Genomic DNA, 71,443 nt, shown 5'->3' with positions numbered 1-71,443 from the left:
ACGGCATTCCTATTTGTTTAATAACGTGATTATGGGTTAGCTTACGGTATGAGCTTTACCGCTTGGAAGTTGTGGGGAAACATCGCACGTGTGGTCCGTCCTCCTTTTCATGTTTACTAGCTGGTAGAATTTTGTTAGAAACATTTGCACAAGCATACACGTAGCTGAACACCCCTATTAGAGGTGAATTCCTCCTGATTTTGCCAAGGGTGGAGGTACGCCCTCGTTTATCCATTTTACACGTGAGAGTGGCCCTAGTTAGCCAGTTAGTTGTCGGTATGACCATGAGATTGATGGGGCATAGGATGCCAATTGTTAGATTTCAGATGCTGGGTCTTCGCGAGTTGTGGTTTGTCCGAGACTTGGTGAAATTGTGGAAAGGGTTGGATAAGACCTTTGTGAACACCATTGTAGGATATGAATTATTGACTTGTTTTCCCCATTGCTGGAACTAAATATTCTTCCAGATATATTTTGTGTATGAACATTCAGATGTGTGGCCGTGTTGCTTAAGCGCGTAAACCAATCGCCAATTCTCTGATGAATACAGAAACCTTAACCGCGGATTCTGCTAATAACCAAATTGATACCTCATAAATTCTTGTTAATATATTACAACAAAACAAATGTTTGATTCGTTAAAAGAATCTGTGTGCGCGCTACAATTATGGAAGTAAATATTCTTCCACCATTGACAGCTATTAAAAAGCTTGAAAGCTTTGAATTCAAATTTGAGTTTTCAAAAATCATTATTTGTTTAGATTGGGAAAATAATCGGGAATATGGTTTGGAGTTTATATCTCAATTTTGAGGTGTTTTGGTGAAGATTAGGCTTGGTTTTGACTGAATTTCAGATTGAAACTCGTCGAAGAAGAAGAAGAAGAAGAAGAAGAAGAAGAAGAAGAAGAAGAAGAAGAAGACATATTGCCAGAAATTTGTAGATAAATTGTAGATTATTTGTATTCTGATTGTAGATGATTTATTTCTGCTTTCACAATAAAAAACGGCTAAAACTTCTACAAATCTTCTGAAAAAGCGCAATTATGTCAAAATCACAATTATGATACAATTGAATGGGAATTAAAAATTCAATGTACCCAGTTTGTAGATAATTGTAGATTATTTGTATTTTAATTGGTAGATGCTTTGTTATCTGTTTTCACAAATCAAAAACGACTAAAACTTCTACAAATCTTCTGCAAAAAACGCAATTATGTCAAAAATCCCAATTAAACTTCAATCGAATGGGAATTGGGATATTAAAATTCAATATACCCAGTTTGTAGATATTTTGTAAATGAATTGTAGATTATTTTATTCTGATTGTAGATGCATGTTTTCTGTGTTTCATAAATCAAAACGGCTAAAACTTCTACAAAATCTTCTGCAAAAAACACATTTATGTCGAAATACAATTAAGCTAATCAAACTCCTTTACTTGTATCAATACACTCTCAGTTACTTTTGTTCTCCCATTGATTTCGTTTAATGTTTGTGACAAGCATTCTATTCATCAATACTACACACTAAACTACTCCTTTTAACCAATTCGTTCAACATTTCCTCTTTCAACTATCAATCTGACCAAATTTGTGAGTCAAACTTTCATAGATTACATTTGACTGTTAAAAGTTGAGATGGTTATTAAAGCTGCAAATTGTTCACATGCAGTATCGGAAATTTCAATACCGTAATATTAATTTCTAAATTCACTTTAATACTACAACACGAGCTGGTCCATAACCGTAGATCACATTCATTTGTAATTCAGGGACAGTAGCAAATTATGAAATTTACCTACTATATAATGGAATGTTTTGTTTACTCTCATACGTGGTGAAATGCAAATCATAGGTTTCTACATCAATATGCTTGCAAAATCTATGTTTCCATAATCATAGGTTTTTATGTTTTAATAACATACATAAACGTGGGTGAGGTGAGGGTTTGGGAGAGAGAACGTGGGAGGGGTTGGGAATATACGGTACCTTAATTAAGGAGGGATATACGCTCATTAATTGTAACCCTTAAAAATACACTATGGTATAGAATTGGTAATTTGGATACTAATGTAATTATATCAAACCTTAAACATTGAGGGTAATAAGGTTTCCTATATGGTATAGGATGTAAAAAATCCAGAGTTATCCAGTATGTTTGTAGCTTCTACCTGTGTTTCAGCTCAACCGAGCTTGTAAGTCCACAAGTGTTAGAAAAATAATAATCGAAAACGAAATTGGAAGAAAGGCTTGAGGCGTGAGAACACTTTCCTTAAAGAAGTATTGCCCGTATACAAATTGGGATATACAAACAATCTTCTTCAGCATACAACAAAGCCAAGAATATAACTTGCAGATTTTTTTTTTTTCTTTTTTTTCTTACGGTCCACTTTTGTTGGAAAACTTCTATTTATAGGCAACCATCGGACCTTTTCAAAAAGATGTGTTCTTTCATAAACAGATGCATCTGTTTATTCAAATAAATTTAAAATTTAAAATAAAACAGATTTAATTGTAGAAATAAATAAAAAATAAAATATTTATTTTAGGTCCGACCCGGCCCGTGCCCAAGCCCTTAGCCCAAGTCCAAGTCCAAGATATTAATATATATATATATATATATATATATATATATATATATATATATATTATAATATATATGTATTTGCACACATATAAGAGTATGTGTTCTAAATTAAACACATAAAAGGACAAGTACTTAAAAGGCACACAAAGTGGCCTTGCACCACCGATGTGGGACAAGCCCACTTTTCCAACATCAAGAACAAACTATCTTTCAATCCCTCACTAGTTTGTTATATTTCTCATAATATTACGCATATTGGAGAGTATCTTATTTTGATTTGAACTTTCCATTAGTGTAAATATCTTAAAGTCTTGACGAAGTTATCGCTACCTTAAAGGTTTGAACCACAACTCCTTGTGTCAAACTGAAAATATTACACGCACAATATTATACAGTGGCTAAGAAAATCCAGTATTTGCTTTAGCACGTTTATGGCCATGTGCTCATCCTGACTTCAATATTTACAAGATCAACCCCTTAAACCTTGCTTGAAGCGGCACCACTTCAATATTCATATAGGTGAAATTAGCTACGATGTTCCTGTTACTATAAACATTTACTAATTTCATTAAGATTTAATTCAACCTCTTCGTGTAACAGTTTGCACCATGAAGTTTGTTATTTTTCCCTAGTTATTTCAGATATTTAACAACTTCTTGACTCCTCCCATAACAATATGTAATACATTGGAATTAAGGCTCCGAAGGAGATCAGTGCTTAAGCAATACAAAACAACTTGTTATTACCTCATTGAACTTATTTTGTTAGAGAGTATACTAACTCAAAGTTGGGTTCCTGTCGCTTGTATTCAATTTAGAGGTTTTAGCCCCATTCCTTCACAAGTTTGTTGTACTACATTTCTCGTCAATGGTTTGGTAAGTTGATCTGCCAAATTCTTATTCGATCTCACATACACAATAGTTATAGTCCCATTTGTGACTAATTCTCTTATATGAGCGTGCCTCTGGCTTATATGTCTTGATTTCCTATTATATGTCTTATTGTGAGCCACACACATGGTAGTCTCACTATCACAAAATACAGAAATGGCTGGCATAGGTTGTGGCCACAACTTTATATCTAATAACATGTTCCTCAACCATTCTGCTTCTTTCCCAGCTGCTGCTAATGCTACGAATCCAGATTTCATAGTAGAATGAGAAATACAAGTTTGTTTCTTGGATGCCCAACTAATGGCACCACCTCCCAAAGTAAATATCCATCCTGAAGTGGATTTATTATCATTAACATTGGTAATCCAACTTGCATCAGAATATCCCTCTAAAATAGTGGAAAAACCATTATAGCAAATGCCCAAATATTTTGTATATTTTAAATATCCAAGCACTCTAGTTATTGCTTTCCAATGATCATTACTTGGATTACTAGTAAACCTTGAAAGTTTACAAACAACAAATGCTATATCTGGTCTTGTACAATGCATTGCATACATCATATTACCTATTGCACTTGCATACTCTAATTGGGTTATTGCTCTTCCAGTATTTTCAGTTAGCTTGATACTGGAGTCATAAGGAGTATTAAACTCCTTTATGCCTAAATGACTGAACTTAGCAAGGATCTTATCAATATAATGCGATTGTGATAAAGTCATTCTTTTGTTCTCTCTTTTCACCTTTATGCCTAGAATAGTATCTACGTCATTTAAGTTTTTCATCTTAAAAATTAAAGTTAGATACTTCTTGATTTCATTAATACCAAGCATATTTGTACCAAAAATTAGCATGTCATCAACATATAGACAAATGATAACTCCATATTCTTTTGTGAACTTGGAGTAGATACATTTATCAGCATGATTATTTATGAATTCATTTGAAAGTATAGCACTATCAAACCTTTTCATGCCATTTTTAGATGCTTGTTTCAAACCATAGAGAGACTTTATCAATTTACATACTTTCTTCTCATTTCCTGGAAGAACAAAACCTTCAGGTTGTTGCATATAAATCTCTTCACTAAGGTTTCCATTTAAAAAGGCTGTTTTAACATACATTAATGCACATACAAGTTATATGCAGAAGACAACGATAAAAGCACTCTAATGGACGTTATTCTTGCTACAGGAGCATAAGTATCAAAATAGTCTATGCCTTCTTTTTGAGTGAAACCTTTTGCTACTAATCTTGCTTTGAAGGTTTGGATAGAACCGTCTGTATTATACCTCCTTCGAAAGACCCATTTACAACCTATGGGTTTTGATCCATTTGGAAGATCAACTAAAACCCAAGTATTATAATTGAATCCATTTCATCATTAATAGCTTCTTTCCAGAAGGCAGCATCTCGAGAAGCCATAGCTTCTTGAAATGTCTTCGGGTCTTCTTCAACTTTTAATAAGATAGGAATTTGATTACAGACATTTTTTCTATCTCCTTCTACAAGAAAGACTAAGGACTGTGAAGAGATAAAATCAGAACCAAGACATTTTTCTTTCCTTATTCTTTGACTCTTTCTTAGTTCTATTTGTATATTGTCACTTTTCTTTTTTACTTGTAGTAATTTCGGAATGTGACAATCTATATGCATTATTATCACTTTCACTTGATTCAGTCATTTCCTCATCAACAGTGTTATCTAAAAATTTATTTTCAATAAATTCAACATGAATAGATTCTATTATAACATTAGATTCTAGATCCAACAATCTATATGCCTTAGAATTTTGAGCATATCCAACATAAACACTTTTAATTCCTCTAGGACCTAGTTTTCTTCTTTGGTGATCATGAACTCTATAGAATGATATACACCCCCACACTTTAAAATAATCTAAATTAAGTTTTCTATTATTCAAAGTTCATATGGTGAAACATGTAAGCTTTTTGAAGGCACCCTATTTAATATGTGACAAGCTGTTAAAAGTGATTCACCCCATAAATTATGTGGTAAATGTGCATTCATTAACATAGCATTAATCATATCAACTAAAGTTCTATTTTTCCTTTCAGCCAAACCATTTTGTTGTGGTGTATAAGGAGCACTTGTTTGATGTATCAAACCATTCTCTTCACAAAACTTATTAAATTCAGAGGAAAAATATTCTCCACCTCTATCACTACGAATAATCTTAATCTTAGTATTCTTTTGATTTTCCACAACAGATTTATATTCTTTAAACTTCTGAAATGTTTCATCTTTTGTTTTAAGCAAGTAAACATATGTGAATCTAGAATAATCACCTATAAAAGTAATAAAATATCTCTTGCCTCCTCTGGTTAACTTTCCATTTAGTTTACATATATATCAGAATGTACTAAGTGTAACAATTCGCTAAATCTTTCAGTTTTACGAAAAGGTTTCTTAGTCATTTTTGCTTGTATACATATTTCACATTTTTTCACATTATCATGCTTGCAAGAAATATATCCATTTTTGGACATATAATTTAACGAACCAAAATTTAAATGTCCTAATCTAGCATGCCATAAATAAGAATTGGACTCAACAATATAAGCAGAAACATAGTTTATTGCATTAATACTAAGTTTGAACATGCCATCACAAGTGTAGCCCTTTCCTACAAGTAAACCATTCTTAGATACTATTCATGATCAGATTCTATGACTATCTTGAAGCCTCTCTTAGACAACAAACTAGCAGACATCAAGTTCTTCTTCATGTCTGGAACATGGTACACATTTAGCAATGTTGGCTTCTACCCAGAAGTGAAATTGATCTCAACACTTCCTTTTCCTGCAACATCTGCAGTCATATGATTTCCCATGAGAACCTTCTCGGGTTCCTTCACTTCTGCATAAGTCTTGAACATATTCTTCTCATAACAGACATGAACGGTGGCACCCGAATCCAACCACCAGTCTTGACTCTTAACAGCAGCAACAGCCATGTTTATCTTTGTAACCATATTACATGGTGCTACAGAAACCATTGCAACCAAGCCTTGTGAAAAACTTTCAAATGTGTTTGCTTTTGCCTTTTCAGACCTTCCCGAGTTTCTAGAATTTCCATGGTTAAAGTTAATTCCTGCTTTCTTAAACCTGCAATCACGGATCTTGTGGCCTTTCTTTCCTCAATGATGACATTTTAAAGTATTCCTCTTTTTAAATTGAGGCTTATTTGAAACTTTCAGATTTTTGTTTCCATCTCCGTTATTATTCTGACTAACATTATTAACTGTGGAACTCGAAGGTTGCATAAAAGTATTACGAATTCGATTCTCACTTTCAATTTGAATGTGAGTTCGAAACTGTTCCACAGTCAATTTCTCAGAAGAATGCAGGATCTTCTTTCTATAGTCATTCCAGGAAGGAGGTAGTTTAGAAAGTATAGCACCGATTTGAAGTGCATCAGGAATTTTAACTTCAAGATCAGTTAGTTTTGAAACTAAGATTTGTAGTTCATAAATCTGATCCATGATGGGCTTTGTATCACCCATTTTAAATTTGAAGTACTTTAAATATAGAAATTTATCAATACCTCGTTTCTCGTTTTCATAAGCACTTTGCAACGCCGTCCAGATTTTCCTTGGAGACTTCAAATTTTGATACAGATCATAGAGACGATCTATTAATGTATTCAGAATATGTCCCCAACACAGCAGTTCATCATCTTCCCGTTTCTTCCTCGTTGCTTTCACTTCATCAGAATCTTCTGCAGTAGGTTCTGGCAAAGCAAGCAATTGCGGATCAAGAACATATAAAATCTTTAGAGCAGTCAGTAGGAAAATCATCTTGTCCTTCCAGCGATAAAGTTTGATCCATCAAAACGGTCGAGTTTGATGAACTCTTTTGGATTTTCAACAACGGACAGAATGTTCTCCATTACAGAATATCTTCTTTAAGATTGTTAGAAAAATAATAATCGAAAACGAAATTGAAGATGGCTTGAGGCGTGAGAACGACTTTCCCTAAAGAAGATATTGCCGTATACAAATTGGGGAAATACAAACAATCTTCTTCAGGATACAACAAGCCAAGAATATACTGCAGATTTTTCTATGTCCATTTTGTTGGAAGAACTTCTATTTATAGGCAACCATCGGACCTTTTCAAAAAGATGTGTTCTTTCATAAACAGACACATCTGTTTATCCAAATCAGATTTAAATGTAGAATTAAATAAAAAATAAAATATTTATTTTAGGTCCGACCCGGCCCAAGCCCAAGCCCAAGCCTTTAGCCCAAGTCCAAGTCCAAGATATTAATATATATAATATATAATATATAATATATAATATATAATATATAATATATAATATATAATATATATGTATTTGCACACATATAAGAGTATGTGTTCTAAATTAAACACATAAAAAGACAAGGACTTAAAAGGCACACAAAGTTGTAACGACCCAGTCGGTCGTTTTTTGAAATTTCACCGCGACCCCCCATTAACTGTTTCCCCTAAGTTCATTTCTGCTATTTTGGTTTGCCGGGACGTTCGGTGTTGAGTTTTGGAGAGTTTTGGGACACTTAGTCCCTAAATGAGAGCTTCAGAGTTGAAAAATAGTCTGTAATCAGAACAGTGTGAAGACGACCTCAGAATGGAAATCCGATGGTTCCGTTAGCTCCGTTAGGTGATTTCGGGGTTGGGAGCGTGTTCGGAATGTATTTTGGAGGCTCGTAGCTCATTTAGGCTTGAAATGCCGAAGTTTGAATTTTTGAAGTTTCCGGTCCGATAGTGAGTTTTTGATCCGAGGGTCGGATTGGAATTCCGGAAGTTGCAGTAGTTTCATCATGTCATTTGGGATGTGTGTGCAAAATTTCAGGTCATTCGGACGAGGTTCGGCTAGGTTTTTGATCGAAAACGTGTTTGGTTGGAATTTGAAGTTCTTAGGCTTGAATCTTTGATTAATTCGGGTTTCCGGCGTTGTTTAGGTGTTTCCAGGATTGGTACAAGTTTGAATAAGGTATTAGGTGGTATTGGTGCTTTTGGTTGAGGTCCCGGGGGCCTCGGGATGATTTCGGGTGGTTAACGGAAGAGTTTTGGAAGTGGAGAAAGAGCAGCACTGCTGCTTCTGGTATCTTTCCGCTTCTGCGGCTTGGGAACCGCAGAAGCGGCCTTGGTCGTCGCAGAAGCGAGATTTGCCCTCCCTCTCAGGAACCGCAGAAGCGGTCGCCTTTCCGCTGAAGCAGAACCGCAGGAGCGTTGTGTGTCCGCAGAAGCGGACTCTGGTCCATTAAGTGAAAACCGCAGAAGCGGTTGTTTTCTGCATATGCGGGACTGCAGAAGCGGTCCTGTCCGCAGAAGCGGAAATCCCTGGGCAGAATTAGAAATTTCAAGGGTTTGAGTTCATAAGTTACAAAAATCAATTGAGAGCTCGGTTTAAGGCGATTTTGAGTGGGATTTGAAGTGAAGATCACTGGGTAACGTTTCCTTGGTCCCTTCTTGTTATATTTCATCATTTTATAGTTAAATACACCATTGGAATTCGAATTTAGGATCAAAAATTGGAAGAAACTTCATAGACCTAATTATTGAGTTTTGAGTGGGCAATTGACCTCCAATTTGGGAGATTTTTATATGGTTAGACTCGTGAGAGTACGAGAGTTCTGAAAATGTGAAAATTATTCGATTCCGGGGCGTTGGCCTGGAGGGCATTTTGGTCATTTCACCTAATTTTACGTCGTAGCTTTGAATTTATTAGCAAAACCAGGTGTTTGCGATGTTATTTACAATGTGTAATTGAATTGAATAGATTTGAGCCATTTGGAGTCGAATACTCGTGGCAAGAGCGTGATTTCTAGTTGATATTGAGCCGGTTCGAGGTAAGTGGCTTGTCTAACTTTGTGTGGGGGACCTTTTTCCCTTAGGATATGATCTTGAATATTTGAATGCCCCGTAAGTGAGGTGACGAGAGCGTATTTGAGCTAATTGTTGTAAATCCATTTCTACTTGAAGTATTTAAATTGAGCTTTCTTGGTTACTTGTTCATTTTAACTGCAAGTTTGTACCTGTGCTAGCTTAGAGACTCATGTTTAGCTGGCTTACCTGCTTATTTGCTTTAACTGTGCTATTTGTACTCTGTGAAGCATGTTAGGCTATAATTTACTACTTCGTGTCCTGATTTTTAGCATTGTTCCGAGATTTAGGAATCGTTGTTGTTGTGTGTTTAATTTGGGACTACGGGACGGATTCCCGGGAGATCCCTCTGTACTTGAGATATTCTGGACTGAGGGTGCGGGATACCAAAAGATCCCTGGCACATGTGTTTCTATATATATATATTGAGGATACTAAGAGATCCTCGGGATACTAAGAGATCCCCGACTTACTTATTGAGGATACTAAGAGATCCTCGAGATACCGAGAGATCCCCAGTGTTGATGATGAGGATACCAAGAGATCTTCGGGATACCAAGAGATCCCCCGGCTACTATTCCTTGTGAGGTCAGTTCTCCGTGTATTGTTACCTTTGCTTTCTATTACTGTTCTTCCTTATTTACCTGGTTTAGATTCTCGCTGTAGACTTTATTTAAACTATTTCTGTTATCTCATTATTTATTACGTTATCTCAGTAGGGCGCTGACCTTCCTCGTCACTACCCAACCGAGGTTAGGCTTGGCACTTACTGAGTACCGCTGTGGTGTACTCATGCCCTTCTTGCGCATGTTTTTCATGTGCAGATCCAGGTACTTCCTCCCAGACGTATCATCCTCGTGGTGGAGAGTCCTAGCTGAGACTTGAGGTATATCTGCTACGTTCGCAGACCAGGAGTCTCTACTCTATTCCGGCTTTAGCAGATAGTTCCTTTTCTTTCCTTTCATGTTGTTCAGACATTCTGGTGTAGAGCAGTTTACTACATTCTATTAGCCTGTGTTTCCCGTGAGTTTCCGGGTTTTGGGATTTAGTTGCAGACTTCCGCATATTTCGAGTTGTATAGGCTGAGTGGCCTTGTATACAGTTGTTATTTCCGTATGTTCAGTTTTAATTTATTATTCCAGAAATGTTAATTTGTTATTCCGCACTGTTAGGCTTACCTAGTTGTAGGAACTAGGTGCCATCACGACATGTTTCATGGAGGGTGAACTGGGGTCGTGACAAAAGTGGCCTTGCACCACCGATGTGGGACAAGCCCACTTTTCCAACATCAATAACAATCTTTCAAGAGGGATCCAATACAAATTCGTAGGGATCGTCATGGACCAAAATCAATAAAGGATACATTGGGGTGACTATTTTAATATGGGAAAGAAGAGCCTTGAAATAAGAAACTATTGTTTGTAGTCCAGAGCGCACAGAAAAAAAATACCAAACTTATAAAATGCTGCCAATAATGGCCATTGTTTTATTTTTTTCTATTACGAAGTGGCTAAGCTTCCTTCTTTGCTTCTCTTCTCTGCTTCTCTGCTAATTATTTTGTAAACTATGACCAAATTGCTGTGGTTATGGTTCCTCTTCCAGCTCAAGGACACCTCAATCAATTCCTCTGCCTCTCATCTTGTTTTTTCATATAATATAACTAATTCATTATGTTGGTTTTAGTACAGAAACTAGCCACGTTAAGGATCGAATCCACTGTTGTAATTTAGCAGTTGCTACTAATTACGTCCATTTCTTATAATTCTCAACCTCACCTTCTTATATGGCCCCTCCTAACCGTTCTAATAATTGTTCTAAACCATATGAACACTTATAGGCTTACAGCATCAGTTCTGAATACATCTTTAATATTGTATGAGCACATTAGTATATTTGTAAGAAAGTTTTCTAACATAACAAAGAGTTTGTTAATAGAATAATGTCCATAAACAGAAAATCAGAAAATAGAAGGTTAAAACTGAAAATGCAAAAATATTCCAAGACCAAAATTTCAGTGTGTTTCCTTAAGGAATTTAATCCCCTTACTGTTGCCTAAGGTATTTAGATTAATTCTTAATGAAAAACTATTATGCAATAGCGGCAATGCAAATTATAAAACTTCGACGAACTCAGATGGCAGAGCAAATCACACAATGCATACTCCATTTCATTTTACAAATATGCAGAAACTTATTGGAAATTTGGTAGTCAAAAATAAAAAATAATGTCATTGTATTTATAAGCAATAAAAAGATAAGATGAAGAAGTGCAGTTTAAAAGGTGTCTATTCCATTTTTTATTCACGGCCTTTAAGAAATATTCAACAAAGGTGTGGTCATTTATGATTCCATGATGGCTTCCACTCTCGAAAATTGGTGGTGTCTACAAAAAATATCGAAACCTGTCGTTTTCATGCTATTTTTATTTTTATTATTGAATTTTTTTAACCTCGCTTAAGCTTGAGTTTGAAAATTCGAGCTTTCGATACTGGAATTTATTTCGAATGAGTACTGTTGAAATAGATTAGGTATATTTTAAGAAGTCTGAATCTTAATTTTGGAACGATTTGATAGAGATTTGTGGCAGTTTCAATTGAAGTTTAAGTCAAATTCAAAGTAAACGAGGACCATTGAAGAAGTTTGCATCCCCATGTGTATTCCTCGAGTATCCCTTGTGTATTTTTATATATCCCGTGTATATTTGTGTATATTCATATATACATATGTGTGAAATTGTCAACTATGAATTTTGACTCCAAATTTATCTAGATCACTTTCAATCTTTTTCAGACTATAGTGTCTAGGCCTATGTGTTTTCAACAATGTCAATCATACTTATTGAAAGAATATTTTTTCCCCTAAGTATTATATATTATTAGTAACTTTTTATTGGTAATTCTTTTATTAAATAGCACTAGTATTCGTATACACGTGTTGCGCGGGGTATAAAAAAATGAAAAAGGAAATTTTACTTGAATAATACGGTAGACACAAAGGAGCATAACAAAAATCTGATTTGGTTATTCATTGAGTCGTTATATATGTAGGGTCTTGTTGCTCTTCATATATTTACAGACATAATCGACACACATTGTGCGTTTCAAACAAAGAGAAAATCAAGACATATATCAAAGAGAAAATCAAGACATATCATACATAATTTACTTAAAGCTTCTAGCCAATACGCTAAAGCAAATTTTCGGACTTTACCATTCTTAGATAAACCTTTGTCTATATGCACGAAGGAACGAAAATATTAGTGAAATCAATTACTTATAGAATTTATTTGATCCAAATTTACTTTGACAACTCTAGTTCTTGCTCTTAACCATCTCGAAATTGATGTCTCCTGCTTCTCAAGATCAAGAAATGAAATAGAAGTGTGTTCGACTTATGCCAACTGTAATAACTTCCACCATAACAAATCGAAAAGGGTATCAGAAAAATCTGAAATCAATACAACTTTATTTTAATAGAAAGGAAATTAAAATACATACCAACTCTGCTGAATGAATATTGTACTATATGCCAATTTTTGTCCCGTCCTAAAGCTTTTGCATATTCTCTCCAAATTCATAGTTGTCTCATATTTTTTGCTACTATTATATGCCAAAAGCTATAAGATTAGTCATGTTTTTCCTTTAAGGATAAGGACTTGACAAACTTATCAATTTGGGAATGTTAAGCAAGTTCTAATGGACTGTATAAGCTTGCGAGAGAAAAGTAGATGCACGAAAACAAACCTGCATTTTCAATCAGCATTTTATGATCCTTAAAGCACATGTTTCACAAAGAGATATCAACGCCACATATATAAAGCACACGTTGAACCTCAAACAACTGATTTTCACCAAGAGTCTTTAAAGGACTAAGGAATATGTAAATAGTAACATGGTATAGAATTTCTTTAGATCCAATGCACCAATTGATGTTATTAAAGAGAAATATGTATTTGAATATGGTATTGAGAAAGATCACTTGTGTGTATATGAACCAAGTGTGATATATTGCAGATTTATATTCTTATTTTTTTGGGATAAGTTATTCTAATTTTTTTGGATCGGTCTTATTGCAAACTAACATATTTTTGAATTTGCGAATCAACAACATGAAAATATCAGCTCAAAATAGAATGTACACGTAGCAAATGGATTTGCAGAAATTGTTTGTCAAGTATCCGGTAAACCTATTCAAGGAACATACACAATGGATAAAAATATGTGATATTTCGATAGCAATCTTGTTCTATATGATAATCTGCAGTAGAATTCAGAATATGAACTTGGGAATTACCCATTTCATGCAAAAAATGTTCAAAAACATATGGTCTTGCAATACATAATTAAATAATCTACATCTTGTGTTTCTGTGTTGCAGGTGAAGCATCTGTTCCATATGCAAATTTTTTATTTTTTAAAAAAAAATATCATGAGCACTTTCCAAATTCTCTCCAAGGATGACCATAATTTTAATTTAAGCATGGAATTACACACCTTGATTAGACCTATAACCTCTTTCTATCATGAGATATCATGAGCAAATCAAGAATATGTCCCTAAGTCATCAACTGCGCAGAAGGCAAATACAGAAAATACCAAAAGTCCTTTGAAACACTTCAAACCATTCAACTTTTATTCTTTTATTTTGTTTAAACCTCCTATTGACCAAACCAATTTTCCCTTCACCGCCGAAAAAGGGAATCACTAATTTCAAGCAACATCATCAAGACAGATTGTTGAGGAAAACATGAAGCAATTACTTGTCATTTACCAAGAATAACAAAGGTTCGTGGCAACTTTCAAATATTCTCTCTCACATTAGCCATTTTGCTAATTTTTTTAGGATAAATCTATAGCAAGGAAAATAGATTTTGGGCAGCTCTTTCAGTTGCCATTAGCCTAACAGGATCAATAGAAGCAACTTTCAGAGTTGCAAATGTTACGGCACATGGGACAATATTGGGAACAATTAAAATATTTTATGATGTTTTGCCAAGATAGTATATTGAAAGCAGCCAGTATCAACAAAAAGAGCATTAGATATTACCTGAGAGGAAATTCAAATTAATTGAGCTTCTTGCTCATTAGTCGCGGATTCAACAATACATAACTTTATGAACTTATCATGTGTACCTTCACTTTGAGAATAAATACTGAAAAGTGTGAAAAGGCCTCTAACCAAAAAAAAAAAATAGAGAGACATAAGAATGATAACTACTGACCAAATGCGCACCAGATTTCTTAATTGATAAAATTGTGTCAATGTGTTTTAGAAGAATAGTTTTTATGATTAATAAAAGAGTAACAATTGCAATTTGTTGAAGAAGGATAAGACTGAGTCGGCACTCTGTTAGACATAAAAAAAACTTATCCTAAATCGTTCATTTCAAATCTCAAAGAACAGAATAGCAAGATAAGGGAACTACAGATGACCTAAGAATATACAGTTGAATATCTATGACTTTTTTGTGTCAATTTTATATTTTTCCTAAAGAAATGCTTTAAAAATTATCTCGTAGCAGTTCTTGCTGTGTAGTACAATAATTTTAACAATCAGAGATATTTTAGCAATCAAAGATATTAAATGATAAGATGAAAACCTTTTTTTCTAAAAATTGGTACTGTTGAGATGTGAAAATCTTTTTTCAGCCTAAAAAAAGTTGTTGGTTTATTTCAAATTTTGTGGTGACATAATCTAGTTAACGGAACTGAGCAAAATCCTAAGAATTTTGATAGATTTCTCTAAATAACAGGCCAATAGAACCTACTTGATCTTGGACTTTCAATATGAAGACCAAGAATTTGTTGATATTAAACTCAGTAGATCTCAAACTTAGTAAAAGTGAACGATTTGGGCCTCTCCGTCCATATGCTGAACCAAATTTCAGATCTGTTACCGCTTAAATAAAAAATTTACAATGCACATAGGATTTAATCTTGTATCTTTCTTTCTAATCCTTTATCTGACATCCAATATTGCTTCTCCACTGTTTGAATAATGTATAATTTCAGAAAAAAGCAATGCAAAAAAATAATTATAGAAAGGGGTCTAGTCAAAGTCGATTACCTCTAAACAATGTGTGGCATTGAAGCTAACTCACATCGAAGCTTGCTTCTCCACTATTTGAACAATGTATAATTTCAAAAAAAAATAATACAAAAAAATTATTACATAAAGTGATCTAGTCAAAGTCGTTACCTCTAAACAATGTGTGGCGTTAGATACTTAAAAAAAATGAAGCTCCTTCGCAAATATATCTTCAAACTTGTAGAATTATTGAATAAGGTTTCGTAAAGTAGCAAGTCAAGGAGCAATGAGTTGTGCAATATTTTTCTGACTTAAATTGTAAAGCTTTCTATTTGTGGCTGTTAGTGTAATTGCATTTTATTAGTAAAACAAATTCCCATAACTCCCACTACTCCATGATGTAGAAAATGACCATAACTCCTATAACTCTCACTACTCCATGAAGTAGAAAATGGTCATAACTCTTTTGTAACTCTTCTCCCATGTTCTACCACTAATTATCTCATGTTCTCCATGATATCATAACTTATTACCCCATTTTCTTCCAATTTAATAAAAGGAAGAATTCCTACACCCATAAATAGGAGTCTTTCTTCCATATTGTGGTATGAAAAAAATAATTATAGAGTGTTTCTATAAAGTGAGGTTAAAGTTGTGAAAAAAGAAGAAGAGAGTATTTTTACTTTTGTTGAAAGAAGGTGTTCATCTTGGTGGAGCTTTGGACTCAACAACTTGTCCAGAGTTTGTTCGAGTCATACGACGTAATCGGGCTGTTGTATCCTGGGGGAGACAGGTCAAGAGGATTACTGCTGGACCAGTAAAAACTTTGCTGCAGTTGGCTTGAATCTCCTTAAAGAGAGCGAGATATCCGCGCCTCAGCCTGAAGATATTTTATTTTATTCATTTTATTTTTCAACTGTAATTGTATTTTCACTAACAATTTCAAGGAGATTCAAACGGCTACAGTTGAAAAATCCGCGGATATCAAGGTGGGAGATCTCAATAAGCCATTCCTTTTCAACGGTACTCATTTCAAGAGATGGAAGGGTAAAGTACTTTTTTATTTGAGTCTTCTCAATGTTTCGTACGTTTTAACTGAGAAGAATCCTAGCAAAGTAGACAACTCATCCATGAATGATGATGAGCTAATTGCCCTTCAAGAAAAATTGAAAAATACAACGATGACTCATACAAGTGTCGGTATTATCTTCTTAATTGTCTATCTGATAATTTTTATGATTTTTATGATAAAACTTACTCTACTGCAAAGAAAATTTGGAAAGCATTGCAGAGTAAGTATGATACCGAGGAGGCAGGTGCGAAAAAATATGCTGCTAGGAGATTTTTTCGTTTTCAAATGGTGGACAACAAATCTATAGTAGACCAAGCTCAAGACTTCATAATGATCGTTGGAGAGCTCAGATGCGAGGATATTAAAATTGGAGACAACCTTATTGTTTGTGGCATAATAGATAAACTACCACCTTCATGGAGGAAATTTCAAAAAACTATGCGGCACAAACAAAAAGAAACTTCACTTGAGACGTTGATAATGCGGAGTCGCATGGAAGAAGAGGCAGGAGGCCAAGATGCACTTATGCAATCAGAAGAGAGCACTCTACAACCCGTCACTACAAAGGTAAATTTAATTACTTCAAATAATATTACTCCTGAAACTCACAAAAATACTTCTTTGAAGCCGAAGAAGAAAACTTTTGAGAAAAATTATGGTAGACTTCTCAAGAAGAATAATGGTGCAAACAACCAAGCACAGAATCAACAATTTCAAATTACGAAACCATGCTTTGTCTGAGGCAAGAGTGGGCATATTGCTCGATTTTGTAAATTTCGGAAACGTGGTCCTACACCACAGGCAAACGTTACTGAAGGGCCACTTGTGGCAGTGATAACAGACATTAACATGGTAGAAAATATTGGTGGATGGTGGGCTGATTCTGGAGCAAACCGTCATGTTTGCTATGATAGAGATTGGTTTAAAGTGTACACTCCATTTGAGGAGCCCAAAACCATCATGCTTGGTGATTCTCACACAACCCAGGTGCTTGGAAAGGGAGAGGTCGAGTTGAAGTTTACTTCAGGAAGAGTATTAACATTGAAAGACGTACTTTATACTCCTTCAATGAGAAAAGATTTGATGTCTAGTTTTCTTCTTAACAAGGCAGGCTTCAAACAAATTATTGAAAGTGATCAATAAGTAATATTGAAAAAGGGTATTTTTGTGGGTAAGGGGTATGCATGTGATGGGATGTTCAAGTTGAATGTTGAGATGAATAAAACTTCTTCAAGTTCTGTTTATATGCTTTCTTCTAAAAAATTTTGGCATGCTCGTTTGTGTCATATTAATAATCATTATGTGGGAATCATGAGTAGTTTAGGATCAATCCCAATGATTAAAAAGAATTTTGGAAAATGTGAGGCTTGTAGTAAAGCCAAAATAACTAAAAGGCCTCATTATCAAGTTGAAAGAAAATCTGAATTGTTAGAATTAGTTCACACTGATACTTGTGAACTTGGAGGAATTTTAACCCGTGGAGGAAATAGATATTTTATCACTTTTATTGATGATTTCTCTAAATTCACATATGTTTATTTGATGAAAAATAAAAGTGATGCATTTGAAAATTTTAAAAATTATCTCCATGAGGTTGAAAATCAATTTGGTAGAAAAATAAAAAGAATTAGAAGTGATAGAGGCCGTGAATATGAGTCTAATGAATTTAATTCTTTTGTGAGATAATTGGGAATAATTCATAAAACTACTCCACCTTATTCTCCAGCATCAAATGGTGTGGCTGAAAGAAAAAATAGAACTTTGATAGAGTTAACTAATGACATGCTTATTGAGTCAAATGCACCTTTAAATTTGTGGGGTGAAGCTATTTTGACTGCATGTTATGTGTTAAATAGGGTGCCTCATAAGAAAACAAAGTTGACACCATTTGAGTTGTGGAAAAATTACAAGCCAAATTTGGGTTATCTGAAAGTTTGGGGTTGTTTAGCCTATGTTAGGCTAACGGATCCTACAATTACAAAATTGGGTAAAAAAGTTGGCACTTGTGCTTTTCTTGGTTATGCTCCTAATAGTACAGCCTATAGATTTTTAAATCTTGAAGAGAATATAATTATAGAATCAGGTGATGCTATTTTTCATGAAAATAAATTTCCATTTGAGTCTAGAAATAGTAAGGGGTCAAAGAGATAAAGATAATTTTTTGTCTATGCCTAGTTCTTCTACTTCTATTTTGCAAAATGAAGAAAATGATGCTTCTGAGTTAAGAAGAAGTAAAAGAGCTAGAATAGAAAAAGATTTTGGTCCTGATTTTTATGTTTTTAATATTGAAAATGACCCTCTTACTTTAAAAGAAGCTTTATTATCGCCTGATGCTATTTTCTGGAAAGAGGCCGTAAATGATGAAATGGAGTCACTAATTTCTAATAAAACTTGGAAGTTGGTTGATTTACCACCAGGTTGTAAAACAATTGGGTGCAAATGGGTCCTAAGAAAAAAGTTAAAACCAGATGGATCGGTTGATAAGTATAATGCTAGGTTAGTTGCTAAAGGTTTTAAGATACTAGAAGGCCTAGAATTTTTTGATACTTTTTCTCCGGTAACTAGAATTATATCCATTAGACTTTTAATTACTATTGCTGCAATTTTTGATTTACATGTTCATCAAATGGATGTAAAAACTGCTTTTTTAAATGGGGACCTAAATGAAGAAATTTATATGGATCAACCTGAGGGTTTTATAGAAGCTGGCCAAGAAAGTAAAGTGTGTAAACTTACTAAATCCCTATATGGCTTGAAACGGGCACCTAAGCAATGGCATGAAAAGTTTGATTCCTGCATGATAGAAAATGGTTTTAAATCGAATGAATGTGATAAGTGCATCTATCATAAGTCTTGGAATAATTCACATGTAATTGTTTGCCTCTATGTTGATGATTTGTTAATATTTGGCTCTAACATGAATGTTATTGGAGAAACTAAAATCATGCTTAGTAGCCATTTTGACATGAAAGATTTAGGAGAGCAAATTTCACTAGAACATGTGATGGAATTTTCCTTGAGCAGTCACATTATGTTGAGAAAATTTTGAAAAATATAATTTTATTGATTGCAAGCATGTTGTAACCCCTTTTGATTCAAGTGTTCACTTATTTCCTGTACAAAGTGACAATGATGTGATAAATCAAAAGGAATATGCTAGCTTAATTGGAAGCTTGAGATATGTGACTGATTGTACTCGGCCTGATATTGGACATGCAGTAGGAGTACTTAGCAGGTTTACAAGCAAGCCAGGTAAAGAACATTGGCATGCCATAACAAGAGTTATGAGGTATTTACTTGGTACAAAAACCTATGGCTTATTTTATAAAAAATATCCTGCTGTACTCGAAGGCTTTTCTGATGCAGATTGGAACACTTTATCTGGTGATTCCTGTTCTACTACAGGTTATATTTTTACTTTGGGAGGTGGTGTTATTTGTTGGAAATCGAAAAAGCAAACAATAATTGATAACTCTACCATGGAGGCTGAGCTAATTGCTTTAGCTTCAGCCAGTGAGGAAGCGAATTGGTTGAGAGATTTATTATTTCAAATTCCTTATTTTGAAAAACCAATTCCTCCTATTTTAATTCATTGTGATAGCACCGCTGCAATTGGTAGAGTACAAAATCGTTATTACAACGGTAAATCCAGACCTATAAGGAGAAAAAATAGTACTATGAGATCATATTTGACAAGCGATACCATTAATGTTGATTATGTTAAATCTTGTGATAATCTTGCAGATCCACTGCCTAAGGCCTTAGTAAGAGAAAGGGTCTGGAGCACATCGAGGGAGATGGGATTGAAGCCCATAAGCTCATAAGTCATATTTGAGGAAACCCAACCTGGGGACTAGAGATCCTATAACCAGGTTCAATGGGAAGAACGAATCATATGGTGGCTTGGTTTAAATGCACTATTTTTATTATTATTCCATCCCTATGGTGTGAGTGCATTTATCCTGTAATGATTTTCGAGGTAGAGTTTTATTAACTCTTAATGAAAATCTGTAGCTCGTATGAGTGGGGTGCTAGAGTTACAGGAGCACCCATGACAGATTTCACCTATGTGAGTGTGGAAGTAGGTCGCTTCCTATGAGAATTGGGCTTGTTCTCAAAAACACTCATGAAAACCGGGATAGCACAAGGCCGTAATGTGGTGGCTAATAAAGCTCATGTCAACACCTTGATTATTATGTGTAAGCAGTGATATTTAATTTCCCTAAAGCAGTCATAGTTCAAGTCCGAGACCACTACTGACTTTGGAGTAAAGATCGTTGTTTTGCTAAGTGGAGGTTCAATGCAGAGCACACCTTTATTATGCATGATAGTCTCCCTTAAACTGGTAAACTCTCTTATATATTTTAATATTAAAATGAGTGGGGGAATGTTAGTGTAATTGCATTTTATTAGTAAAATAAATTCCTATAACTCTCACTACTCCATGATGTAGAAAATGGCCATAACTCCTATAACTCCCACTACTCCATGAAGTAGAAAATGGCCATAACTCTTTTGTAACTCTTCTCCCATGTTCTACCACTAATTATCGCATGTTCTCCATGATATCATAACTTATTACCCCACTTTCTTCCAATTTAATTCAAGGAAAAATTCTTATACCTATATAGGAGTCTTTCTTCCATATTATGGTATGAAAAAAATACTTGTAGAGTGTTTCTATAAAGTGAAGTTAAAGTTGTGAAAAAAGAAGATAGTATAAACATGTCATATGTATTCTAATCATATGATTCATATTACATATGCATAGCACAAAGTAATACTTATAAAGTTGAAAATATTATCTTTATCAAACTTAACATAGAGTGTATCCACGTTTTTTAATAATCTTTTTAAGACCAAACTAAAATTTGGCTAACACCTATTCATCTTTTCACATTACTCCAAGCGAACTAATCCCACTACCATCATTTGAGTAGGCGTTTGTACATAAAAATTGTAGTTTTTGAAAGAAAATAGTATTTGGAGTTAAATTAAAAAATATTATTTGGAATTTGAAATTTTGTTTGGACATACATTTCACTTGAAAAATATTATAATTTTGTGAGTGGAAAAACAAAAATTTCTGAAAATTCTTATAAAATTTTGTGGACAAATATATTTTTTCTAAAAAAATCAAAAGAAAAAGAAAAATGTACGGACAATCGGGTCTTTAGTTTCCTTTTTTTCCACAAAAAGATAATGATTGACCAAAAAATAAAACAAGGAAATCGAAAGACTAAGGCCCGTTTGGCCATACATTTTGGCACCATTTTTTCAAATTTTTTTTTAAAATGTTGTTTGTTCATAGATTAATGATCTATTTTTGAAAAATTTCTGAAATTATTTTTCAACTTCCCAAAATCTAGTTTAGGGTAGATTTTGGGTGAAACTTGTTCTCCCACTCACAAAACTTCAATTTTTTTTCAAAAAAAATACATGTCCAAACATAATTTCAACTTCCAAAAATTATTTTACAAAACTACTTCAAAATTTATTTTTTAAGTTTCAACTAATAGCCCCTTTGGCCAAGCTGCAAAAATCAGCTTATTTTGAGAAGTGCTTTTTTTTTTCAAAAGTACTTTTGGTGAAAAGCAGTTTGTGTTTGGCTAATTAGTTTGAAAAGCACTTCTGAGCAGCAATTAGTGTTTGGCCAAGCTTTAAAAAACTGCTTCTAAGTGTATTTTTCTTAAAAGTGCTTTTCAAAAAGTGCTTTTGGAGAGAAGCTACTTTTTTCTGCTTCTCCAAAACTGCTTCTGCTTCTCCTCAAAAGCACTTTTTTTCCTTCCAAAAGCTTGGCCAATCACCTCAATTTTTTGCCAAAAGTGTTTTTTGGCAAAAAAATATAAAAAAAAAATTAAAAATACTTTTGACAAAAAAGAAGCTAGGTAAACGCTAGGTAAGCAAAAGAATTCTGAAAATCAAAAGAAACAAAAGGAAGAGAAAATTAGCTTTGTTAGTACGCGAAAAGTGTGGGTTCAAAAGTTTGGTGGAGGCTATCCAATCCCAGTCAGAAAAACTCATCAAATCTGCTGTTAACAAATTAGGGCTTCGAAAACCCTAGCCTTTCTTTCGGAGGAGACAAGAAAAAATGGTTTTCTACTTCAAGGCCCGACCCGAATCCGGTGACTACACCATCTTTATGGGTCTTGATAAGTACGAAAATGAAGAACTTATCAAATATGGCTTCCCTGAAGACATCTGGTAACGACCCCTTTATTGATTTTATTTTTGCTGTTTTGGGTATAATTGACTACTTTATTTTGGTTCAAAATTAGACGTTTTTCGTTGTTTTGGGTAGAATTGAGTGCATTTTTTGGGTGCAATTAGACCTTTTTATTGTTTCTGGGTAAACTTGAGTACATTTTTGGTGCAAGATTAGACCTTTTTTGGCTCTCACCAGTGACAACCATTTGTCTTCAATTCTCTCTCTTTTTTGTTTGAGTACATATAATGTTGGAAGATTAGACCTTTTGTACTAATTAAAGAAAATGAGCGCTTGCTGTACTTACAGAAGTTGTTGTGTTTTGACGAATTTTGGGTTGTGTGGTATGTGGTTTGACTTTGTGCTATGTGCTGTTAAGTTCATATTCTCAAAATGCCCATTACATTGGTTGTGTGTATATTTGAGCTTCACTTTGTTTCTTAAATTCTGTTGTGATGGCTATAGTTGAGTGCATATGTTGTTGCTATCTGAGAAAGAACAAACAAAGAAGAGGTCTCTCTCATTATTTAGTGTTTTACAAATATCTTAATATATGAAATGGGACGTAGTGAGAGACATAGATTCTTCCTAATTAGTATCAGTAATTTCTTGTATTATGAATCTGGGACACAAGTACAGAATCTACAGATTCTCAACAGAATGCTTGCGAACTACAGAATGTACCAGATTCTGTTTCAATTCTTCGCTGATTCTTAATAGTCCCCTATAGTTGGACATATATATTGTATGCTTCGAGCTTGTTGCAAATATAACTAATCTTGGAGCGTCAAAGAAATTGTAAGGACATTGGCTAATTGGTTATTTGAATTGACAAAACTCGTATCAGTGATTCTAACTCAATCTTTTGTTTGATGAAGTGGTAATCTGTTTGTATGTGTATCGTTTTAAGCACATGAGTTGAAGCAAGTATGCAGTGTGCTTGATTGTCAAAAGTCAGTTTTGTTTGTGCATTTCTTACTTATTCAAACTCATAAAGAATCTGCTTCAACCACATTAATCTACATATGACAAAAACTTTGGCTTGATGCTGTTCTTTTGCCTTGATTGGCCACACATCTTGTTTTTATTTTCGGAGATATTAAATTACCTCCACGTTCTCAAAAAAGATATTAAATTACCTCCAATTAGAACATGAAAATCTTGAAGTAGATAGTTTTTGGAAGGAGAGCCTTCCTTGCGTGCATCAGAGTAACCAACTATCTGTGTTTGTCAGATATACCATGTTCTAGAGATATGTTAACACATCTTAGAATGAGAATTATTGCATTTCAAGTCTGAAGGAGCTTGTAGGAACTATAGTAGTAAGTAACTGCACTAATAGTGATCGAATGATTGTGGAATAATTGAGTTTACCATACTTTGCCATGAAAGAAATTTGAGTGTACGGCATACCAAAAAGAAACTAGTGCCCCTTTTTCTTAAATACATGTTTTTCCATGCTTATGGGGTGATCGTTGTTCCTTGGTTTCCCTTGCCTTTTCTCTGTTATCACTCCATGAGTTATCTGGATTAAGAAAGTGAATTCTGTTGGCCCCATGCTACATTTGGATAATCAAAAGCTGTTCTTTCGGTTTATGTATACCTCGACTAATCTATCGGTTACCTACTATCTCCATTAGCACGGCACGAAGTAACTCTATCCCATCAAGATTAGGCCAAATGAAAGTAGATATCTTTAACTAACCTTCATGAGTTATCTGGATTAAGAAAGTGAATTCTTTTGGCCCCATGTTACGTTTGGATACTCAAAAGTTGTTCTTTTGGTTTATGCATACCTCGACTAATCTATCAGTTACGTAGTATCTCCATCAGCAACTAAGTAACTCTATCCATCAAGATTAGGCCAACTGAAAGTAGATATCTTTAACTAACCTTTTCCTTTGCATTCCTGATAATATTGGAGGTTATGAAAATGTGGGCTATTGGTTATTATAGTCGCTTAATTTTTGGAAAGATTAGATTGTTGTAGAGCACATGTTAATATATGCGGACAATCTAGATGATTAACGTATGTGTATCTCTTTTAATTCTTTGATACATCCGTTAATTTTATTTGACGATATTTACTATGATGTAGGTTCCATGTGGATAAAATGTCGTCAGCCCATGTTTACTTGAGATTGAACAAAGGTCAGACGTTTGATGATATACCTGAAGGTGTATTGGAAGATTGCGCTCAACTTGTCAAGGCTAATTCTATCCAAGGTAAATATTCCTGTCCTGAAAAATGTAGCACATAATTCATAGGTTGATGTCTTTACATCTCCCTTCCCACAAAACTAAATTAAAAAAAGAATGGGAAAAGAAGCGTCATTACACCTGCCTTAGGATCTTTGACGGAACATGGTTTTCTGGTCAACTCTAATCCTTTTTTGAGGATACGAGGGGATGCTTCATCTAAAGCAGTTTATTTCATATCTTCTTGTTGAAAGTTAAAAAGATTAATGAGGTTATATCTTGGAATATGTCTAGATGTACGTGACCTAAAACTCTTACATAAGGAGATATCTTTGTATATTGTTATTAGATTAAGTAAATAAGAAACTCTCTTTTTACACTATCATGACCCACAGCCTATACGATTTTGGTAGAAACTTAAGTAGCTTTTGCCTAAGGCTGCATGTCCGGTCAGAACTTTTCCTTCTTTCTTAAGTCTGCTTGTATTGTCTATTTTGGTTCCACCGCACCTCGTCCTCTCTTCAATAGCCTATTGCCATTTTTCTTTCAATAGTTCTTCCCCGGATCCTGCGTAAACGCGCGATGCTTTGTGCATCGGGCAGCCCTTTTAGTTTGGCTTTAGCTCTCTTTCTCGTCTCTTCCGGCTGGTATTCAATCTTATCCGTTACTATTCATGTCATAGTAAAGTCAGCTTGTGCCACATTTAACGTTAACATCTAGTCAGCTGACCTGTCATCCTCCAGTCTAGTGAAATGTCATTGTCCAGTCGGCTGAAATATCTACATTGTTGTTTTGTGTCACGTCACTCTGAGCAACGCTTAGTTAGCAGTATGTCGCCTGCCTAGTGACACATATTCAATTAGGGTCCTATCGGCACCATGTCACCATGCAGCGATACTCTCTAGTCAATGTCCTTGTAATGCGACAACATCATCGTAATGTGACAACATCATCATTGTTCAGCCAGCTCCTCAGATCCATGCCTTCATCCGTAACACCTTATTTTCCTATCAATGCTCCTTCAGCGTCACATCCTCTCCTAGTGACATGTCACTTTCAAATTTAGATATGTCAAACTGTTTTGCCACCTTGAGTTTTAGGCAGCATGTTGATAGTAAAGGATTAATAAAGCTGTTCTTAGATCACAATATGTCTTAAGTTCATGGAATTTAAGTAGGAAATGTTGTAGAATATTACCTATTTGTTCTTTCTAAATAAAAGAATATTACCTATTTGACTGTAAAATATCTACTGTAGTATTTGTTAGCAGTGGAAAATAACTACTGTATTTATCATATTTAAGTAACCTTGGAGGAGTTTTCCTCATACAATTGTCACTAAATTAAATCAATAAGAAGTTCTTTCTCCCATTTACAATGGGAGGTATACCTGAGAGTCACATGTTATGGCTGTTCATGTGCAGTGGAGGATATTTTAAAGTTTGGCATGTTTGGGTGGGTTAGTTGACCCCTTTCTAAGCGCAGAGTTTGAAGACCTTACTCAAGCTTTCTGTGGAAGTGAGCAGCTACCAAATGTGTTGTTTAACTGTTGATCTGTTGCAATGATACTGCCCAAGTATAAGCTCCTGGCAGTAGATGAAATGCCTAATTTTATTTAAATCAAATGTCTATGTTTAAAGCAGTGTTTTTCAGAGCGAGAAGCCCAAAAAAGTGACAAGGGCCCACTTCACTTGATACGAGACATGAAAAGCGAGATGCGAAGGGCTCGCTTCATTTAAATAAAAAACCTTGCACAGATAAGTAAAAATAACTAAATGAAAAAGCACTCAACAAATAATGTATATAAGAAAATCTTTTTTAAAAACCAAAAAGTGGAGAGTCAAATATATATATATATATATAAGGGCTCGCTTCATTTAAATAAAAAACCTTGCACAGATAAGTAAAAATAACTAAATGAAAAAGCACTCAAATAAGAAAATCTTTTTTAAAAACCAAAAAGTAGAGAGTCAAATATATATATATATATAAAGCAAATCTTTGAAAGTTATAAGTTGATTTTTATAATAAAGCAAAAGATTAATAGAACTTAAAAAGAAAAAGAGAGAACAAGAAAAAAAAAGTAAGTAGCTTTATAATAAAGAAAGAAGGGAGCAAGAAACCCTAGCAGCTGGAGCAATTGAACAGGGAAGATGGAGGAGGAGAAAAGAAATAAGAAGAAAAAGAACAAAAGGAGAAGGAGAAAAATTACGTTGTGCCAATTTCTAATCTTAGCAGCGACCGAATGGAGCAGATCAGCAGATGAAGTCTCCTTTCTCAGCAAAATAAGCATTAAGTTTCTTCTTTTTCTTTTAAAAAAAAAGAAGGTTCCCTACTTCCTTTTTTCTTCCAAAATTCCGACTACCTTTTTTTTTAAACACAAATCTGTTTACAATAATTCAAAGCTATCGCTTTCTCTGCTTCTCGCTTCTCGCTTTTGGGATAGAAGCGACCGCTTCATTGAAGTCACTTCACCTCGCACTCTAGAAGTGTTACCTGCTCGCCTCGCCTTGCTTCATCTCTTTAAGCGGTGAAGCGACTGCTTTTCACAACAATGGTTTAAAGAATCTCGAAAGGCTGCTATTTGAGAGCTTGTCGTTATCCTTGATCTTGTCTTTTTATTTAAATAACACCATCTTGGCGGATTTGACCCCATTTTGGCAGGAAATAAGGTAAACAATGTTGATGTTGTTTATACTCCATGGCAAAACCTTAAGAAGACGGCTTCGATGGATGTTGGGCAAGTTAGTTTCCACAACCCAAAAATGGTGAGCATAGTCATGCATTTAATGTGTCTGTGCTTTAACTGTTGTCTTCTGATTTTGAAATTTCAATACTTTCCGCAGTTGTGGTTGTTCTTCTTTTCCTTTTTTAATTGATGTGAAAGTTAATTCATGTCATGATTTTTTAATAGGTTCGTACTGTGAAGGTTGAGAAGCGAATAAATGAAATAGTCAATAGATTAAACCGTACAAAAGTGGAGAGGAAGCCTGATTTAAAAGGTAAGTTGCACCTTGCTAAGTTTGTTTGCTGGGGAAAAAATAATAACTCCCTTCATTTTACTTCTATGCATGACACATCCCATTTTCTTAGGACTTCTCAATATGTCTGCATAGATCAAAGCTTCATTATTTCAAATGATATTGGAACATTTGGAGGAAAAAAAATCACTAGTGTTTTGTTTTACAATCTGGTTCATTATTTCAACTTCAGCTTGAAATAGAGAATTTGAAAATTTGGTTTGAGGGGTATTTCAAGTTAAGTAATGGTTTCCACTTAGAAAACTTCAACTTTATTTACCAAGTGAATTCATGTCCAAACACAAATGTACCATATAACCTTCTCCAACTTCAACTTCAAGTACTCCTTTTCTGGAAAATTCGATCAATGTTTCCCAAACGCCTCAGGCATTAGTATTTGAACTTTGATCGTCCTCGTCAAATTTGCTCGTCAATCTATCAAAGTTAAACTTTTAAGACTCCTGCTAGTTAAGCTGGGTTATGTAAAGTGAAATGTAGGGAGTAAACACATAATCTTCTTGTTAAAGGAAGTGAATAAATTTTCTCTATAGTAGTTTTCGCAATTACCCCTTCCTCCTTTTGACTTAGTTAGTGTAGATATTTATCTTGTGAAACAGTTCTGAAGTAATGATCCCTCTTTTTTGTGTTTTCAGCTGAGCGGGAGTCCGTTAATGCAGCTGAAAGGGCAGAGAGGAAGCAGCAGCTTAGAGAGAAAGTAAGATTTATCTTTTCTTGGAAAAATATGCCTAGCGTTGAATATGAAAATTGGATACTTTATTGCGTTATGATATTTTAATATTTCTGGGAAATAAGATATAGTGGGAAAACATTCACAGAAATAGAGGCCCTTACCCAGTCCGGCTGACCTTCAAACCTGGAATGTGGCACCCTGTTGAACATGTGTAAACTGGCATTTTTAAATTTGTGGACCTGAATGGGCTAAAAATTGATGTTGCCTTGTTCATAAGATGTTGAAATTGGGATAAGATGTAAGGGCTAGACTTGGTTGCTGGTTGTTATATTTTTCCACAACGGTCCCTAATTATAGCCTATCTTCACACATCATTTATATTCTATAATTCCTCTCACTGGGTTTTCCTATGGTGCTCTAGATTAAATTGGTCAACTTGATACAAACACTGATGTTTACCATTAAGTGTAGAATGTGAAAAGACAGAAAAAAGTAGTAATAATTTTAGAGCCTTCTACTTTTTAGGATCCTGTGCTTCAGGTAGCTTCTTTACTTGTGTAGCTTTTCCTGCTACTGTACTTCCTCACTTTTATCTTCTTTTATCTATTTAATATAGTTGTAGTGGTGGTATTGTTACTGCAGTCAACTTTTGCCGTGAAACTTCTTCGTCCAGCTTTGGAAAATTTTAATGCATTTAAAGCTCATTTCTTTTCTATTTCGAATGACCAGAAACGACGAGAGGAGATGGACAGGCTTGAAAAGGAGAGACAGGCTGAGATGAGGAGCTACAAAAATTTGATGGTTGCTGATAAGATGACATCAAACAAAGATATTGCATCAACAAACAAATCCCTGCAAGAGCTGGAGGAAGACTTCATGTGAACGCAAAATCAAATGGACTTATTCGTTTCAATTGATGCCTTGTTTAGAAAAAATTGCTAAATGAGAAGCTGCTTATGAATGCAGAGAGGGTAGGAGAAAATGGAAGAAGGGGATGGGGCATGGGGTGAGGTAATATTTTATATTGTTGTGTGTTCTTTAGAAAGAGTTGTGCTCCTTATTAAAAGTTGATCATATTGATCTTTGCGGCCTGAACCTCTTTGTTAATAAGGTATAGGAGACTATGGGTTGGAGTTCCATGAGAAGCTTACTTTGTAAAACCAACGTCAAATTTTAATGATGAAGAAAAAGAGGACTTGTTAAGATGAGGAGCCTTTTGTTTATTTACTTTAACAAAAAATTAAATATTGAATGCAGCTTCTACAAGCCAACTGCATTTTGTGGTCTTTTGCTTGGTACATCTTTGGAAAAGGAATATTGTAGAACCTAATAAGAGTCAAATATTGGAATGGTTAATGATAGAATCATCAGAAATGAGATATGATCCCTTATGTTTTACTGTCAAGGTTGAACATTCATTCTCTGTGCTGCCTTTCATTTGCTCCAGCTTTGAAGGAAAAGAATGGATCCAATACTTTATCCTCTTCTACAGCATGCAACATCCTTGGAGCAACGGTTAAGTTGTCCCCGTGTGACCTATAGGTTATAGATTCGAGCCGTGGAATCCGCCACTGGTGCTTGTATCAGGTAGGCTGCCTACATCACATCCTTTGGGGTGCGACCGTTCCACGAACCATGCATGAAAGCATCCTGGCTGTCCTTTTACAGCATGCAGCATCCTATGTGACTGGAAAAAAAAAACTCGGTTACTGGTTGTAACAGTTTATTGTGTCAAAAGCTTAACGACAAATTATCAAGTGAAGTTGCTCCTTTCTTCCACAAATCATGACATACACTTTCCCATGCGACAGCTGTGTTGTCTATTTGCAGAAAATATGCTCTGAGCTATGTTTGGTGATGAGAGTCAAGTTTAACTTCAATGTATTGTTCGTTCTGGTTCAATCCTTTGAGCCTCATGGTTTTATCTCCTTGAGCTTTAACTCAAAAGGCGACTTAACACTTGAATTTTAAAGGGATTTTTACCTATCTATACTATATATGAAACTTATTTATCCTTTCTAATCAAGTTTTAACTTAATAACATGGGTTGTTGGGTTAACCATCAGCGGTTCTTGGGTTGTTTAATCTTGTTCTTGACCTTTACCACTTCTAATTCTTTTTATTATTTTACCAAAAATGTGGATAGGGCGGGTAAATTAGAAACTGTGTACATTTTTGGTAATAAGGTTTCATATATGGTGTAGGAAAGAAAAAATCTCTTTCAAAATTAATCTCAAGTCTTAGATTTAAGTGTGCTTTCAAACCCAAAATCTCAAATATGGTTCAAACTTAAAGCTTCAGCCTTCAATGGAGTTTTTTTTTTAATCAATCAAATTTTAAATTTGAGAAACTTGAGCTCCAATAATGAAGGTTTTATGATTATATACACTTGAACGAAGAGAATACTAAACCTAGTAGCAAGGATGAGGCAAATTTGTAACTGAACAACTTCAAATCTTGTTCAAAGATCAGCTTCGTTGTTGGAGTTGAAGTGCGCTTATATGATAAGGCATAATACACATAAAACAGAATTATTAAGAAGCTTATGTGTGTTATGGACTGTGGAGGAACTGAGTATCTAATAATGGGCTAAATGATGAAAAGATTCTTTCAGGTTATGTACAACCCGGGCCAAACAGTGTAAGGACTTCAAACCTGGGCCATTTTCAGTTAGGCTGTTGGGCCAAGTGATATTGGACGTAATTGTACACACATGGGGAGAATTGTACATAAGTATAACTCATACACACACATTGCAACTGAGTAGCCCAGTTATAACTTTGCAAATCTGTAGCCCAAAGACAATAGGCCCAAATCTGAAAAACCCAGCATTTTTTAACGCAACTAGCAGTTCTTGCGGTCAATGCTATTTAACATTCTTATTGTTGAGGAAAGCTTCTGTATTTATCTTCTACCAAAATCAGTGTTTTACTATTAACTTTATGAGACAATTAATAAAAATATATTTAAATATAAAAAGAGTAAGAAAAAAAAAAGAATTGGTAGCTTTTTTCCCTTTATCAGAGGCAGAGAATTTGTTGGATTTCAATTAAATAGTTATTAAATATATAGTATATGAATATAAAAGTAGAAGAACAAAAAATAAGTTAACCCAAAACAAAGAACAGCGAATTTTTATTTTTTTTTTCCTTCAATGGCGCCACTAATAGAGTTCAAATCTGCTCTAAATCACTTCAAATTTAAGCTTTGAACTCCTCTTGATGTTTCCAATCAATAAGAACAACACCCAATCATGTTTTCAAGCAAACCCAATAACACCCATTTCAAAATTAATCTCAAATCTTAGATCTAAGTGTGCTTTCAAACCCAAAATCTCAGATATGGTTCAAACTTAAAGCTTCAGCCTTCAATGGAGTTTTTTTTTAATCAATCAAATTTTAAATTTGAGAAACTTGAGCTCCAATAATGAAGGTTTTATGATTATATACACTTGAACGAAGAGAATACTAAACCTAGTAGCAAGGATGAGGCAAATTTGTAACTGAACAACTTCAAATCTTGTTCAAAGATCAGCTTCGCTGTTGGAGTTGAAGTGCGCTTATATGATAAGGCAGAATACACATAAAACAGAGATATTAAGAAGCTTATGTGTGTTATGGACTGTGGGGGAACAGAGTATCTACTAATGGGCTAAATGATGAAAAGATTCTTTCAGGTTATGTACAACCCGGACCAAACAGTGTAAGGACTTCAAACCTGGGCCATTTTCAGTTAGGCTGTTGGGCCAAGTGATATTGGACGTAATTGTACACACATGTGATCATGAAATAATAACTAATTATTTGACATTAGTGAATCAATAAATAGGAGGAATATTGGCTAATAAGTAGGATATCAGTAGGGTATTTAGTATACAGGTAAAGAAGTAAGTGCCCTTAAAGAATTATACAAAAAGATTACGGCCACAATCTTAACCATAATAGTCGTTGATATGAAAGATCATGAAAAATTAACACTAAAATATTACTTCAACACCTTTTAGTATCAAGTGAATATGAGAAAAATGTTGTACGACGAAAGTAGGATCCATATAATTTCTTGCAGTTGTAGCGTGTTTAAGAGATTTTGTTTTGATGGTGAAACATATTCACAATCGTCAAAAATTGTAATGGAGTGATAAGTAGCTCTCCTCCGTCTTAATTAGAGGTCGACTTTAGTAGGATACTTTATCTCCAAAAGAGACTTTCCGACATGAATGCCAATTAGTGGAGCCCCAAGCAGGTATCAAACATCAGATGAGAAACTAAAACAAAAAAAAAAGGTTATTTATAATAGTAGGTGAGAATTCAATTTTGACGGCCGCAATGCAATAATAATTAAAAAGAAGGATAATTTTAGAAATTTCCCCTCAAATTTAGCGTTATAACATCAATTTCACTTCTGAAGTGTTTCAAATATTACACTCACCTTACTTATTTTGAATTTTGTGTGATGAAACTTGTTTAATGGCAAAAACTCATCTAATATTCCATAGTTTTTCTTTTGTGGCATTAAAAATTGAATACTAAATTTTGGGACAAAAATCTTAAAATATATCTTTAGACTTAGAATTATTCTACCTACAATGCTCCAATCCGCCCCCCGTCTTTCATTCGCTGCATTTATTTATTCTATTGTCAACTACACACCTTGCTTGTTGCTACTACTCAAACATATTAAACTTTAGATGCAAAATTTTTCAGTTACGTATAATTTTAAGTACAAAAAATTGTTACCAATTTATTATAACTAATATAGTTTAGCAACAGAGAATAAAAACTGTTTCATACATTCAGGCCATATAATTTTTCTGAACATGAATTATTCAAAAAAGAAGAAGTAATATTTTTTTTTTCCGGGAAAGTGCGAGTTATGTCAGCCCATAAGTAAGTTAGTACAAAAATTAGTCAATTCATAGAATATTATCAATATTTGCCAATTAGCTATTTGTAGCAAAGAAAAATGTCAAATTCTTACTTTCTTTAGAGTGAGTATTGTTGGAATAGATTGAATACGTCTTAAGGAGTTTAAATATCAGTTTTGGAATGATTTGGTAGAGTTTTGAGGTAGTTTGAATTGAAAATTGAAGTAGAAGATGAACATGGAAATTGAGGATCGGGTCGTGGAACATAGGCACGCTGACGGGTAAGTCTATTGAGTTGGCAAAGATTCTCCAGAAGAGAAAGGTTAATATAGCTTGCGTCCAGGAGACTAGGGTCGAAGGCGAGGAGTGCGGACGGGTATAAGTTGTGGTACTCTGGAGTTGTGAGGGGTAAGAATGGAGTGGGTATCTTGGTGGATAGGGATCTTAGAGAGTCTGTGGTTGAGGTTAGGCGAGTGAATGATAGGCTAATGTTTATTAAGTTGGTGATTGGTGAGTGCGCCCTCAATGTAGTTAGCGCTTACACGCCGTAAGCGGGCTTGGATGAGGAGGTTAAGAAGCGTTTTTGGGAGGGCTTGGACGAGATGGTGCGTAGTATTCCACCTACTGAAAGGTTATTTATTGGAGGAGATTTTAATGGCCATATTGGGGCGGCTGCTGGTAGTTATGGCGAGGTGCATGGTGGCTTTGGCCTTGGGGATAGGAACGGAGGAGGTACTTCGCTGTTAGACTTCGCTAAGGCTTTCAACCTGGTGATTGCGAACTCGACTTTTCCGAAGAGGGAGGAGCATCTGGTTACTTTCCGAAGTTCGGCGGTGAAGACTCAGATCGATTACCTTCTCCTCAGAAGGTGTGATAGAGGGTTGTGCAAGGATTGCAAGGTTATCCCGGGAGAGACCCTCGCGACTCAGCATAGGCTCTTAGTGATGGACATCGACATTATGATGAAGAGGAAGAAGAGGTATGCTCGTGGCCGACCGAGGATTAGATGGGGAGCTTTAACCAAGGATAAAGCCCATGAGTTGGAGGGGAGGTTATCTGCTATGGGAGCTTGGAGGAGTAGTGGAGACGCGAGCACTATGTGGTCAATGACGGCGAACTATGTGAGGGAGGCGGCGAGAGAGGTGCTAGGTGTATCGAAGGGTTTTCCTGGCAGGCACCAAGGAAACTGGTGGTGGAATGACTACGCGAAGTTGGTAGGGAGCATAAGCGAGGAGGAGAGGAGAGCGAATAGAGAGAGGTACAAAGTGGCTAGGAGGAGGCAAAGCTGGCGGTCACGGAGGCTAAGAATGCAGCGTTTAGCTGTCTATACGAGGAATTAGGGGAGAAAGGCGGGGACAGGAAGTTGTTTCGGCTGGCTAAAGCGAGGGAGAGGAAGGCCCGGGATCTGGACCAAGTAAGGTGCATTAAAGACGAGGATGGTAGAGTATTGATGGGAGAGTCCCAGATTAAGCAGAGATGGCAAACGTACTTTCATGGTCTTCTAAATGAGGAGGGGGATCGGGATATAGCGCTAGGGGACTTGGGGAATTCGGAGAGTCTCCGAGATTTTAGGTATTGCAGGCGCATTAAGGTGGAGGAGGTCGTGGGGGCTTTGCGTAAGATGAGTAGGGGTAGAGTGACCGGGCCAGATAAAATTCCGGTTGAGTTTTGAAAGTGTGTGGGTAGAGCAGGATTGGAATGGCTGACTGGGTTGTTCAATGTAATTTTTAGGACGAAGAAGATGCCGGAGGAATGGAGGTTGAGTACAGTGGTATCGTTGTACAAGAACAAAGGTGATATCCAGTGTTGTAACAATTATAGGGGTATCAAGTTACTTAGCCATACCATGAAAGTCTGGGAGAGGGTGGTGGAGGTGAGGGTGAGGAAGACGACGTTTATATCCGACAATCAGTTTGGGTTTATGCCGGGCCGCTCCACTACGGAAGCTATCCACCTTATTAGGAGGTTGGTGGAACAGTACAGGGATAAGAAGAAGGATCTGCACATGGTGTTTATTGACTTGGAGAAAGCGTATGACAAGGTTCCTAGGGAGGTGCTCTGGAGATATCTTGAGGCGAAGGGCGTGCCGGTAGCCTACATAAGAGCGATCAAGGACGTGTATGATGGAGCTAAGACTAAGGTTAGGACTGTGGGAGGCGACTCGGAGCATTTCCCGATTGTTATGGGATTACACCAAGGCTCTGCGCTTAGCCCGTTCTTATTTATCTTGGTGATGGATGCTTTGACACACCATATTCAAGGGGAGGTGCCTTGGTGTATGTTATTTGCTGATGACATAGTTCTAATTGACGAGACGAGGGCCGGTGTTAACGAGAGATTGGAGGTTTGGAGACAGACTCTCGAGTCTAAGGGTTTCAAATTGAGCAGGTCTAAGACAGAGTACCTGGAGTGCAAGTTTAGCGCTGAGTCGAGGGAAGTAGGCCGGGACGTGAGGCTTGGGTCACAAGTCGTCCCCAAGAGAGATAGCTTCAACTACCTTGGGTCTATGATTCAGGGGGACGGAGAGATCGACGAGGACGTCACTCACCGCATAGGGGCGGGCTGGATGAAATGGAGGCTTGCATCTGGAGTCTTATGTGACAAGAAAGTGCCACCGATACTCAAAGGTAAATTTTATAGAGCTGTGGTTAGACCGGCCATGTTGTATGGGGCAGAGTGTTTGCCGGTTAAGAACTCCCATATCTAGAGGATGAACGTAGCAGAGATGCGGATGCTGAGGTGGATGTGCGGGCACACTAGGATAGACAAGATTAGGAATGAAGATATTCGGAAGAAGGTGGGCGTCACCCCTGTGGATGACAAGATGCAGGAAGCGAGGCTCAGATGGTTCGGGCACGTGCAGAGGAGAAGCCTTGATGCATCGGTGAGGAGGTGTGAGCAGTTGGCCGTGGTGGGTACGAGAAGAGGTAGAGGGAGACCTAAGAAGTATTGGGGAGAGGTGATCAGGCAGGACATGGAACGACTGCAGATTTCCGAGGACATGGCCCTTGATAGGAAGGCCTGGAGGTCAAGCATTAGGGTTGTAGGATAGGAGTAGTAGAGCTTTCCTTACTTCATACCGGGGGTGAGGCGGGTTGGATTAGGGTTGATCTTAGATGGCTTACAGTTTATGTTGAACCCACACTATTCTTGTTGTTTATCTTAGCCCCGGGCCTTAGACTCTGGTTACTGTTATTGCATGTCATTCATCTTTTGGTTTTTATGCTTCTGTTACTATTACGGTTTCTACTGGAGTTACTAATGAATTCTCTTTTCTCATTTTTATCTCCGTCTTTCTGAGCCGAGGGTCTATCGGAAACAGCCTCTCTGCCCTATCGGGGAAGGGGTAAGGCCTGCGTACACATTACCCTCCCCAGACCCCACTATATATCACACTATATATAATTTGTGTATCACATATGTATCATATTTGTATCAAATATATATCACATATATATATATATCCATGTATACTTGTATGTTAGATACATGCGTGATACATGTGCCGCAGAAGAATTTTTTGAGCTCGATTTTAAATACGAGTTTTAATACCAAATCATTCGAAATCATATCCAATCTTCCTCAAATTTTGTATATTGAGTCATCTATATATTTTTAATGAATTTCAACCATACCAATTGAAAAAGGTCCCCTTTTGCTTAGATTTTTGGAATCTTGTATTTTTTTTCGTATTTCATCACCTTGTTTGCTATCTCATCCATGAAATTTTCTTTCCGTCTTGCATCTAATGTTGTTGATCACGCTTAAAAATATGGAAGAAGATCTTTATGTGTGATTTTTGGAGAGAAATAATTAGTATTTATTTGGGCTTTCGATTTTTATATGGGGGTTTTGACACAGTTACCCACAAAAATAAAACTATTTACCCTTGTCTACCCATTTATTTTTCAACCCATAAATTAATTACATTTCCTACCCATGGTAGGTTTTGTGGGAAATTTTTTCTTTATTCTCCAATTCTTTTTTTTATTTCTATGCTTCTTTTCTTTTCTCCTTTTCTTTTTTCTAGTTTTCTTCTTATTTTTTTCTTTTTTCCTATTCTAATTTCATTTAACTTCTTTTTTTTTATATTCTTTTTCTCTTCATAATCTAATTTCATTTACTATTTTCACTATTTTTTTATTATTCTTTTTTTTTATATTATTACTAAAGAAAAATCAAATTGTGTACCAATTAAATGTAACTAATACAACTAAAAAATATTAACTAACATATGATACCAGTATAGTATATAGTTATACCAACAGGGTATACAATTGTACGCAAAGAGTTAAAAAAAGTTTAATTCAATTATTAAACTGAAAATATCAGTTGTCAATAAAAATTTCAAAAAATTCTAAAAGGATCTAATTGTAAGAGTATACCGTTACATTATATAGCAAACTATAATATTTTTGTTTTGCATTTTCAATTTGCCTCTCACGCTGGGTAAAAGCTTAAAGCAAATTAAAAGGGAAAAGGCAAGTGAATTTACGGGTAATAAGTATACTATTATAGTAGATTGTACATTATTATCACATATTGTTACAGTATATTACATATTATTACAGTATACTATAACAATATATTGTATACTATAATAGTATATTGTTGCAGTATAACTATATACTCCTATAGTATATTATATACTGTAGCGGTATACTGTTAGGTAACTGTGTTTGCAGTATAGCTATATACTCCTACAGCATATTGTATACCGTAGCGGGTATACTGTAGCTGTGTTCTTCTTCGATTTTCAACTGAAAATTTCAACCTCAATCATCTCAAATCAACTCCAAATGCTATCAAATTTCAGTATGAACTTCCAGAAGGTACTATAAGCAATATTTAACAGCACCCACTTTGAATCAAACAAAAAATCTTCAAAAATAAAATTAAGCTTCAAGCCCAACAATGGTGGATATTCAAATACGCACAAAAATTTAGATCTGGGGAGCTTACTCGAAGATACTATAAGCAATATTTTATAGCACCACATCGAATCAAACGACAAATCTTCAAAAAACTATTTTCTTCCTTAAGACTTTACTATAACATATAAATTGAAAGTAAACACTATTGAAAAAAGAGATAGAGACAGAGGGGGGTTGAGAGTGGGCGAGAAGTTGAACTAATATTTTCGGAATGGGGTTTTGACACAGTTGGGGAGTTGAGCAAAGAATTGGAGGAAGGTAAAATGAGGAAGAAGAAGAAGAGGAACATAATAAAGGCGGGTAAATAGGCGCATGGGTAGGGGTGGGCATATGTCGGGTAAAACCGATAATTCGAACCGTTAATTATTTATTGGTTATCGGTATTGGGTTATTGGGTTAACGGTTCGGTAACGGGTTAAAAAAAATTTTATTGGGTTATCGGTTCGGGCTCGGTTTGGCAATTTTATTATTGGGTAAAACCGCTAACCCAATAAGGATTAACTAATTTACTAGTTTACCCTTAAGTATATACATACTAGTGTTTCATAATTCATACATCATAGTTCACTCTTTGATTTCCCTATTCTTTCTCAGTTTCTCCGTCTCACGCCCTCACCAGTTAGCCCGTCAAGACTCAGGCTGGCGTCAGTCGCATCACGCCCTCACCAGTCAGCCCCTCAAGACTCAGGCCGGCGTCAGTCGCATTTCTCAGCTTCTTTCTTTCACTCTTCAGTCGTATCTTCACTTCATTTCTCAGATCCATCAGATTCTTCAATCGCATCTTCTTCACTCTACAGTCGCATTTCTCAGCCGCATTCTTCAGCTTCATCTTGATTCTTCGTGTAAGTTTTTAGTTGCTTCATCTTCATCTTTTTATTAGTTTGTTTGAAAGCATTCTGGATCTGGATTTTTCTTAGTTTGTTTGAAAGCTGAAGTGAGATTTGTCGTGTGCTTTAATTATTGAGCTGTTACAAAGTTATCTTGTGTCAGTTGTTATAAAATTTGTATTTCATAACTAATAAACTTTTTAATCTATATACATAATTCCGTACTAAAGAAAAAAGGTAGATATCAATGTACAAAGAGTTACTGCTAGTCATTTGAACAAAGAAGATCTTAAGAACACTTGTATTTGTTATTCATTTAGATCCCTTGTATTTGCAGAAAGTGTCGAAGTAAAAATACGACTGATATTCTATTTTTTTGTCACTGAGTGATATTGAGATTTTTGTTTATATTTTTTGGGTTGAAGAATGAAAGATAGAAACTTTGGTTAGTGTTTATTTTATTGGATGTTGCAGTAAATTTAAATTCTTGTGAAATAAAATAGTTCTGAAAAGAGTTTTAGCAAAACATTTCTTAAAATCTTATAAAACTGTTTTAGCAAAACAATTTTGTACCGAAACTGTTCTATACATGGCGAAACAGTATTATACATTGCGAAACTATTTTAGTTGTTTTATCTTATCGGGTAAACCGATAACCGAACCGATAATGATCGATAACCGATTAACCAATAACCGATAACCAATATCTTATCGGTTTAGTTATCGATATTTGTAAACCGATAACATATAGGCAAAACCGATAATATTCATAACCGAACCGAACTGACCGATACCCACCCATACGCATGGGTAGGAGTAGTAGATAGTTTGGGTCTGGCATTAAAGGGTAAATAGTTTGGAATTAATGGGTATAAAGTAAAATTTTCTCTTTTATATGTACTTGATTAATTTTGATAAGCTTATAACTAATGGCTAAAGGTTGATAAGTTATGACTTATTTGTGATATTTTCGTAAGATTCCCTAACTTATAAGGCTAAAACTTAAAAGGGAGGTCTTCAAAATGATGAAGAGGTAGCTATGATCCGGACCCGATCAATTATAGGCCTAATAAACATCCGGTTTTGCGGGTCAAATTATTATATATACAAACTTGAAAACAACTCAATTCGTTCATTTGATAACTAAACCCCATATTTCCCAAACTCCAAAACCCTAGACGCTGCTTTCTGTCTTCGCTTGTACCTCTTACAAACAATGGCCAAAACTTTGAACGAAGAAACAATCAAGAAGGTCATTCGACAGGTTAGCCTTTCTGGGTTTTTGATATCCTTAAAACAGTTGCACCTTTTCGTCTATCTGATTTTTTCATTGCAGGTTGAGTTTTACTTCAGTGATAGTAATCTTCCAAAAGATGGGTTTCTTAAGAAAACTGTTGATGAAAGTGAAGATGGGTGTATCCTTTTTTACCCCATATATGTACTCTTTATCTGATCGTTTATTCCATTTTTTTATTTTTATTTGTCATTTGTACTAAAGAGTCAATCTTTAACAATATAAATGATGAAAAAATTTAAGTAGAATTTTTAATGCCTTGGAAAAGTGTTGTTGATCTTGTGAATAAGTTGTTTGGAAAGAGGTAGCATATGCACAAGGACTTGTGTGTGTTGTACTAGTACTTAAATAAAGGCTCACTAGTGGGAAGTTAAGCTTTGATTTATGTGATACTGTACTAAAGATTAACTCTTTAACAATAAAATCATTGAAAACATTAGTAGAATTGTTAAGGTTTTGGAAGAATGTTGTTAATGCTGTGAAGTTATGCAAGTCTTTTGAGATATAGTAAGTATATGTACAAGGGCTTGTATGTTTTAAAACTCACCTAAATATGGAATTGTATATTTTTTTGGATAGCTCCCTGGTGCCAAACCAGATAAAGGAGGAGAGTTGTAGTAGGTCGACGGGCAAAACAAAACTAGTCAATTTTCAACCTCAGAATATTGGGTACTGGAATGGAATGAACCCAAATAGATATTAGGGATTCAGAAACCCAACTAGATTGACATCAAGGCATTGTTTTTGTTGTATGTTTTTTGTGGACAAAATGTATTGTAGTACTTAACTAAAGCTTTATAGTGGTAAGTTTGGCTTTGATATGTTCGTTTTCACGGATGAGGTCTCATTTGGGTTTGGGAGCGTCCAAGCAGGAAGAGATATCAGATGATACTATACAAGCTGTTGCTGAAGCTTTAAAGGCTTCTTCTTTTCTTAAGATTTCGGAAGATGGTAAGTGTCTTTGCTTATTCTTAATAATTTCGCCTTGAGGTGGCGCAGCCTTGTAGGTCGGTAACTTCGTTTGGTTTTGCTAATTTGTGTGTTGCTCTCTTTGATCTCTACTGAATGACATAATAGTAAATGGGCTGATTTGAGCCGATTTATGTTATAGGGAAACGTGTTGGTAGAGTCACAGAGCTTTCGAAGCCTGAGGAGGTAATAGAGCAAATAGATGTCAGGACAATTGCTGCATCCCCATTGGAATACAGTGTCAAGCTTGAAGATGTGGAGTCCTTCTTTGGTCAGCATGGCAAGGTGTCTAACTTTGCACTTGCCTTACTTTGTTGGTGTTTTACCTATGATGAAATTGGTATCTTTATCCAAATTTGTTAAACAGGTTACTCTTTTGTAGAAGGGGAATAGAGCAGGATGGGCTGGGATGAGGTAGATTAAGAAAATAAAACTTCTCTACACTGGTTCACATGATCAGCGTCTATAGAAATTGTTCCGCTCTTCAAAGAACAGTTTATTTATTTTGTGTCCTTCTAGATGTTATCCATATTTCTGCCTTACTGCTGCAAATTTTTTTACATCACATTGCTTGCATCAGTATCCAAAATAGTATTGCATGAAAAAAAGATATCCAAGATAATAAAATGTGTGCTGCCTGTTCAATGATTTTTTTGCTTTCTTCTTCTTTTAGGTTAACAGTGTGAGACTGCCTCGTCATGTAGCTGACAAAAGGGTGTTTTGTGGCACTGCTCTGGTTGAGTTCGCCAGTGAGGAAGATGCGGCTAATGTTGTGAAGCAAAACTTGGTTTATGAAGGAGTCGAATTAGAACTGAAACCAAAGTAAGATAGTATTTCCTTTGGTGTTACTTCCTATAACACGGTGACAACAGGGAGGGGGGGGGGCACTTTGGTTTCTATGTTATTTTGGAGTTAACAACTTCTAGTGACATATTGTCTATATGAACTAGCACTACAAACAGTTTTCATACATTGGTAGACTTCTACCTTCATTGTTTTCCCTATATTTTAAACCAAAATCCAACTTGGCAACAGAAAGAATGGAGAGGAAGCTGATGCTCATTCGTAGGAATGTCTTCTGCTCTTGTATAATCTATAGTTTTGCTTGTTTGGCTGGGCTTCCTTTTGCAATATTGGACCCCAGGATGTAGAAGGGAAGACTGCACCTCTTTTATATTCCCCACCTATTGCCTTTTGTTTCACCTTCTTTTTCCCTTTTAGTCTGCCTAAAAACATCACGTTTTTGGTAGATGAAAAGTCCAATTCCAAAAATTCGAATATATCAATACATAACACTACTACACATTTTCTGTATTTGCGATGACAATTTTTATACTTTGTTAACACCTACCAACCAATATTTTCAACATATGTTACCAAACTCATACTATATATTTTGTTTAAACAAATCCAACTCTCATACAATTTGGGGGTGGGGGAGCATGGGGGGGTCGTTATGTCACTATGGCCAAGATATATATGATGTATATTATCCTGAGTTGTCCTGGGAAAGTATGGATCTTGTATTCTATTTGTCTAGGCTTTGCCGTGTTAGGGTTCAAAACTTCAAATTTGCTTTGTTGGTTAAACTTGTCCAAACTTTGGCTATGTAACCTAGTAGGCTCATTTGAGTAGTTAACTATAGTGTTATTTTGTCACAATCTTGCATCATAATTATGTCTTGATTCCAACGGAAGATACTGTTCATTTTGATGGCCACTGCTTCTAATATAAGCTTTCATTGATGCAAGTTCTAGACATTCCATTCATAAATTACTTTCAATGGTTGCTCATACATATCACTGGTTTGCTGTTATTCAGGAAAGATTTCGATGTAGAAAGAGCCAATGAAGAGAAAGAAGTTGAGAACCGTCCTCATCTTGGTCCAAATAGTAAAAACAATGCAAAGCCTGAACCAGAGTGAGTATGATGCTACTGCTAAGTAGTGAGTCCTTACTAATTTGGTATTTTGTTAGCATGCTTGCCATGTGGTGTTAACTCGATGGACGTGATGGTGGCAGCTATCCGAAGGGCTTGATCATTGCATTTAAGTTGAAGAAGAAAAGCTCTACAGAACAAAATGGTAATCATCAAGCGGCTGCTGAAAGCGCAAGTGCTCCCGAAACAGAAGGCAATAAAGAAACAACAAAAGACAATGTTAAAGTGACAGAAGAGAAGGTGTCAGAAGATAAAGATGAAGACAACAATGAGAAGGGTGATGAAAAAGATGCAGAGAATGGAAGTGGGGAGACTGACGTTCATAATCCTGAAGCTGTAGAGAAATCCATGGACAGTCCAACTGAAGAGGATGATCAAGCTCCTGCTGAAGAAAAATTATCAATTGCTGCTTGCAAGGACAACAAGGACATTGTTATGCGTGAAGACTTAAAGAGCGTTTTCCAAAAATTTGGCACTGTGAAGGTAAATTCTCTGTTTTTATTTGTTCATTTTGTTCAATATATGTACTTTGTAGGTTTCTTTCTTTATGTTATCTATTGCTGTTTCTTTTTTTATTCTTCTATTGGGATTAGCAAAGTGAATGTAGTTCTTTTCTGATATTTTGATGAAAACTGAAGTATGCTTACTTTTTGGAAGAGAAGTATGGAGCTGTCTCATTTTAGACTTGCCCGATCTCGAATAAAAAATGCCAATTTACTGAAAATGTCACAGGATTATTGACAATCCAAAACGATTTGCTGGGACTACAGAGTATAGTAATGAACCTATTGTAAAATCGTTGCAATATATTTGTTATTAAGGGCACAATTACCATTTTTCGGGGAAGACATGATACTGCATGTTTTGGATCCGTCCACAATTCATTTTTTTTTATCTAATCGAAGCTCCAAACTTTTCTTTTATCTGAAATTGAGTAAAATCAGGATATGTATGTGAAACAGAACTGTAAATGATGCATCAAGAAAGCATAGAGTGACATCTCAAGTTTCATGGGTTTCCTTGTGCAGTTTGTTGATTTCACGATTGGATCAGAATCAGGTTATATAAGGTTTGAAAATGAAGGGGCTGCACAGAAAGCACGTGCTGCTGGTGTACTTGCTGAAGAAGGTGGTTTGACGGTGAAAAATTTCATTGCTGCCTTAGAACCAGTAACTGGTGGGTGCCGACTGTTCTTCGGCTCTTTTGACAATCTTATTAATGCATTCTTTTCCTATTATCTTGCATGTGTTGGAGACCTCATTGAGCTTTTTAGGTTGAGTGAAATTGGGTAAGGGGTGAGGTGAGGGGGAGCAGGTTTTGCTGTTGAGGATACTGGCTACATTGAATGCACCCACAGAGTCAGCTGATGGCTATTAGTGGGTGCTTTTGTTCTATCTAGAGCTGCAGTAATATTATCAATTGGCCTATGTTTATAGGTTAAAGCTATATATTGTTTCTTAAACCTTTGTTTTAATCTAGCTCTTATAACAGTTTTTCTTTATTTTGTACTCCTATCATATTATCTTATTTATATCATCTTTTTGTTTGTGAATTGCTTCTATAACTAGATTTTTACTTGTGTGCTACTTTGTTATCAGGTGATGCGGAGAAGGAATACTGGAGTATGTTCCGTAATAACCAGGACAAACGCCGTGACTTTAATAAAGGAAATAGGGGAAGGTAAACCCTTAGCTCGTATTGCCTTACTTGGTTGTTTATGTGGGCATAAGGTTCTGTTGGATTCTTTCTCAAAAGGCATGTTGGACTATACAATCCAATTAATTGGAGAGTTCTCTGGAAAAGAGAACAGTAAATAGATGACCATGTACACGGTACTTGTGACTTAAGGAGTATTTACATGTTCATAGCTGTTGTATTTTCTGGATTCTTCCAAAGCCTATTGGGATATTAGGTCCAGTATAGTGTTGCGTGAGAAAGAAACTCTTGTATTAATGAGCACGAGTACCACGTCACTGCAACAGAAAACTAAAATGAAAGGAGTAAATGATAGTGAAAGTAATGTATCAATGAATGTTGAGATATGGATATTTTTTATGATGATGATACCCCACTTGCATGAGTTGGGATAGGATCATAGTTGACAACTTTTTCTTCTAGTGCCATCTTTATTTGCTTTGGAGCAGAAAAGCCTTTCTTAGTTTGCCTTGTACTTTTGAATGTATTCTGTTATAACTCTAATTGTTATTGTTCATGGACATAGGGGAGGAAGGTACAACAGAGGCGGGAAGCATTCGCGCCCAAGGGGAAACGATTCAGGTGGTCGTCCAAACAAATTCCAGAAAGTTAGGACATGAGGAATTTATCTTTTGTAACCTTTACAAAGAACATGTCAAGCTATTTTGTCTCACATTACTGCGATGATACTTTCTTTGCTGTAATGTGTTAGCGATTTTGTTGCCTAATTTATGTCTCAATATCATTAAATGGTTTTTGTTCTCCATTTTCTGTGTTCCTTGGTCAAAGTTAATATATTTACTAGTGCAGCTTTGTTGAATCTGTCCATCATTTTTATATATTATTATTTTGGGGGTAGTTTAGGGAGCGTTTATAAAATTGGTCAGCAGTTTTGCTAGAGGGGGAGGAGGAAAAAAAGGGGGCACAAATCACTTTTAGCCGTGGTCAAAATTATTTACATTTTGTAGCCGTAAAAGTGTATATATTTTTATATTTTTTTGTATATCATACAAAAATGTGTAAAAGATAACAATTATATGCCTTTTTTAAATTTATTGTCTCACCTGTTTCTCTAAATTAACAAAGTACACCTACCTTTTCAGTTTATACAAATAATGGAAAATCATTCCATGAATTTTACTAGTCATCAATACAAATAAATATGGTCAATAGGGTTGACATTATAGTTGTACTTTTTTTTTTTTTTGGTAATAAAGATAGATATTATATTTAGACAAGCAAAAGCGTACAGAGTTTACTGTGCTCACTTTGCACTACAAGAGGTAAACCATTACTACTACTAGCTATATTGTTTGTAGTTGTAAGCAAGCTACTAGTACAACATTCCAAAACATGATAACTACTATGTTCACTTTAGTATAATTTATTTTAGATCGGAGGGAGTAATTACTAGGTTGTGCAATTACTACCCTAGTAAAGTAGTAATTACACTGTCAGGTAATTAATTACACATGGCTTTCTAATCAGACCCTAAGAAAACACAATAACTTTCTTTTTTCCGTTCATTAAAAACTTGATTTTTTAGGTAAGAAAGTTCAGTTTCTTTGTTATATTTGGAAAGTTCAAAACCGACAATATTAAAAATGACACGGAATTGAACAGCAAACGTAGAATCAGAGTACGAAAATGTCATATTAATAAGTGAGTATAGGGGTGCTTATGCATATTTGGAAAGCTAAAGCGATTATATTAGGAAAGGAGAATCCAGAATGCCAGAAAAAGTGTACAAAGGGGTCATGTTGAGAAGCATTATTTTATTTTTAGTATCATACTTTTCACAATAGAAATTTGCTGGCTATTTTCACTAGTCTTGTACGCAATACAATCAAACTTCTCTATAACAACATCCCTATATAACAGTCATTCACTATAAAAATCTAGTTTTTCTCAGAATCGATTTTTTATGTTATATTTTACCTCTCTATAACAACATTCTGCCTATAACAACAACAACCATCTTTATGACAGTGCGCTTTGTAAAATTACCCCTCTATAACAGCCATGCAGATTTTCTAAGATTATTACTAATAATTCTAAATATTTAAGAAAATATTTTATAACTTTAATGTACAACTTATAATAGCTATATATATTATCTTAAGGATAACAGTATGTTCCATGAACATATGCACATCAAATATTTTTATAACTAAAGATCTACAAATGATATATCTTGTATTAGAAAATGCCAAAAGATACTTAAAAGATCTATTTATACTTTTTGAAGATATGCATATCGTTTTTTATTTTATTTCAAGATGTACACATGATATATCTTATATTGGACAATTACCAATAATATGTAAGTGTAATCTATTCGTATTTTTTAATTATGTGCCTTAGAGTTTAAATATTTTTGCATTTAGTTAAGAATTTTTTAATAATGTATTAGATTTCTTTAGCATTTAATTAGTGAAATATTTATATCTTTTGAGATTTTGAATTTAAATATTTTATTAATCTTTTATATATAATATTATAAAAGAAAAACAATTAATTTTTGGATAATTTTTGTTTATAGAAAGCCAAAATATATTTAAATGCCAAATGCTATTATAGGTGTATAACAGTCATTCACTATAAATTTTGTGGAACAAACGATGCTATTATAGAGAGGTTTGACTGTACTTGAAAGTAGGAATGATAAACGGGCGGGTCGGGTTAGGATATGGATGGGTCAACAAGTAATGCAAAAAACGGATAAAATATTTCGACCGATATTTAATACGGATAGAAAATGGGTTAATCACCATAATATGGATATCCATATTATTCACGGCTTCTTGAATATGATTACTTTTTGGAGAATTCCTAATCTCCCAAATTGAGGAACCCCCCATTTGAGTTTTCAAATATAAACTTATCGAGTCTGAAATTGAAGAAACTTTTTTTTTGTCTGAAGTGCAATGCACGTAAGTCCAACTAAGTCTAAAATGCGAAAATTGAACTTAAGATGCACTTAAAACCAAACATATCTGAAGTGCAACAAATATTTTTACGCATTTAAGGCCAAATAGGTCTCATTGCAACAAATATTTTATGCACTTAGCGCCAAATAAGTCTGAAGTGCAACAAATATTTTCATGCACTTTAGTCCAAATAGGTTTGAAGTGAAAAATTATACTTAAGATGAACATAAGGGCAAATACGTCTGAAGAACAACTAATATTTTCATGCATTTAAGACCAAGTATTCTCTTTATCCTCTGCCTCCAGAACATCCTTACATTATCTCTGTTAGAGGAACCACTTTCACATCATTTTTTTTTTTTTTTACCATTTTTGTGTTTAAGGCACTTTGATTTTGTTTCATCCCAAACATATGGATCTCTTTTGTTTTCTTCACCAATGGGATACTGTTGGAGTTTGAGTTTAAGGATATGGTAAAACTTGATACCCTTGATTGCGGGTGTTTGTCAAATTAGATGGATCTTCTTTCGCAGTTTCTCTGTATAAGAATTTGAGGTTGTTTACCTCGAAAATACGAGTAACAATTAAATTTGATTTGTGGTTTTAAAGATTTGTGATTTAGTTCAATATCAATTGATAATCAAGAAATATGAAGTAAGAGTGAAAGAAATAAGTGAATCAAACCAATGTAACTCAGCAGCAGCGACCTCGAGGTGGGTTTAGAACAATAAGAACAACTAAGGAAGAAAAGTAAAGTAAGAGCAACAGAGCTAAAGAACAATTCTGATGAACAGTAGGCAAAAAGTAGAGAGTATATTCTTTTCTCAATAATTAGATGGTTCTTACAAATGATTGGGGTCCCCTTTATATAATAAGGAAACCCTAAATAAGGTATGTTTCTATTTACGGCAGGGAATATTCTTGATATAGCTGTCTAACCGCCTAGTACGGAACCGTACGATCCTATTTCGGGATTTGCGCCATAATTTTCGGGACGTGGCAGGAATCTAGCTCATTCTGTTGTAAATCCATAACGGTATTATTTTGGATTCGAGCATACTCTGCCTTGATACTCCTCGTACTCCTATCTCTTGAGCATTGCACTCTGTCTTCGAGCTCGAATCTGGTCCACCGGGCTCGAACTCGACCTCGCCCAGACTTGGACCTAGAATGGACCCTCGAGCCTATAAATCGAAGGCATATGATTTTGACCGTATACAGATAGTCCCTGCGTTTCTTAGAACAAGATGATAAGAAACGATTTGATCCTCGTTTTCCCGGAGTCTTTAGTGATGATGTCATTTTCGTGACGTAGGCGCTCGAAGTGACTGAAACGTCCCGTCGGTTCACTTTCCCAAAACATTGAATGCATGCCAGCATTGGTCGGCCACTAGCGCCGCCGAACCGTCCTTGCCCTTCTATAAATATGAGGCTATTCCTTTGAGTAGAGAACTTTACTCTTTCATTATATCTTTCCGTTCTTCATCTCTTTCTCTAATCATCTGTTTCCACCGCCTCTTTAAGCGCCGGGAAATGCCAGGTTCTTGTAAAAACACCACATTCCGACACAGTCTGTATCCTTTAGCTTGAAATCATGGCTAAAACTTCCAAAATGGTCCCCAAAAAGATAAAGCGTCGACTTCTTCTACCTCTCAGCCGGCCAAACAGTGGTGCCGCCGACTCTTGAAGAAATCACCCCCGGCCCTTGCATAATTAAAAAGACTTCGGTATTGAAAATCCCCTCGATGTCCCGGGCGATGCGAGCATGCATCTCGATATCTTAGTTTGATATCGGAGAAGAACCTCAAAGCAATGAAGAGGGACTGCGGCTGGGGCGACGAGGCCGTGGTTCAGATCCTGAGCCCCGAGGAAAGGATTACTACCCACGTGGAGCTTTTTTTAAGTGTTTACACTTACCCTTTCACACTGGGTCCCCTCGATCCGGTGGTGATCGACTTCTGCAAAACATATGAAGTCACCCTCAGCCAAATTCACCCCTCCTTTTGGCGTATCGTGATCATGTTGCGCTACTTTTTCGAAAAGGCCGAGGGGTTGGAATTCACTCTCAACCACCTGATCGATTGTATTGGCCCTAGCTATTTCGAGGGATTATCAAGCTGCAACGTCGAACAACGAAAGCCTTCTTTGCCAGTAATGACGAAACCAAAGATCGAGGTTGGATGAGCTGGTTCGTCAGAGTAAGGACTTCGGATATCATCCCCAGGGATAAAATGCCATTCCCGCAGAGGTGGAACTTTAATCGTTAGTGGAGTTCTTCTTCCCAGTAGTTATTCATATTCAGCTTTCATGTCTCACAATGCCTTCACCCTTTCTGTAGCCACTGCTTGGGCACCTCACGCGGTTCCCAACCTCGAGGATTGGGTCCAAAAATTAGCTGCCACCTCCTCCTACGATGAGCGCAAATGGCGTGAATTATAGAGGGGCAAGTGGGAGGCCAAACATCATGGTAAATGCTTTTCCCAAGTTTCAAATACTTTTCATATATTGGTGGCGTCGACTCATTCACATTTACTTGTGCAGGCATCAGAGATGTCCCCGAAATGAGGCCAGCCCCACCTGGGGAAGGGATCAAGTCTTCGGTCCCGAAATCGGGGAAGGACAACAAAAGAAAGAGGGTTTCGAAGCCTGAAGACCCTCAAGACAAGAAAACCCCTGCTCGAAGGCTATGGAAGATATTTGCTCATGTGAACACAGATTCGGCCCATGATTCCCCGGATGACGAAGAAAATGATGGTAAAGAGTCGGCGTTAGTGCTTTGAACTAGGAAACCAATCGAGGCCGCCAAGCCTAGATACCTCATCCCGTGGTGAGGGAACCCCAAAGAAAGATTTGGGCAAGGCCCCCGTATTCCCGGAGATTGAGATCGTTCCTCCGCTTTTAACAAATATACCCGAAGGGAAGAGTGCGGAAACCCTCGAAACCAATCAGAACGCCCCGAGTGAAGAGCTCGGGGCCATGACAACAGGTCACTCCCTTTCTCTACTATCTTATTCTGAGGAGGCAGTCGCATGCTAACGCTCTGCGTATGCCCGATCCGAGCAAGGTCCTCGAGGAAGATCCCTTTCAGGGTTGCTATGCTGGGATTGAGGATATCACCGACCTTAATGATGCATCCACTATCTTCTAAGGGGCTTAACGTCTCCTCTCTCGGGTAAATACTAACTTTCATTGTTGTAATTTTCTTTCTTTTCTTTCCTTTGACTGACATATTTTCACTTCATGTATAGGCCATCGTCAAGTTTAGAGCCGAGCTGAGCCAATGTGAGGCCGAGCTCAGGAAAGTTTCGGGCGAAGAGAAGGCCCTGAGGCTCCTCTATAACCAAAAGGAAGAAGAGCTTAGGGACCTCCGGGCTGAATTGGCCAAAGCATAGAAAACGAGGCCGAGCTAGATGAGCAGGTAACTGTGATATTAACAGAATATGGTCTCCTTGGCCCTACTTCGGAGGCTAACACTTCGATATCTCAGCTGCAACAAAAGTTGGAGATGATTGGGCAGCTCTGGGGCGAGGTTGATCAAGTTAAGGCTGATTGTCATAGGTGGAAAAAGAACATGGATCAGCTCGCTGCTGATAAGGAAGCTGTTACAGTCCAACTGACCTCGGCTGAAACTCAACTCCGAGGCATTAAAGCGAAGGGTCTGGCCTAGGCCAGGAAAATCGAGGAGTTAGAGGCAGAGCTTGCTAGACCCCGGGCTGAAGTTGCACAAGCTAAGGCTGAATTTGAGAAGATAAATGCCACGACTGATAAGACCATTGCCGTGTACTTAAGAGATGCCGCAACTGTTCAAGAGGAGCTGAGGGAGGCCTCCGACCGGGGAAAACTGATCAATGATTTGGCCAAGTGGCAAGCTCGGAGGGAGACTCTTGAAGAAATCCACGCCCGAGGATTCGACCTCACTGAAGAGATAGCCGAAGCAAAGGCACAGGAAACTGATGCCAGGTTTCTTGTCTCTTCAGATGACAAAGATGCTGTGAGTGGCTCCGAGGGCGGGGAAGGTGTTCCCGAGGAGGAGGAGGCTCTTAAAAATATGACCTCCGAGGGTGCGGTTCCCGAGGAAGCTTCTTCCGGGGACGTAACTCCAAAATAGATTAGGTTCTCTTTTTCTTTTTTGTGTAAGGGCCCCTTGTAGGCGTTGTAAATATACTTTTCGTAAAACATCCTTTATGAATATAAAGAACCTTTGAGTTTCATTTTGTTCTCATTTGTGGAATATTTCGATGGTATAACTCAAACGATCATTTCGAGTACTGGTTTGGGCCCAGATCATAATAAACTCTTAGGTTTTTATTTATCAATATAATACCCCTTAAGGTTTCGTTAATCCTCGAGCTAAGTTTGATTTGATATGAGCTTGAGATATCGGGACTCTTGAGTCCGAGTTGAGTAAGAGCAGGGTCTCGAACTCTATGTATTTCGGCCCTTAGGCTCTTTTAGATCGGCCCTTAGGCTCTTATATATCAGCCCTTAGGCTCTTTAAGTTGGGCCAATTCGGCCTCTAGAACGACTATATAATTTTTCCCTCTTTTCGACTAAAAGACTTAGTAAAAATTTTGTATGCCTTGGAATGTGTTTTTTTTTACCCATTGGGTTTTTCAGAGGTTTGATGGATCAGAACCTTAATAGTTTGTTTGTGTAAACATAATCGAATACCTCTTGAGATTTTATCGAAGGCTGATGTTATCGAAGCCTTTAAATTATTCGAGGGCTGAATTTATCGAAGCCCTTTTGCTTTTGCCGAGGGTAGCCTGATTTATCCGGTTTTTTCAAAGTGTTTGAAGGCCTTTAATTTATTGCGGAAGTCGGACGTCTCCGAGCCGCATTATTTTGTCCGTATCCTTTTACATGACCTTAGTCTTTAATATGGCCGTAGCCTTTAATTTGGTCGTAGCCTTCGTGTGTGTCTCTTGGACTTGTTTCCCGATAACCTTTCGAACTTGTTCGAAAAGTTAGTCCCCGAGTATATTGGCCTTGGCCTTTGTTTCGGGGGGGTGCCCCTTTGAGGTTTTATGAGTTCGAGTTTTCGATGGCTCGGACGAGCTGACTGTCGATGACAATCCCCGAGTATCTCGGGGTTACATTCGTGCTTCGGCCCTTGAGCCGTTTCCCGTAGGATTATAAGTGTAGAGCTTGTATAATAGTAGACTTTCTTTGAGACACAAAGTGTTTTTTGATATAAACAGAATGCTTCTCTAAATAATTGATACATGCGTACATGTTTCGCCGTCGGGGCTCGGATATTCTATATGGACACGGTTCATCTGACCGTTTGGTCCATTACAAAATTTTCTTATCGAGGCCCTCTTAGACACGAAGTGTTTTCCTCAAAAATATAACCTCCGAGGGTGATGCCCCCCCAGTATTCGAGGTTGATTGAAAAGAAACCTTGGATACTGTTGAGTTCTCCTTAGGTAGCATATAGTTGTTTCCTTGTTAAAAACCTTGCCGGTAAAACCCATTTGGGACAAAATCCGATCTAAGGGAAAAAGAGTGCAATGCATGCTTTAGAACCTAAGGCCTTCGTGCAAATAGGGTGTCTTCGATAGCTTCGATTGAAAATCTGCAATGAGTTAGTTTTAAACTCAAATGGACAAAAAATATAAAGCCATACCTTAGCAGTAGTATCGTTTGAGTAATGATACGTTCCAATTGTCTGGCAGTTGTTCACCTTCCATCGTGCTAAGTTTGTAAGAACCTTTGCCGACAACTCCGAGGACTCAGTATGGTCCTTTCCAATTCGGGCCTAGCTTCCCTTCATTTGGGTCTCGAGTATTGAGGGTAACTTTCCGTAGAACTAAGTCCCCGATTCTGAAGTATCGGAGGTTGGTCCTTCTATTGTAGTATCTTTTGATCCTTTGCTTTTGCGCGGCTATTCGAACAAGTGCTGCTTCTCGTTTTTCATCTAGTAGCTCGAGGCTAGCATTCATGGCTTCGTGATTTGACTCTTCCGATGCATGTCAAAACCTGGCGCTGGGCTCTTCGACTTCGACAGGGATGAGGGCCTCGGAGCCATAAACTAAAGAGAACGGAGTAGCCCCCGTGCTAGACTTTGATGTTGTTCGATATGCCCATAGGACCTCGGGTAGAACTTCTATCCATTTTCCCTTAGCATCGTCCAACCTCTTCTTTAGGTTTTGAATTATGGTTTTGTTTGTGGAATCGGCTTTTCCATTTCCAGTGGGATGGTATGGTGTCGATAAAATCCTCTTCATTTTGTGGGCCTCGAGGAGCTCCGTCACCTTGTTGCCGATGAATTGTTTTCCATTGTCACATACAATCTCGGCAGGTATCCCGAACCGGCATATGATGTGGTCCCAAATGAAGTCAATAACTTCTTTTTCTCTGACCTTCTCGAAGGCCTGTGCTTCCACGCACTTAGAAAAATAATCAGTGATAAAAAAAATTTAGCTTTACCTGGGGCCATTGGTAGAGGGCTGACTATATCCATTCCCCATTTCGTGAAAGGCCACGGAGATAGGACGAGTGGAGTTGTTCTCCGGGCTGATGGATCATCGGTGCAAATCGTTGACACTTATCACATTTTTTGACAAATTCCTTAGTATCTTTTTCCATGCTATCCAGTAGTAACCTGCTCTGATAATTTTGTGAACCAAAGACTCAACGCCAGAGTGATTCCCACGAGTGCCTTCGTGGATTTCTCGAAGAACATAATCGGTGTCCCCTGCCCCCAAACGTACCACCAATGGCCCATCGAACATTCTCCTATACAACGTTCCATCTTCATCTAACGCAAACCTAGCAGCCTTGGCTCGTAGGGCCCTCGATTATTTATGGTTCGACGGGAGTTTTCCACTCTTCAAATAGTCGATATACTTATTCCTCCAGTCCCACGTTAAACTTGTTGAATTTATCTCGGCATGACCCTCTTCAACCACGGACCTTGATAATTGAACGACAGACTCCAGGACGATGTCATCTTCTTCGACCGAGGATCCCAGATTATCAAGTGGATCGACCTTGCTATTTTGTTCTCGAGGCACATGATCCAGAGTCCACTCCTTGAAGCGGTGCAAAGTTACCTGTAGCTTATCCAAGTACCGCTGCATTCTATCCTCTCGAACCTCGAAACTTTTATTTACTTGGTTTACCACCTCAAAACTCTGCTCCCAAGCTATTAGCTAGCTCGAGACCTACAATCATGGCCTCATACTCGGCCTCATTGTTAGTTAGTCTTGGAGTTTTGATAGATTGCCTAATGGTATCACCCGTGGGTGGCTTCAAGACAGTGCCAAGCCCGGAACATTCGAGGCACCGTCTGTGAAAAGGGTCCATACCCCCGATGTTGTACCCGAACTTAGCAGGAGTTCTTTCTCCACTTCGGGTACGAGGGTCGGCGTAAAATTGGCCACAAAGTCAGCTAGGATTTGGGACTTGATGGCCGTTCGGGGTTGATATTCGATATCGTACCCGCTATGTTCGACGGCCCATTTGGCCAATCGGCCCGATAGCTCGGGCTTATGCAAAACATTTCGAAGGGGGTAAGTGGTTAATACACATATAGGATGGCACTGAAAATATGGTTTTAACTTTCGAGATGCGCTTATTAATGCAAGTGCTAATTTTTCTAAGTGAGGGTATCTAGTTTCAACATCTCCTAGAGTTCGGCTTACGTAATAAACAGGAAATTGCGTACCTTGCTCTTCTCGAACTAGTACCCCACTTACCGCTATCTCAGACACTGCCAAGTATAGGTAAAGCTTTTCATCTACCTTCGAGGTGTGAAGCAAAGGTGGGCTCGATAAGTATCGCTTTAGTTCCTCCAGGGCTCATTGGAATTTCGGGGTCCATGCAAAATCCTTTTTCTTTTTGAGCAATGAAAAGAAACGGTGACTTCGATCTGACGACCTCGAAATGAACCGACCCAAAGCAGCTATTCGCTCTATTAGCCTTTGCATGACCTTCACGCTATCCACGATCATGATATCCTCGATGGCCTTGATCTTATCAGGGTTGACCTTGATACCCCGATTCGACACCATGAAGCCGAGGAACTTACCCGAGCCAACTCCTAAGGCACATTTATACGGGTTAAGCTTCATGTTGTATTTCCTCAAAATTGCAAATGTTTCCTGTAAATGAACTAAATGGTCCTCTGCGCGCAAGGACTTAACCAACATATCATCAATATAAACTTCCATCATTTTACCTATTTGTTCTTCAAACATTCTGTTGACTAGGCGTTGGTATGTAGCTCCTGCATTATTTAGCCCAAAGGGCATTACGTTGTAACAATGCGTTCCAAACTTAGTAATAAACAAACTCTTTTCCTCGTCCCCCGGGTTCATCTGAATTTGATTGTACCCGGGAGTAGGCATCGAGAAAAGTGGGTCTCGTGGCCAGCCGTGGCATATATTATTCGATCGATGTTTGGCAATGGGAAAGAATCTTTCGGACATGCTTTGTTCAAGTCCTTATAGTCTACACACACTCTAAACTTGTTTCCTTTTTTAGGAACTACAACTACGTTGGCTAACCACTCGGGGTACTTTACCTCCCGAATGGATCCTATTTTAAGAAGTTTGGTTACCTCGTCTTTTATGAAGACATGTTTTACCTCTCATTGAGGCCTCCTCTTTTGCTTCACCGGTTTGAACCTGGGATCGGTGCTCAGCCGATATGTGGTGATTTCCGGTGGAATCCCTATCATATCTAAATGGGACCAAGCAAAGCAATCCATATTATCAATAAGAAATTAAATGATTTTTTTCCTGAGTTCGGGGGTCAATCCCGTTCCCAGGTATACCTTTCTCTCGGGCATGTATTCGATCAAAATGACCTGCTCCAGCTCCTCGATAGTTGATTTCGTTTCATCGGATTCTTCGGGAATGACGAAGGTCCGAGGAGCAAGGAAATCCTCATATTCTTCTTCGATTACCTGTTGCTCAGACTCCATCGAGAGGCTGGAGGCGGTGGTTGCTATTTAGCCGCCTGTTTACCTTTGGTGCCCGATTTCTCCGAGGTCAAAGGCTCTGGTGTCGGCACCACTTCCTCGATTGCAAACATCTCTTTTGCAGCATGTTGCTCTCCGTAGACTATTTTTACTCCTTCCTCTGTTGGGAATTTCATAATTTGGTGAAGAGTTGAAGGTACTGCCCTTATGTTGTGTATCCATGGTCTGCCGAGGAGTGCGTTATACCTCATGTCACCTTCGATGACATGGAATCCAGTCTCTTGTATGGTCCTGGCTACGTTTACTGGCAAGATAATCTCTCCCTTTGTTGTTTCGCTTGCCATGTTGAAGCCATTTAGGACCCGAGATGCAGGTACAATCTAATCTTGTAGGTCGAGTTGTTCCACGACCCTCGATCTGATTATGTTTGCTAAGCTACCTAGATCCACTGAAACACGTTTAACTTGAATTTTATTTAAAATGATAGAGATTACCATGGCGTCGTTGTGAGGCTGAGATATGCCTTCTGCTTCCTCGTCACAGAATGATAAGACGTCCTCGGGCACATAACTCCGAGTCTGTTTTTCTCTTGTGATTGATACTTTGGTGCGTTTCAATACAGGTCGTTGAGGGACATCAACTCCGCCAATGATCATATGGATTACATGTTGTGGTTCTTCTTGCTAATTTTTCCTTGCATCTCTCTCCCTGAAGTGATTCTTAGCCCGATCACTTAGAAATTCTCGAAGGTGGCCCTCGTTGAACAATCGAGCCACTTCTTCCCTACTATGACCATGTGTGCCATGATACTTGCACATCAAGTTCGGGTTCCTTTGAGAAGGATCGGTCTGTATAGTCCTGGACCACTTGGTGTCTATGATTCTTCCAATAGCTGACACAATCCCTAATGCATCTACACTGAAGTTGTACTCCGATAATCGAGGTGCTTCTGCGGGATCGGTATGCTTACGTCGATTGTTTTCATGTTCAGCTACACTCGGGGTCTTATTTTAACTTTGAAGCTGAGCAATGGCAATCTATTGAGCTTGCAGCATCTCGAATATTACTTGGAGGCTGATTCCCCCATCACCCACTCCTTGTGTTCCTTTGCCACCAGGTCGGGCTTCCCTGCGTACACTCCCTCCGGGGTCTGTGCCTAAATTCGCGTTTAGAGCAATATGTGAACTAACATCAACTGGTTCCATGTTTGGCACTTTCCCAGGGTTTAGCGGTGGTACACCTACCCCTATATTGTTGTTTTCACCAAGACCTTCGTTGTCATGGACAGGTGCATTTTGTGAGCTAGACATGTTTCAGCCTGGGAATCAAAAATTCTTGACAAGAAAAAGTGTAAAAGCAACGTGTGTAATGAGAATCAGCAAAGAAATAATCACTATTATATTTAGCCCCACGGTGGGCGCCAAACTGTTTTACTTTAAAAATACGAGTAACAATTAAATTTGATTTGTGGTTTTAAAGATATGTGATTTAGTTCAATACCAATTGATAATCAAGAAATATGAAGTAGGAGTGAAAGAAATAAGTGAATCAAACCAATGTAACTCAGCAGCAGCGACCTCGAGGTGGGTTTAGAACAATAAGAACAACTAAGCAAGAAAAGCAAAGTAAGAGCAATAGAGCTAAAGAACAATTCTGATGAATAGTAGGCAAAAAGTAGAGAGTATATTCTTTTCTCAATGATTAGATGGTTCTTACAAATGATTGGGGTCCCCTTTATATAATAGGGGAACCCTAAATAAGGTATATTTCTATTTACGGTAAGGAATATTCTTGGTACAACTGTCTAATCGCCTAGTACGGAATCGTACGATCCTATTCCGGGATTTGCGCCATGATTTTGGGGACGTGACAGTAATCTAACTCATTCTGTTGTAAATCCATAACGGTACTATTTCGGATTCGAGTATACTCAGCCTTGATACTCCTCGTACTCCTATCTCTCGAGCATTGCACTCTGTCTTCGAGCTCGAATTTGGTCCACCGGGCTCGAACTCGACCTCGCCCGGACTTGGACCTAGAATGGACCCTCGAGCCTATAAATTGGAGGCATATGATTTTGATCATATACAGAGGTCTTATAATAAATAGATTTGTTATAGATGCCATTTTCAAAGTATATGAATTATGAAAAAAAGGCAAAAGATGAGATAAAAGATGCATAGAAAACACTTTCGCTCATTGACTTCAGACCAGATCAGGCAGAACTATTAATAGTTTTCTCTCTTGGAGAGAGGTTATCTACAAGTCTTCTTGCCATTCATTTTTTATCTTGATGAGCTTTAGGGATTTTCAGCCATATGCACATATGAGATACTAGTGTCACGTGACAAATACAAGAGATGATACAAGAGATGTTTATATATCATTTTATATTTTCAAAATTTTGTCAGAAAGCATGTGCAAAAAATCATAATTAGATTAGTTTGTGTTTGAGCAAAAAAGTACGAGACCTTTTTTGTTAAACTAATTAAATAAGAAGATAGAGAGTAAATCCTAGTTAAGGATATTTAATTCTTCTGAGATGAATAATATGAATAGAAAAATATAGCTGAGTATAAATGGTGACAGTGATTATGGCCAGATTTAATAGCATGAAGAAAGATGCATTAAGTAACATTAAATGACAATAAAATGTAAATAAAGGAAAAGATTCACCCAATCTTGAGTGAGGCGGATCCTCTTTCATTTGATAAAGATGAATGATAGACAAATACAAGAACCTTAGGACCCTTTATGGATATGATGGAGGTCTGGGATCACAGATCCTTTAATCTCTTTAGAGAGGTGTGTTTACATATTTTCTAGAGAGAGGGAGAGGGAGAGAGAGAGAGAGCCCCCTTTTTGGGAAGTCCTCTCTTCCTATTTATAAGGGGTATCCCTAGAAAACCCTAAAAAAGTACAATTAGAGGGAATATCCAGTAGAATATTCCCTTTGAGGATTCCAAAGCAAACTAGCTGTTACATCACTGCCCGACCTCGGCCTTATTGATCATTGCTCGACCTCGGCCTTATAGATCACTGTCCGACCTCGACCTTATTGATCACTGCTCGACCTCGGCCTTATAGATCACTGCCCGACCTCGGCCTTATTGATCATTGCTTGACCTCGGCCTTATAGATCACTGCCCGACCTCGGCCTTATTGATCCCTGCTCGACCTCGGCCAATTGTCTCCGCATGTCAAATTTCTGTGATCTGATTTTGACCCATACAGTTAGTCCCTCCGCTTATTGAGGTCATCTCTTGGTCGAGCTCGATGAGCGAACTTCATTAATCGTAGTTCGAGAAATTCGGATGGGGAGGTCGACTAGTGTGGATCGCGGCTGAGGGTGTCGATCTTCGGGTCAAAGTGGTATCCTCGCGGGCTGAACTTGAGCAGAGTTCGATCAGGGCCAATGACTCGAGTGATGAGTTAATCGAGAAGACGGTAGAGTTGGAGAAGTCCGACAAGGCCGGGATGGCAACTTTGGCAAGGACGACGGCATCGGAGGAGGTCATTCGCGTCCTCAGATCTGGACGGGCGATTCGGCCCTTGTAAGATGCCTTTTCTGATACTTCTTTTGATTTGAAATGCTACCTTTGCTGCTTATTCCTGATTCTAGTTTTCTTTTTCTGAACGTTTTCCTCGATGGTTTCAAAGGAATCATTGGTAGGCGTTAATTCAAACGTGATCAAATGTATTTAATTAGTCCGAGCAAAGTCAAATGTTGCCATATTTAATTCGAACAAGGCCTAGCTATGAATCAAGTTTGAGCTAGGTTAAATGCGAGTTGAATTCGAGCGAGGTCAAATGTTAATTCGGGCGAGGTCGAATATTAGTTAATTCGGGCGAGGAGTCCGACTGTCAATTCGGGCGAGGAGAACGAATGTCAATTCGGGCGAGGAGGCCGAATTGATCATGAGTAACCTGCGAATCAAATTGATCAGTAAGGCCGAGGCTGAGCAGTGATCTATAAGGCCGAGGTCGAGCAGTGATCAATAAGGCCGAGGTCGGGCAGTGATGTAACAACTAGTTTGCTTTGGAATCCTCAAAGGGAATATTCTACTGGATATTCCCTCTAATTGTACTTTTTTAGGGGTTTCTAGGGATACCCCTTATAAATAGGAAGAGAGGACTTCCCAAAAAGGGGGCTCTCTCTCTCTCTCTCTCTCTCTCTCTCTCTCTCTCCTTCTCCCTCTCTCTAGAAAATATGTAAACACACCTCTCTTAAAAGATTAGAGGATCTGTGATCCCAGAACTCCATCATATCCAAAAAGGGTCCTAAGGTTCTTGTATTTGTCTATCATTCATCTTTATCAAATGAAAGAGGATCCGTCTCACTCAAGATTAGGTGAATCTTTTCATTTATTTACATTTTTATTGCCATTTAATGTTACTTAATGCATCTTTCTTCATGCTATGAAATCTGGCCATAATTACTGCCGACATTTATACTCAGCTATGTTTTTCTATTCGTATTATTCATCCCAGATCTAGAAATAATTATCCTTAACTAGGATTTACCCTCTATCTTCTTATTTAATTAGTTTAACAAAAAAGGTCTCATACTTTTTTGCTCAAACAATTTACCGCCGTCTGTGGGGATTTTCTAGTTAAAATTTTAGTTTTCTTTATATCTAAAAGTTCGATTCTAGTTTCACTTTCTGTCCACTTCCTGTTCATTGGCGTCACCGTCTGCCTTTAATGCCAGGGCTCTGTAAGTCCATATCTTACAGAATTCAATCGGACTAAATAGGAATAAACTGATTCAATAAATTGGTGCTATTTAAAGAAACATCATAACTGTTATTTACAAAAAATATTATCATCTCATATTCGTTTCTACTTTATAAGTTAACAAAATACCTATCTTCTTTTCACCATCCGGCTTAGAACCGCATGATATTGAATGTTGTTAGCTTTTTTGGCATGATTACCGAAATTGGATTGGATTGGCTATCTCCAGTGTATTGCTCCATGGTCTCCATCTGTTTTTCCTTTAGTCTTGCTTAACTTGCTGGGTGGAAAGTGCAACCGTGCCATCAGGTGTCAAGCACAGAATATCAAAACGGACGGCCTTGCTAGATTGGTAGCGGCCACTAAACGAATAACCGGAGAAGGGAACTTGGTCACTCCTCCCCACTCGCCGACCGATCAAATCAAGGTAACGAACGATTTCATTTGGTTTAATTGACCATTTTTCTAAGTGGGATAGAAGCTGGAGCATTCTCCCAGATACGCGAACAGGGAACGATTGCCATCATATACATATATATATAAAAAAAATCCAAAGAAGCCAAGAGACCATATAGACTGGGACTAGATTGCCAGCCCGAAAAATAGGTAAATCCCTCCGATATGCGTAAGCAAAGCATAAGTGCATGAAGCTCACCCGCATTTTTGCCAAAGCGACGCTGCATCAATTACACAAGTTACACTCGGCCTCGTCCGAATCAACATTCGGCCTCGCCCGAATCAACACTCGGCCTCGCTCGAATCAAGACTCGGCCTCTTTCGAATCAACACTCGGCCTCGCCCGAATCAACACTCGGCCTCACCCGAATCAACACTCGGCCTCCTCCAAATCAGCCTCGTCCGAATCAACATTCGGCCTTGCCTGAATCAACATTCGGCCTCGCCCGAATCAACACTTGGCCTCCTCCGAATCAACACTCGGCCTCGCTCGAACCGACACTTGGCCTCGCCCAAACCGACATTCGGCCTCGCCCGAACCGACATTCGGCCTCGCTCGAACCGACATTCGGCCTTATCTGAACCGCTCAACACTCAGCCTCGCCCGAATTAACGCTCGGCCTCGTCCGAATCAACACTTGGCCTCGCCCGAATCAACACTCGGCCTCGTCCGAATCAACACTCGGCCTTGCCCGAATTAACACTCGGCCTCGCCCGAATTAACACTCGGCCTCACCCGAATCAACACTCGGCCTTGCCCGATACAACATTCGGCCTTGCCCGATACAACATTCGGCCTCGCCCGAATCAACACTCGTCCTCGCCCGAATCAACACTCGGCCTCGCCCGAATCAACACTCGGCCTCGCCCGAATCAACACTCGGCCTCGCCTAAATCAACACTCGGCCTCGTCCGAACCGACACTCGGCCTCGCCCGAACCGACATTCGGCCTCGCCCGAACCGACATTCGACCTCATCTGATTTGCTCAACATTCGGCCTCACGCGAATCAACACTCGGCCTCGTCCGAATCTACACTCGACCTCGTCCGAATCAACACTCGGCCTCACCCGAACCAACATTCGGCCTTGCCCGAACCAACGTTCGCCCTCGCCCAAATGTGATTCGACCTCCTCGATCGAATTAACATTCGACCTCCTGACCAAAATGTGATTCGGCCTCCTCGCCCGAATTGATATTCGGCCTCCTCGCCCAAATTTGATTCGGCCTCCTCGCCCGAATTAACATTCGGCCTCCTCGCCCAAATGTTATTCAGCCTCCTCGCTCGAATTGATCTTCGGCCTCCTCGCCCAAATGTGATTCGGCCTCCTTGCAAAATGTGATTCGGCCTCCTCGCCCGAATGTGATTCAGCCTCCTCGCCTGAATTGAAATTCGTCCTCCTTGCCTGAATTAACATTCGGCCTCCTCGCCCAAATATGATTCGGCCTCCTCGCCCGAATTGACATTCGGCCTCCTCGCTCGAATTAACCTTTGGCCTCCTCGCCCAAATGTGATTCGGCCTCCTCGCCCGAATTGACATTCTGCCTCCTCGCCCGATGTCACGACCCGAATTTCCCACCCTCGGGAGTCGTGACAAGTTTGTATCAGAGCTCTAGGTTGCTTAGGTGTCACAATTCACGGACAAGCTTAGTAGAGTCTGAGGGATCGGTACGGAGACGTTTGTATTTATCCCCCAGAGGCTACAGAGTGAGGAAAAACTTCACATCTATTCTTTCCTGTCGTGCGACTTGATTTCTCAATGCTAATTGAACTCCCACTCTTGCTCTTTCGCGAATGGCGAGGTCACATACCGCATCTTCAGCCGAGCAGCAGCACAGACCGGTGATGGAGCAACTATGTCTGCCGATGCTTTGTAGAGGTTGGATAGGTTTCACCAAGATCTTCACTACTACTCTTGGTGGTACATCTTCAGAGGATCCCCAGGATTATTTAGACAGCTGTCATGATCAGGAACATGGGGATAGTGGAGACCAATGGGGTCGACTTTGCTGGTTTTCGTTTGTCTGGATCCGCCAAGGCTTGGTGGAGAGATTATTGTTTGGCTAGACCTGTTGGGTCACCAACTCTGACTTGGGATCAGTTTTCTCAGCTATTCCTGGAGAAGTTTCTTCCTGTCACTCAGAAGGAGAGTTATCGGAGGCAGTTTAAGCGTCTCCAGCAGGGTTCTATGACTGTTACTCAGTACGAGACCAGTTTTATTGATTTGGCCCGTCATGCTCTTCTTATACTTCCCACTGAGAGAGACAGAGAGAGAGAGAGTGAGGAGGTTCATTGAGGGGATCATTCAGCCTATTCGATTGCAGATGGCTAAGGAGACGGGGGTGTGATTTCTTTTCAGGAGGCGGCCAATGTGGCCAGGAGAGTTGAGATGGTTCTATCACAGGGGGGGTGGTCAAAGGTCAGACAAGAGACCGCGTCATTTTGGTAGGTTCAGTGGTGCCTCGTTTGGAGGCAGGCTTTTGGTAGGGGCCATCCTCCCAAGTCGTTTCATTCAGCACTTCAGGCTTCTCACGGTGCCCCAGTGGCCGTGGTTCTCACATGCAGTATTTTGATCAGTTGTCCTATAGTGCATCGCCAGCTCCTATCAGTGCCCCTCCGATTCAGAGTTTTCAGGGTCGTCAGCCCCAGCAGCCGAGGGCTTGTTTTACTTGTGGCGATATGAGGCATATTGCTAGATTTATCCCTCGAGCACCGAGCAGTTCTCAACACCAAGGTTCCCGTGCCATGGTTCAGGCATCGAATGTTCCACCGCCCGCTCAGCCAGCTAGAGGTGGAGGTACGGGTGCTAGAGGTGGAGGTAGAGGTATTAGGGGTAGAGCTCAGGTCGCTAGAGGTGGAGGCCAGCCAGCAGGAGGTCGTCCCAGGGATGTAGTTCAGAGTGGTGGGGCCCAGCCTCGATGTTATGCTCTTCCAGCTAGGCCTGAGGCTGAGGCTTCCGATGCAGTTATCACAGGTACTGTTCTGGTTTGTAGTAGAGATGCTTTAGTTCTATTTGATCCAGGGTCTACATACTCATATGTGTCATCTTGTTTTGCATTGTATCTGGTCATGCCTAGTGATTCTTTGAGTGCTCCTGCATATGTGTCTACACCAGTGGGTGATTCTATTGTGGTAGATCATGTCCATCATTCTTGTATAGTGGTGATTGGGGGTCTTGAGACCCGAGTAGACTTATTACTTTTGGACATGGTTGATTTTGATATCATATTGGGGATGGAATGGTTATCACCTTACCATGCTATCTTGGACTGTCATGCCAAGACTGTGACCTTAGCCTTGTCGGGGTTGCCTCGTTTAGAGTGAAGAGGGACTCCTGGTCATTCTATCCGTAGTGTTATCTCATATATGAAGGCTCGACGTATGGTCGAGAATGGGTGTTTGGCCTATTTGACATATGTTCATGATTCTAGTGCTGAGGTTCCTTCTATGGATTCTGTGCCTGTAGTTCGTGAGTTTCCTGAGGTTTTTCCTTCAGACCTGCCGGATATGCCACCCGACGGGGATATTGACTTCTGCATTGATTTGGCTCCGGGCACTCAGCCCATTTCTATTTCGCCGTATCGTATGGCCCCGCCTGAGTTGAAAGAATTGAAGGAGCAGTTGCAAGACTTGCTTGATAAGGGCTTTGTTAGGCCTAGTGTCTCGCCTTGGGGTGCGCCAGTGTTGTCTGTTAAGAAGAAGGACGGATCGATGAGGATGTGTATAGATTACCGACAGCTGGACAGGGTTACAATCAAGAATAAGTATCCATTGCCGAGGATTGATGATTTGTTTGATCAACTTCAGGGTGCCAAGGTATTTTCGAAGATTGACTTGAGATCTGGCTACCATCAGTTGAGGATTAGGGCATCCGATGTCCCTAAGACAGCTTTTCGCACTCGGTACGGGCATTATGAGTTCTTGGTGATGTCATTTGGGTTGACAAATGCCCCAGCAGCTTTTATGGATTTGATGAACCGAGTGTTCAAGCCTTACTTGGACTCGTTCGTGATAGTCTTCATTGATGATAGTTTGATCTATTCCCGCAGCCGGGAGGAGCATGAGCAACATCTGAGAGTGGTTCTTCAGACTTTGAGAGATAGTCAGTTGTATGCTAAGTTTTCGAAGTGTGAGTTTTGGTTGGGACCAGTTGCATTCTTGGGTCACGTTGTTTCAGCAGAGGGTATTCAGGTGGACCCGAAGAAGATCGAGGCAGTCAAGAACTGGCCCTGACCCACATCAGCTACAGAAATTCGGAGTTTCTTAGGTTTGGCGGGCTATTACCATCGGTTTGTGGAGGGGTTTTCATCTATTGCAGCCCCGATGATCAGGTTGACCCAGAAGGTGCCCAGTTCAGGTGGTCGGACGAGTGTGAGGCGAGCTTTCAGAAGCTCAAGACAGCTTTGACTACGGCGCCAGTGTTGGTTTTGCCCACAGGTTCAGGGTCATATACAGTTTATTGTGATGCATCTCGTATTGGACTTGGTGCGGTGTTGATGCAGGATGGCAAGGTCATTGCTTATGCTTCACGTCAGTTGAAGATTCATGACAAGAACTATCCGGTTCATGATTTGGAGTTAGCAGCCATTGTTCACGCGTTGAAGATTTGGAGGCATTATCTGTATGGCGTGTCATGCGAGGTGTTCACAGATCACAAGAGTTTGCAATACTTGTTCAAGTAGAAGGAGCTAAATTTGAGGCAAAGAAGGTGGTTGGAGCTACTAAAGGACTATGATATCACCATCTTATACCATCCAGGGAAGGCCAATGTGGTGGCCGATGCTTTGAGTAGAAAGTGCCAGTATGGGCAGTCTTACGTATATTCCGGTCGGTGAGAGACCGCTTGCTTTGGATGTTCAGGCTTTGGCAAATCAGTTCGTGAGGTTGGATGTCTCTGAGCCTAGCCGTGTGTTAGCTTGCACAGTCGCTCGCTCTTCATTATTGGAGCGTATTCGAGATCGGCAGTATGATGATCCCCATTTGTGTGTCCTAAAGGACACGGTGCAGCATGGTGGTGCCAAGCAGGTCACAGTTGGGGATGATGGAGTTTTGAGGATGCAGGATCGTATTTGTGTGCCTAATGTGGATGGACTTCGAGAGTTGATTCTAGAGGAGGCCCATAGTTCCCGGTACTCTATTCATCCGGGCGCCGCTATGATGTATCAGGATTTGCGGCAGAATTATTGGTGGAGGAGGATAAAGAAGGATATTGTTGTGTATGTGGCTCAGTGTTTGAATTGTCAGCAGGTAAAGTACGAGCATCAGAGACCTGGTGGTTTGTTTTAGAGGATTGAGCTTCCCGAGTGGAAGTGGGAGCGTATCACTATGGACTTCGTTGTTGGACTCCCACAGACTCAGAGGAAATTTGATGTAGTGTGGGTTATTGTTGATAGGCTGACCAAGTCAGCGCATTTCATTCCTGTGGCAGTCTCCTATTCTTCTCAGAGGTTAGCTGAGATCTATATCCGGGAGATTGTTCGTCTTCATGGTGTGCCCGTGTCTATCATTTCTGATCGAGGTACGGAGTTTACCTCGCATTTCTGGAGGGAAGTTCAGCGTGAGTTGGGCACACGGGTCGAGTTGAGCACAACATTTCATCCTCATACGGACGGGCAGTCCAAGCGTACTATTCAGATTTTGGAGGATATGCTCCGAGCTTGTGTCATTGACTTTGGAGGCTCGTGGGATCAGTTTTTGCCTTTAGCAGAGTTTGCCTACAACAACAGTTACCAGTCGAGCATTCAGATGGCTCCTTATGAGGCTTTATATGGTAGACGGTGTCAGTCGCCGGTTGGGTGGTTTGAGCCGGGAGAGGCTCGGTTGTTGGGTACGGATCTAGTACAGGATGCCTAGGACAAGGTCAGGATTATTCAGGATAGGCTTCGTACAGCTCAGTCCAGGCAAAAGAGTTATGCCGACCGTAAGGTTCGTGATGTGGCATTCATGGTCGGCGAGCGGGTGTTGCTTCGAGTGTCGCCTATGAAGGGCGTGATGAGATTTGGGAAGAGGGGCAAGCTTAGCCCTAGATTCATTGGCCCGTTTGAGATTCTTGATCGAGTGGGAGAGGTAGCTTACAGACTTGCGTTGCCGCCGAGTTTATCAGCTGTGCATCTAGTGTTTCATGTGTCCATGCTTCGGAAGTATCACGGCGATCCATCCCACGTGTTAGATTTCAACACTGTCCAGTTGGACAAGGACTTGTCCTATGAGGAGGAGCCGGTAGCTATTTTAGACCGGCAGGTTCGTAAGTTGAGATCGAAGAGTTTCCCTTCTGTTCGTGTTCAGTGGAGAGGTCAGCCTGTTGAGGCATCGACCTGGGAGTTCGAGCTCGATATGCGGAGCCGTTATCCCCATCTTTTCTCCGACTCAGGTACTTCCTTCTTATGTCCATTCGAGGACGAACAATTGTTTTAGAGGTGGAGAATGTGATCACCCAAAAGGTCATCACTTGTTTTCGAAATAAATTCTGTGTCCCGAGGCCTTAAAACCTCCTTTTTGTCTCATCTCGATTTGCCTGCGCAGTCCGGGCGTGTATCCAGAAAGCCATTATGTAAAAATCTGTGAAAAATGATGAATTTTGCTTTTAAAATAAATTTAAGTTGACTTCGGTCAACATTTTGGGTAAACAGACCCGGACCCGTGATTTGACGGTCCCGGAGGGTCCGTAGGAAAATATGGGACTTGGGCGTATGCCTGGAATCGAATTCCGAGATCCCAAGCCCGAGAAATGAATTTTTGAAGAAAATTGTTTAACTGAAATTATAGAGTTTTTGGAAAATTTGAATGTAATTGAATTTGATGGTATCGGGCCCATATTTTGGTTCCGAAATCCGGTACAGGTCTTATATGGTATTTAAGTTGAGCCTGTAAAATTTGGTAAGAAACGGACTTGATATGATGTGAATTGGACCTTCGGTTGTAAAAATTTGAACTTAAGAGTTCATGAGATTTTTCTTTGATTTTGATGCTAAATTCATTGTTATAGATGTTATTTTGATTACTTGACCGTGCGAGCAAGTTCGTGTGATGTTTTGGACTTGCGTGCATGTTTGGTTTGGAGCCCTGAGGGCTCGGGTGAGTTTTCGATAGGCCACAGAGTGAAATATGGACTTAGGAAATTGCTGGTATGTTGCAGGTCTGCAGGCTTCGCTTGCGAGCTCGCAAATGCGAAATAGTATCGCAAATGCAAAAGATGACCTCGGCTGCCTTAGTCACAAATGCGATATCGCATTTGCGAAGGGTCCCTCGCAAATGCGAAGGGGACCGGATTTCCTTCGGTGTTGCAAATGCGACATATTCTTCGCATTTGCGAAGGCAGCAGGTTTGGAAGGGGTTCGCAATTGCGACATCTGCAACCTGCTAAATCATAACTTAGACGCATTTTCAACCATTTTTACAACTTTTTCAAAACCTAAACACCTTTGGGCGATTTTTCAAAGAGAACTACTCTTCTAAATCGATTGTAAGTCATTTCTAACTCGTTTACTTTAATCTTTAACATCTTTTTGCATGATTTCAACTCAAAATCAAGGGTTTTCATGGGGGGAATTGGGTGTGTTGGGTAGAACTTAGGATTTTCGAATTTTGAGGATTTGGACCTCGATTTGAGGTCCGATATCAAAACAGATTATATATTTGAGTTCGTGGGTGAATGGGTAATTGGGTTTTGGTTCGAACCTCGGGTTTTGACCATGTGGGTCTGGGGTTGATTTTTGACTTTTTGGGAAAAAACTTTAGAAAACCTATTTTCATGCATTAGAATTGATTCATTTAGCATTTATTGATATAGTTAAGTAACTTGTGGCTAGATACAAGCGAATTGGTGGTGGAATCAAGAGGTAAAGCGGTAGTTGAGGCTTGAATTGTGTTCGTGGCATCGAGGTAAGTGTTTGGTCTAACCTTAGCTTGAGGGATTAGGAGTGGTGTCTTATTTGCTATGTGTTAATTGTGGAGTATGACGTATAGGCATGGTGACGAGTATCTATACGTCGGTGTCAAGCATGCCCGTGAGTCTCGTATTGTAATTGTTGTGACTCCGTTGTGATTTGTTCATGCTTAATATGTTGATTATCATTGTTGGTTCCCTTGCCGGGATGTTAAGATTTATGATATTGTCTCCCTTGCCGGGTTGTTATTGTTATGACATTGTCTCCCTTGCCGGGATGTTATTGTTTACGATATTGTCTCCCTTGCCGGGATGTTGTTGTTATACTCTTGTTCCCTTGCTGGGATTCTTTTGTGATTGATGTTGATTTGAAATGGGATCGGGTTGCATGCCTGCAAGATATATGAAATGGGAAGGGGTGGCGCGCCGCCACGGTAATATTTGAAATGGGATCGGGTAGCACGCCTGCAACAAGATATATGAAATGGGAGCGGGTGGCACGCTGCCACGGTAATATTTGAAATGGGATCGGGTTGCACACCTGCAACAAGATATATGAAATGGGATCGGGTTGCACGCCTGCAACAAGATATATGAAATGGAATCGGGTTGCACGCCTGCAACAAGATATATGAAATGGGGTCGGGTGGCACGCCGTCATGGTAATATTTGAAATGGGATCGGGTTGCACGCCTGCAACAAGAAAGAGATGAAAGTGAATACTGTGTTTGTTTCTCTTATTCTTGTTAGCAATTGAATTTTGGTTTCTTTACATTCCTCTCTGGTATTCTGTTGTTACCTGATACTCCCCGCAGCATGCTTTTCCCCTCCCATCTTTAATTGTAAATATCTGCCTTTATTTTTTGCTGTGCATGATTTAACTGCACAGGTTTATTTGGTAGTCTTGTCCTAGCCTTGTCACTACTTCGCCGAGGTTAGGCTAGGCACTTACCAGCACATGGGGTCGGTTGTGCTGATACTACACTCTCCACTCTTTTGTGCAGATTCTGGTACTGGAGCATACGGACCTTAGCTTTGGGTTGTTGCCTTCAGTCCATTTGGAGACCCGAGGTAGTCCTGCAGGCGTCCGCAGGCCTTGGCGTCTCCTTCTATCCTTTCATTCTGTTTCTTTTATGTATTTCAGAGACATCGTTGTATTTATCTTTCGGACCCTTATTTGTAGTATTCCTAGACAGTCTGTGAAATTGTGACACCAGTTCTGGGTAGTTTATGTTATGGATTGGTATTGGTATCATTATTAAAATATTACATTTCAGTCTTCCGCTTATTAAATTCCGCTGTTTATATGATGTTGGTTCTCAATTGTTAAATGATTAAAATGGGAAAAAGATAAATAATACAAGTGGTTGGCTTGCCTAGCTTTTACTAGTAGGCGCCA

The 71,443-nt window shown here is 38.3% G+C and overlaps 3 protein-coding genes across 3 annotated transcripts; 2 read left to right on the top strand and 1 right to left on the bottom strand.

Moving 5' to 3' along the window:
* Window positions 1-6,264: 6,264 nt before the first annotated feature.
* On the bottom strand, window positions 6,265-7,299 carry LOC109237276. Its single transcript, XM_019403566.1, has 2 exons — window positions 6,736-7,299; window positions 6,265-6,633 (listed from the first exon to the last, which is right to left on the bottom strand). The coding sequence occupies exons 1-2, from the start codon at window positions 7,297-7,299 to the stop codon at window positions 6,265-6,267; spliced, it is 933 nt and encodes a 310-aa protein (XP_019259111.1).
* A 15,090-nt stretch (window positions 7,300-22,389) lies between these two features.
* On the top strand, window positions 22,390-29,793 carry LOC109237282 (coiled-coil domain-containing protein 25). The gene is made up of 6 exons (XM_019403574.1): window positions 22,390-22,675; window positions 24,775-24,902; window positions 27,539-27,642; window positions 27,789-27,876; window positions 28,548-28,609; window positions 29,315-29,793. The coding sequence occupies exons 1-6, from the start codon at window positions 22,563-22,565 to the stop codon at window positions 29,465-29,467; spliced, it is 648 nt and encodes a 215-aa protein (XP_019259119.1). The 5' UTR covers window positions 22,390-22,562; the 3' UTR covers window positions 29,468-29,793.
* A 10,540-nt stretch (window positions 29,794-40,333) lies between these two features.
* LOC109237281 (la protein 1) lies at window positions 40,334-45,913 on the top strand. Its single transcript, XM_019403573.1, has 10 exons — window positions 40,334-40,474; window positions 40,547-40,625; window positions 41,306-41,455; window positions 41,616-41,758; window positions 42,147-42,295; window positions 43,295-43,393; window positions 43,495-43,894; window positions 44,440-44,587; window positions 45,010-45,091; window positions 45,633-45,913. Exons 1-10 carry the CDS (start codon window positions 40,427-40,429, stop codon window positions 45,724-45,726), a joined length of 1,392 nt encoding a protein of 463 aa, XP_019259118.1. The 5' UTR covers window positions 40,334-40,426; the 3' UTR covers window positions 45,727-45,913.
* Window positions 45,914-71,443: the final 25,530 nt, after the last annotated feature.

Source organism: Nicotiana attenuata, unplaced genomic scaffold (assembly GCF_001879085.1).
Source record: "Nicotiana attenuata strain UT unplaced genomic scaffold, NIATTr2, whole genome shotgun sequence".
NCBI lineage: Eukaryota > Viridiplantae > Streptophyta > Magnoliopsida > Solanales > Solanaceae > Nicotiana > Nicotiana attenuata.
The sequence above is the reverse complement of the archived record's forward strand: the minus strand, read 5'-3'. Positions and strand labels throughout refer to the sequence as shown.

What these genes read in the sequence shown, in the direction of transcription:
- LOC109237276 (XM_019403566.1), bottom strand. Translation starts at nt 7,299, where the DNA reads ATGATTTTCCTACTGACTGCTCTAAAGATTTTATATGTTCTTGATCCG. An exon ending in CGAGTTCCACAGTTAATAAT is followed by an intron (nt 6,634 to 6,735) that starts GTTAGTCAGAAT and finishes CATTGAGGAAAG; the next exon opens with AAAGGCCACAAGATCCGTGA.
- LOC109237282 (XM_019403574.1), top strand. Translation starts at nt 22,563, where the DNA reads ATGGTTTTCTACTTCAAGGCCCGACCCGAATCCGGTGACTACACCATC. An exon ending in GGCTTCCCTGAAGACATCTG is followed by an intron (nt 22,676 to 24,774) that starts GTAACGACCCCT and finishes ACTATGATGTAG; the next exon opens with GTTCCATGTGGATAAAATGT. An exon ending in AGCAGCAGCTTAGAGAGAAA is followed by an intron (nt 28,610 to 29,314) that starts GTAAGATTTATC and finishes TCGAATGACCAG; the next exon opens with AAACGACGAGAGGAGATGGA.
- LOC109237281 (XM_019403573.1), top strand. Translation starts at nt 40,427, where the DNA reads ATGGCCAAAACTTTGAACGAAGAAACAATCAAGAAGGTCATTCGACAG. An exon ending in TCAAGAAGGTCATTCGACAG is followed by an intron (nt 40,475 to 40,546) that starts GTTAGCCTTTCT and finishes TTTTCATTGCAG; the next exon opens with GTTGAGTTTTACTTCAGTGA. An exon ending in TCTTTGGTCAGCATGGCAAG is followed by an intron (nt 41,759 to 42,146) that starts GTGTCTAACTTT and finishes TTCTTCTTTTAG; the next exon opens with GTTAACAGTGTGAGACTGCC.